Source organism: Lepisosteus platostomus, chromosome 5, assembly GCF_059453375.1.
Source record: "Lepisosteus platostomus isolate fLepPlt1 chromosome 5, fLepPlt1.hap1, whole genome shotgun sequence".
Lineage (NCBI taxonomy): Eukaryota > Metazoa > Chordata > Actinopteri > Semionotiformes > Lepisosteidae > Lepisosteus > Lepisosteus platostomus.
In genome coordinates, this window is record NC_142615.1 from 67,390,309 (window position 1) to 67,444,392 (window position 54,084).

A 54,084-nucleotide genomic window follows, 5' to 3' on the forward strand; every position below is an offset into this window, starting at 1 on the left:
GATCAATATTACCTGCAGTCAGACAGCAGACTCATTGTCTTCCACTGGCTGTGGAAGAAGCCAGGGTGTGAACAGTATCTCAGAGTTTGTGTGTATAAGGCAGATCAGGAACTGTGAACTGTGGTGTCAGTTACTTTGACACCAGTTGAGAAAAAAAATCCTACAGTCAGTCAGCACTGTCTCTTACTGGGAGAGAAGCCAGGTTGTCAACAGAAACACAGAGTTTATGATGCTTTTCTTCACTTACTTTGACAGCAGTTGAGAAAGAAAACTCTAAAGATTTAAAACCAGTATGGTGAGATTTTCTACAAGTGTTAAGTCCTCAGATCTTCCTCAGAAGATGGAGACTAATCACTCCTGAAGACTCTCTCCACTCACCTCTCCTGGGGGCGCTGTAGGTTCCCTCTCTGGCCAGTTTGTACTCTATTTCCTCGTAAACGGCATCATGATAGGGGGCGAGTGCTCCCTTAGATAGGGCTGTGTGAGAAAACACACTCAGGGTTAACATGCAGGGAGAGGAGTACAAGATCAAACATTGACTACTAAACCTTCTTTGGACATTACAGCACATAAATGTTATGCTTCTGGATTTGCAAATTTCCTGATATCCCCATCTGTAATTGTTGATAATCTTTTTTATACTTTAAATGGTTTTCTCTACCAGGTTTATTTCTCAAGGTAATTATGTAAATATAAGTTCCATGTGAGTGACAGAACTGACCACTAGAGGTCACTATGTGGATGGAGACTTCCCTCCCTACCTTTCCTCAGATTCCTGTTCTGGATCAGCTGCCCCACTAACAGGGCCAGCACCACGAAGAGCAGAGCCCCCAGCAGCAGGAGGACCAGGGGCGAGGCAGACAGGCCTCCCAGTGGCTGTGTCTGGGGTGTTGTCCTGGTTCTGCCTGAGAGAGGGGGAGACAATGGATGAACAGGGATCGGGAGAGGTGCTCTTGGGCTCATATACATGTCGACACATGTCCTGTTCTCCTCCTGTTCCGATATGTGGCTATCATGGCTTCAGGGTGAACCCAAGATCAATGAAGAATAGTTAAGGATTCCCAATCTAACCCATCAGGACTGTCATTAAATCAGTGAGGAAAGAGAGGACACTAGCACAAGATCTACACTGGAAATCTGAAAACACTGATCTTCACTCTGAGAGAGGAGAGGAGACACTACAACAACACTGGGAATCTGAAGAGACACTGATCTTCACACTTAAGGAAGAGAGGAGACACTACAGCTACACTGGGAATCTGAAGAGACAGAAAGACAGGAGTTATCAATGACAAGGAAGATTTCTGTTCACCTGTAGCTGTTGCTGGACTGGCTGTTGTCTCTGACAAACCTGTAAAAGAGATAGGAGAACTGTCATTATTTTGCCTTTGGTTTTACAGCAGGTTGAATCCACAGTGGTCTTAAAAATAAAATCTTTACATTTGTTCCTTGAGGTCAAATCTAGGATTGCTGGATGAATGGTATCTTGTTCGGAATTAAAGCCTAGTGTTGTTCATACACAGGGCTACAAAACATCCCAATCTTGTGACTGATGATCTTAGTTGGTTCAGTTAGATATTAAGCAGTGATAGAGTATGGGTAACATCAGTCTAACTTCTCCATTGATCTGCTACCTTGTTCATCTACAGTTCTAAGACTCTCCTCACCTGTACAGGTAACCCCTGCATCCTCCTTGTGTCGACAGTCGCTCTGATTCAGTCCAGAGTGACAGCAGTCCCACAGGTGAAGTTCACTGCCTGTGCAGTTCACCTCGTCCAGCCAGATGGCGCCGTTTCCTGGTCCGAATGAGGCCTCTACTGGTGCGCTCACTGCGTCCCCACAGCCCAGCTGTCTGCAGACCACCTGGGCATCCTGCAGGTCCCAGGAGTCGTCACAGACTGTCCCCCAGGAGCCCTCATACCGCAACTCCACCCGGCCAGAGCAGTTAGTGCCTCCAACCAGGCGCAGAGCCAATGGGACTGAAAGACAACAGTGAGGTTACTGAGTGTCATTAGATCTGTGACTGTAGACGAGAGCAGAGAGGTTACTGAGTGTCTTCAGCTCAGTGACTGTAGTAGAGATCAGTGAGGTACTGAGTCGCTCTAGAAGAGAGCTGTATGGTTACTGTTCCTCAGCTCAGGGCTGCAGTGTCTCTGACTGTTTTACACACTGAACTCACCTGGGCAGTACAGCTGAGGCTGCTCTTCCTGAGGGGCTGGAGTGCTTCTGTCAGCTTCTTTTCTAGGACCTTCAAAGATTAATAATACTTATTTAATTTTATACATGTTTGGATATAAATTACTAAGAATTCAGTTTAAAGCTTTTGTCTGTTCTGAATATGGCAAAACACTAATTTACAGAGCATTACTCTTCCCTCTGTACCTGAGCAGGTGATGTTAGCCACTTCTCGGTCTGTGCAGTCATTCTGACCCCAGGGGGAGGAGGGACACTGCCACAGGGTGGAGTCGTGTTTGCGACAGGAGACAAAGTCCAGCCATTTGGGATCTGGGCTCAGCCTGGAGTTTGTCTCTCTGATGGTGCCCTTGTCTCCACAGCCCAGCTGTTTACAGATCACTGCAGCTGTGGAGTCAGTCATGCCGTTCTGACACACACTGCCCCAGGTGCCATTGTAGTAAACCTCTGCCTGTCCTGAACAGCCTGCAGACAGCCTCAAGAGAGTGTGATCTGTCAAGACAGCAGGGAAAGTCAAAGGCAACAAACCCTGACAAGACAGCCCAACGTTCCATTCTGAACTGGAAAGAAACAACTAGCAATGAAATGAAATGAACATGTAATGAAACAATGACAGCTGTACAATAACACAGTTGACATAAAGGTGACAGGCAGGACTGTGTGGTTCTGTTCATTCAGAATCTGGACAGTGCATCACACAGAACTTTAAAATCCCATTACATGATCAGGTTCTGACCCAAAACATCATTCTGATCAACTTGGCTATTCAGCAGCAGCACAACTAAGAGACTGAGGCATGAAAGTAGAACTCTTGGCTCAGGATGAGCGGTGCAGCGTTATGAATGGAGAAAACGTGGCTCAGGGTGACATTTAACACTGTGTGGGTCATCAGGATCTGACCAGAAGCCATTCTTGGAACAAATCAAAATGAAACATTTGAGGCAGAAAATCATGAAAGATAATGGCCAAGACAAATACACCCAAACAGACAACAGGTGTTATTGATGTGAGAAGTTTAAAGTTTGGACCCTAGATTTTACTGGAGGACTGAGATGAATATATCCCCATTCACTAGTGGAGGGGAATTTCTCTTGAGTTTCTTTCTCTCTTTATTTATTTTTGCTGGGATGTGAATATGTGCATTCACAACTGTATCATAAATATAAATATTTATTTTAAAATTAATTCTGCATCCAGCTCAGTCTTTTCCTCAACAAGATGCATTTAAGCACTCCAGATGCAAACCATATCCACAATGTGGAATTCCCGTATGTGGATTATTTTATTTAGTTAACTTACTGAACACAAGATTCTCACATTCTCACAAGTCAAACATATTTAGGCACTCTAGATGCAAGCCATATCCACAATGTGGGATTAAAGAATCTGAATCATTGTAATTTTAATTATCTCCCCTACCTGAACACAGGATTCTCACATCCTCCTTGTGTCCACAGTCATGCCGTCCCCACCCTGCTGAGGGACACTCCCACAGAGACGACTCGTTCCCCAGACAGCCCACCTCGTCCAGCCAGATGGGTCCAGTTCCCTGGCTGAAGGAGGCCGGCACTGGGGCACTGAGGGCCATCCCACACTGGTGCTGTCTGCATACCACCTGAGAGTCTGCCAGGTCCCAGGAGTCATCGCAGACTGTCCCCCAGGAACCATTGTGATATAACTCCAGCCTCCCAGCACAGTCACCTCCTGCACCAACCAGCCTGAGGGACAGCTGATCTAGGAGCAGAGAATTAGAGGTTAGGGGTCAGAGGTCAGTGCAGTACTAAGAGATCACCATGACCTGCTGTTACAAGTTGAAGATTATCTCGGCCCACTAGGCACAGCAGATACAGTTCAAGTACAATGTTTCTTGACTTTTGATTAATTTAATATATACTTATTGTAACAGATTGTTCATAAGCAGTATACCAGATAAGTTACTTTTCTGACCCACTGCTGGGCACAGAGACAATAGCTCCACCAGTGACAAATTGCAGTATTCAGATAGATGCGTTTGGTGTAGATCCCAAAGACCCTAGTGTGTTTGTGACACACAGAAAAACTGCACACACACAGCTGTTGCCTCACTGACTGATCTGGGATTCCACTGAGCAACAGAGACATCAACACACACTGAGAGCCCTGGAGATACAGAACAGGGGCTAATTCATACCTGGTGTTTTGGAAAAGGGAACAGCTGAAGAAGGGAAACCTGTGAAACAAACAGAGAGAGAGAAAACAGACTGTGAACCGTGTGTGAGAGGTGCAGTTTAGCACCAGAAATGAAACTAGAATTAAAACAGCACTGATGTGATTAAGACAGTCTTCAATCTCTCTTTACCTGCTCCAGGTGAATCTCTGGTCATATTTGAGTCTGTAAAACAGAAGAAAGGAGCTCATTTCTGTCCACAGGAGTGATGTTTCACCAGTGCAGGGTCAGCTGTGTGTGGGGCTCAACTGTACATAACATCTGTAATTATTGACTTTCTGAGACTCACTTTCTTTTCAGCCTCCTGTTAAATAGGGCTCCATTAATTAAACTAATTAAACAGTTCAGGTGTTAATTACGGGATACTGAGATCCAGTACTTTCTTTCATTTTTAGGACAGTGATCTCAATATAAATGTAAAACAGATTTTTGTCCACAGTGAATTGTTGTACCTAATCATCTGAAAAAAAATGACAATGAAAATGATTACCCCTTTAGTTAATATTTGAGTTATATATGATATGATTCAAATACGCTCACATGCTTTAAGGAATATATTTTTACTGGCAGCGTGTAACAGAGCAGGTATTCAGTAAATCATGAAGACAGTGTGCTGCTGTGTGTAAGCACATGATTTTTAAACATAATTCTCACCAGAGCAGATGACTCCTGCGTCCTGTCCATGAGAGCACACTGCTCTCCCCCATGTAGAGACAGCACAGTGTGAGAGACGGCTCTCATTGCCCCGGCACTCAAACACATCAGCCCTTACTGGTCCACTGCCCTGTCCAAACCAGGCCTGTCCTGGAGCTGCTACAGCCTCCCCACAGCCCAGCTGCTGGCAGAGAACAGTGGCGTCTCTCAGGTCCCAGTACAGGTCACACACTGTCCCCCAGTCCTTGAAGAGCCACTGTAACTCCACTCGGCCAGAGCAGGAGTCAGAGCCATTCACCAGCCTGAACCCTGTGTATCCTGCAGATAGGACAGGGGAGAGAGCAGAGGCCCAGCTTCACAACATAACAACCCGCAATTACCCTCAATGGCATCTTCAAGTATACTTACAATACTAAGCTTTAAATTACTGTCATATAAGTATCTCACTAATGTGTTACTGTTCAATCCAATTCAATCTGAAATACGTTATTCATCAGCAAGGCTGGTAATATATGGTTTAATTAAGTTACTGTTGATCAGAAGATCATCGTATTGAGTTTTCATGGTTAAACACCAACCCCCAGTATTGAATCAGAGTTATAACAACACTTATCTGTTTCTCTTCTAAGCTTCAGTTTTGAGCTCCATTAAAAACAAAATGAAATGAATTATCCCCCTCTTACCAAAACACTCCAGTCCCACATCGTTCTCATGGGTGCAGCTCTGTGTCTTTGTGGAGGACTTTGGACAGAAGGACAGGTGAGATTCACTTCCCTGGCACTGGAGCTCCTCTGTCCAGACCTGTCCCTCCCCCTTCCCGAAATGAGCCCCCTTCAGCACCTGTGAGGGAACCCCACAGTCCAGCTCTCGACAGACAACTTCTGCGTCCTGCCAGTCAAAGTCAGAGTCACACACTGAGCCCCAGGTCTCTCCGTGCTGCACTTCCAGTCTCCCAGAGCAGAGATCACTGCCTCCAACCACTCTGACCCCTCGATGAGCTGGAATTTCAGAACAATAACAGAGATCACTGCCCCTGACCTTTCTGACCCCTCAATGAGCTGGAATATCAGAACAATAACAGAGATCACTGTCCCTGACCACTCGATATGCTTGAATATAAGAAAAGATAGGAAGAGAGAGCAGGAATAGAGAGTGAGTATTCATTATTTGAACAAAATTGTGAGGAATTCTAAAGAATACTAAAACTATACACTGTTTTGGAATTTTGGGAAATTGCTCAGCTAAAAATTAATCTGTAATTTATCAAGCACACATTCACTGCAGATCAAGTCACTTCCACAGAAACACTGAGAGATCAATGAAAAATAAGTAAAATGACCAGACCCTCTGGACACCCCACTGTGTCATAGGAGCTGACATCCTAGAACTCTGGGCTTCAAAGTGGGAATTTGGTTGTGAAACACAAGTAATTGACCTGCAGATATCTGAGACCCTGAACCAAGATGAAGAACACATTCTACCCCAAAGCTTCCTGATAAACTTGAAGAAAACCTGGGAACTAAACAATGTCCTTCAATATAAAGCAGAAATGAACACTTACATATAAAAAATAAAGTTGTTTTAGATGTCACGTCCAAAGTGGTGCAGAGGTTATAGAAAACCAAGCCTATCACACCCAGTCCAGCTACTGTTGCAGCTGGACTGCCTGACCTGCCCCCTGACAAAAACTGTGAACAGGACTGTCACAACCTGGCATTACTGGGGCAGGACTGTCTGACCTGGGCACTGACAGACACTCTGGACAAGACCAGGACTGTCACAACCTGGAACTGGTGGAGCAGGACTGTCTGACCTGGGCACTGACAGACACTCTGGGCAAGACCAGGACTGTCACAGCCTGGCACTGCTGGAGCAGGACTGTCTGACCTGGGCACTGACACACACTCAGGACAAGACCAGGACTGTCACAGCCTGGCACTGCTGGAGCAGGACTGTCTGACCTGGGCACTGACAGACGCTCTGGACACATCCAGGGTTGTGCTTCTCCACATGAAAGCAGATCTCAGAGAATGACGTTGGAGTTCAGCTTTACGTACACACAGCTGGGTCTAGCAGTCAGCTCCTGGCTATGTTAGGGATTCGGTAAGAGAAACCGAAACCAGTGAATGAACCCACTTGCAGGAGCTGATAAAGCCTAGCCGTGATCCGAAGAAAGCCGTAGTCGAAGAAACGAGCTGAGAGTCCAGGGGAAGCCAGAGATTCAAAACAGAGAGTGAGTACCGAAGCCAAGCCGTGATCCGAAAAAACGTCGTCAAAGGGGGAAAAATCGTAATCCGCAAACCAAGAAAGACACAAAGCAGAAGAAGGAGTAGCGCAACTAGGAAACTCGAAAGGAAAACCAATACTGAGCCAGGAGGTAAGAAAAGACAGGGGTTTAAGTACAGGATGAGACGGGGGTGTGGTGGTGAATAAGTAAACTGATAGGCAGACTGATGAAGTAAGGCTACGCCTTCTTCTGCCTCCTCCGTTGCCGGGAGGCAGGGATCGTAACAGGCTACAGTGCATCACAAGAAAATACATGACCACCAGTGCCTTAAAGAAGTCAAAATATGCCAGAGCAGTTTAGATGTTAGGGGTCTAGTCTGAAATATCAAACCTGAAATCATTAATTTACATAAATGAGCCAACAGAACTGTTTCTTCTCTATTTATATCCAAAGCTGCATTGGTTTCTTGAATTCTTAAATTCTGGGCTCATCAGAATCAGACCGACAGTCACTCCACCACCAAGGATCAGCCTTTTGGACAGCTGGTAGTGCAGCTGAACTCCACTACAGCACTGAGCCCCACAAGACCATTAAAAGACACCTGAGACTGTCCAGATCCACTGACACTGACACCAACATACCATTAAAACACACCTGAGACTGACCAGATCCACTGACACTGACACCAACATACCATTAAAACACACCTGAGACTGACCAGATCCACTGACACTGACACCAACATACCATTAAAACACACCTGAGACTGACCAGATCCACTGACACTGACACCAACACACCATTTAAATACACCTGAAACTGACCAGATCCACTGACACTGACACCAACATACCATTAAAACACACCTGAGACTGACCAGATCCACTGACACTGACACCAACATACCATTAAAACACACCTGAGACTGACCATATCCACTGACACTGACACCAATGTACCATTAAAACACACCTGAGACTGACCAGATCCACTGACACCGACACCAACACACCATTTAAACACACCTGAAACTGACCAGATCCACTGACACTGACACCAACATACCATTTAAACACACCTGAAACTGACCAGATCCACTGACACTGACACCAACATACCATTAAAACACACCTGAAACTGACCAGATCCACTGACACTGACACCAACATACCATTTAAACACACCTGAGACTGACCAGATCCACTGACACTGACACCGACATACCATTAAAACACACCTGAAACTGACCAGATCCACTGACACTGACACCGACATACCATTTAAAGACACCTGAAACTGACCAGATCCACTGACACTGACACCAACATACCATTTAAACACACCTGAAACTGACCAGATCCACTGACACTGACACCAACCTACCATTTAAACACACCTGAAACTGACCAGATCCACTGACACTGACACCAACATACCATTTAAACACACCTGAAACTGACCAGATCCACTGACACTGACACCAACATACCATTAAAACACACCTGAGACTGACCAGATCCACTGACACTGACACCAACATACCATTAAAACACCTGAAAATGAAAAGGCATTTCACCCAACAGCACAGTGGAACCACAGTAGATTGTCACTTCACCAGTGCTAAAACAGTAAAGACAAAGTGAAGTAGATACAGACTCACTGAGCACAGCCTGCCTGTTTAAACTGAACAACACTGAACAACACTGAAGTGCCTGGAGAGAGAGGATGAGCTACAGGAAGACACTCCCTGTTGTCCTGCTACATAAACACAGAGGAAACACAGAAACAAGACACACTTAAATTAATATATAAATTTAATATAATATGTTTATAACATATATTGCTTTTAATTATTATTATCATCATATTATCAATACTAGATTTTAATTAATTTAATTTTAATTTAATTGATCATGATGATGGACTCTAGATCAGTGGAGGAGTTTTCATTGTCCTCAAGCTGGAGACTGGAGAGAGTCTCTGTTTCTTACCTGAACACCTCACTCCAGCATCATAGGCATGAGAGTAGCCATTCTGTTTCACTCCACGTTTTCGACAGTCCCTCAGTGCAGACTCTGAGCTGCTGCAGGAAACTTCATCTAGCAGGACTGATCCAGACCCTGGTCCGAAGTAAGCATAACCTGGTGCTGAAACAGCAGATCCACAGCCCAGCTGTCTGCACACCACTGCAGCATCATCCAGATCCCAACCATAGTGAATTACTGTCCCCCACTCTCCACCATGATACACCTCCACTGTGCCCTCACAGGGACTGGCACCATTCACCAGCCTCACATCAGCACTGCCTGCAGAGAGAGAGAGAAACAATCCCTATCACCATGTCTACAGGATATTTTTATATTAAGAAGTTTTAGAAATACACCTGGAATTTTTATTTTGTTTTACCTGTTTGATTGGATTGCTAGTCTCTCCCATGGGGAACAAGAGACAGTGGAGTGACAGGAAGTCCACCAGCAGCCATCTTACCTCTCCCTCCACACACCTGTGTCCAGATCCTGTTATATATCTCTCTGTCCATATCACTGTGTGACTGCAGAGGGCTGTTCTGCTATGGTTACTACAGTGGACAGTGGCTGTAAAGACTGTGCTCATGTGTTTCTAAAAGCTGTGGTCAGTATAGTGGACAGTGGCTGTAATGACGGTGTTCCTGTGTTTCTAGAAAATGTGGTCTGTATAGTGGTCAGTGGCTGTAATGATGGTCTTCCTGTGTTTCTAGAAGCTGTGGTCAGTAAAGTGGACAGTGGTTGTAATGACTGTGTTCCTGTGTTTCTAGAAAATGTGGTCTGTATAGTGGTCAGTGGCTGTAATGATGGTCTTCCTGTGTTTCTGGAAGCTGTGGTCAGTACAGTGGACAGTGGATGTAATGACAGTGTTCCTTGGTTTCTGGGAGCTGTGGTCAGTACAGTGGTCAGTGGCTGTAATGATGGTGTTCCTGTCACGGACGTCCAAAGGGACTAACCGTGGGGAGCAGGGGAGCGGAAAAAGACCCATATGCGTAGCAGCGAGATGGGAAAAAGGCCTGGGCTCATTAGTGCAAAGAGTTCAGGAATGCCGTATAGAAACCTATGCCCTCAGGGAGCGGACGTGGGGCGCCCTGGTGCTAGGCCGGTCTCAGGACATCCGAATGTCAATGCTGAGCGAGGACAGAGTGCAAGACCCGTGCAATATATAGCCCAAGGGAAAGAGAGGGACAGGAAGGACAGCAGACCGGAAACTAGGGACAGGACAGAGAAGGAGCGCCCTCTGGCTGTAAAGGGCGTGACAGTTCCTGTGTTTCTGGAAGCTGTGGTCAGTATAGTGGTCAGTAGCTGTAATTACGGTGTTTCTGTGTTTCTGGAAAATGTGGTCAGGACAGTGGACAGTGGCTGTAATGAGTGTGTTCCTGTGTTTCTGGGAGTTGTGGTCAGTAGAGTGGACTGTGGCTGTAATGACTGAATTCCTGTGTTTCTGGAAGCTGTGGTCAGTACAGTGGCTGAAATGATTGTGCTCCTGTGTTTCTGGAAGTGGTCAGTTGGCTGTAATGATGGTCTTCCTGTGTTTGAGGAAGCTGTGGTCAGTATAGTGGACAGTGGCTGTAAAGACTATGTTCTTCAGTTTCTAGAAGCTGTGGTCAGTATATTGGTCAGTTGCTGTAATGACTGTGTTCCTGTGTTTCTAGAAGCTGTGGTCAGAGTGGACAGTGGTTGTAATGACGATGTTCCTGTGTTTCTGGGAGCTGTGGTCAGTACAGTGGTCAGTGGCTGTAATAACGGTCTTCCTGAATTTCTAGAAGCTGTGGTCAGTAAAGTGGTCAGTGGTTGCAATGACTGTGTTGCTGTGTTTCTAGAAGCTGTGGTCAGTACAGTGGACAGTGGGTGTAATGAGTGTGTTCCTGTGTTTCTGGAAGCTGTGGTCAGTATAGTGGTCAGTAGCTGTAATGACTGTGCTCCTGTGTTTCTAGAAGCTGTGTTTAGTACAGTGAACAGTGACTGTAATGACGATGTTCCTGTGTTTCTGGGAGCTGTGGTCAGTATAGTGGACATTGACTGTACTGACGGTGTTCTGGGTTTCTGGAAGCTATGGTCAGTACAGTGGACAGTGGCTGTGGTGTCAGAAGGCTGAATGACTGAAATCAGGTTTGGTGTATCTGGTGTATCTGGGTCTCAGGCCCCACATGTACTTAGCAGTGCACACTGACCACACGTCTGTATCAGACACTGATTTAAACACTGATAAGTCTTTTTAATGGTCTACTTTGAAAATAAGTTATAAAATCCAAAACAGAATCAATAAAAATATTTTCTTAATAGATGGATGCTTCACAACTTGTGCTGAAATATGTGAAGTGTAATGCTGCAGAAAGATGGAAAATCTGCAGCAGGAGATATAATTGAAACCCAGGCGCGGGACTTTGAGCTCTTTCAGAGTTTGAATGATCAGGGAGTAACAGATCGAATGCAGGCTGCTGGGCTGAATGAAAAAGGTGAGCAGAAAGAAACAATAAAGAGGGACACCCGTCTCCCAGCTGAAATAAACAAAAGAAAGGCTGGAGAGTCAGCGAGGAAAAGGAAAGAATTAAAACAGAGAAAATATTTCAGGATTGAAGAGCAGGAGTAGTGAGAAATTAAAATAACCGAGTGATAAACTTGACTATGAGAGGAATGCGATCGCTAGGTTCACAAGGTTTGGCTCTAATGATGGAGATTCGGTGTTCTGAACAGTTTCAAATAAAGAGGTGATTAGTGTGACTGGGAGCCTGAATGAAAGACTGAAGGTTTAATTGAAAGACGTCCTGACCCAGTCTGAATGACAGGGTAAGCGCTCGAGGGAATGTTGCTGCTGACGCAAGTCAGTCCCAGCCCAGACTGTACGTGAAGTGTGTATACTTATTTTTCCAGGGCACATTTACATAAACTAGATTTGTTCTTTTTGATTAAATATTCAATCACCTTCAGTTTGGAGTGTGAAATATTTTTTTTCTATCATATACTACAATTCATTGTAATACTACTTTTTATTCATATATGATTTTTACTATGATAACATGATATATATGTGAACAATGTGTTTTAGCTTTTACCTCTCAAGATCTTAATCCATAATTCACAGATTGAATTATAGTTGCATTTAATAATATATTCTAAAAGCACAGTGCACAGGTTATTTTTATTAATCATTCTTTTTTAAAATTCCATGATGTAAGAAAAATGATCCCTATCATTAGTTATCTAAGACTTACAAACAACAATTCATTTAGCTGTGAAGTATCAGACAAATGCAGAATAAACATGGAACAAGAATTAAACCTTTATCTTTTCAAAATGAAGGACTTCCGGGTCAAATACGCATTTCTTCCAACATAATAGACTCCAGTCTGAACAGATCCCAAACTTTTGTTTAAAGTTGAATAAACTACAAGATTTGCCTCAGGACTCCTGTGTTGTTACTGAAACTGGACACTGTTGTCTAAAAGCACCCAGTATGGATTCAGGTCAGAAAACTACAACACACTGCAATACAAATACCTACCACCTGAATGTGACTGTTATAACAAATAAACACAACTATATGTCTTGTCCTCAATCATGTTACAATGTTAGATCCTTCTGTAATATAATTACCATAGTATCTAAAACTACTGTAATCATTCTCAAAAATAACCATGGATCCAAAATATTCTAATACATTTACCTTCAGTACTCCTATTTGTATTAGCACATTCACCTGCAATAGTTACTAATATTATTTGTTAATCGGAAACGTGCCTTAAATATCCTTTTATCTCTGATCACCTGTCTGTAATAGTTCTTTGCACTAAAATTGTCACCTTCTCTCAAAATACTCTATTTTTAATAACATTTCCATAATGTTATAATGTTATTATTATTAATGTTACTTGAATAATACAGTAAATATAAAATGTATCAATAGTAATAATACTGGAGTCTCAATAATACTCTAGTATTTAATAACACACTTATCTCAGTTAAAATATTAGTCTAAAATACTGTGTTTAATAACACATCAGTTAATTACTTTAATAAAACATATTAATTCATCAGTGTGTAAAATAAAATATCAGTCCGATCAATACAACAGTGTTTAAAAACACACTGATCTCTGTTAATACACTAGTCTGTTATTATACCTGTTAGAGAGGGCAGAATTGAGCACCATGAAATAAACAACCCCTGGTAAATATTTTGAAGACGTTGTATTATTGTTAAAACATTTGTATTCCTTTTTGTTTGCAAATGGGAAAATTCCTAGTCCTAGCACATGACCCAAATTACAACCAAAATTTTGTATTTTATTATTATGGTAATAGATAAGGGATTGTCAAGTTGTACAACATTTGTGATAAGGTTGCTAAATATCTACAATATTAATAGTAATAATAATTATTTGTTAGTACTTAAAAAACATTATCCTTAGACTGTGTTGTGTGTAATAGTGTATAACTGAATATAAAACTATGAATACAGCATTAATAGAAAATAGTTAAAAAAACATATAAACTGAATTAATATTATGATTAATTGTAGAGGTGAAATTCTTGTTAATACTGCAAATTGTTTATTATTTTTCCTTATTTATAGCACCAGAATAAAATCAATTATAATTTTAAGGAATATCCATAAAGCTGAGTTTTAAATTAAACAGAAAAGCGCTTCTGCATGCTGTGGTCACTACGGCGGGCAGTGGCTGTAATGACTGTAGAACCTCAGATGGCTGGTCCTGGGTTCCAGGAGACTGTGGTCACTATACTGGACATTGGCTGTACTAACTCTGTGGCTTCCAAGTCCTGGGACCAGTGTTTCTGTGTTAGTGGGACCAGTGGTCACAACAGTGGTCAGAGGCTGACAGGTACTTCACATGTTGTACTGAAATGTGTGTGAGGTGTATATTCCCATTGTCTGTATGTGAATTGTTGACAATGATTTTCTAGCCTTTACCTGCCAACATCTAAACTTAACACATGATCATCAGATTAAATTATATTAAAGAACAACATTTTTCAAAAATACCAGACAGGTTTAACATATAGGCACAGATACATTTATTATGATGTTGTCCTGAGCAACTGCTCAAAAATCTAAACTTGAGTCCTGTGATTACGAATTATTTTTTAAATATTGCATTTGTATGATAACATGTAATTAAATATTTAATTTGTATTACTCATACTTATATAATTGCATTTGATAATAATTTCAGATTTTGAATGTAGTCAAAAACAATAAAGCATTCTTATTAAAACTTCACAATTCACAAAAAAACCTGTCATTAGATAACTAACCTAAAATCACAAATTAAATTATTTAGCTGTTAAATAATAGACAAATCCTGTATAAACACAAAGCACAACTACCATTTTTTAATTCTTCCTGTAATGCCACAATGTCTTGTAGTTGTTAAATTATTAATGTTACACCTCAGTTTCTGATGAGACCCCAGTTAATAATAATACACCTACAATAGTAAGAATTTCCACAATTTTGTTAATATTTTTCATTTTATAGCTTATAAACCAATAATGAATGTAACTTTTATCAGCCTGTGCTTTTCAATGTGAAAACAAGCAAACCTGGTCTTTATGAACCAGGTTATACATACAGTATACAAATTTTATTTTCACACTATAAAAATACAAGAGCTAATTGCCCTATGACTGAAAATGTTTTACATTTTCAAAATGTAATTGTATGTCTTTAAAATGAAGAATTCACATTCATAACTTTCTATCATATTGGAACACATATTCTCATAACACCTAGAGGAACTACTTGTTTTCACAGCAACTGAACATCACACAGCTTAACGATAGAAACCTGGACTTTCTGAATACACCAAAGATATAATGGCAGCATTAAAACTCCAGTCTTAATTCTCTAGCATAAACACTTTAGGTGGTAATAACACATTTACTGTATATCTTTTAATACATCAGTCTGTAATAATTTAATATCAGTCTCAATAATAATTCACTATTTAAAAACACGTGTATCTCTATTAATGCACCAGTCTGTAATAAGAAAATACAGAGGAGTCAGAATTGAACACAATAAAACAATAAACAACCCAGGGTATTTCTGAATCATCCTGTATAATATGATATTATTCTAGAAACATGTTTTATTGCTCACACTTTTTTTGTTTTCGAGTAAATGAAGACTTTTTCACGTCACAGCATATCACTCAAATTATCACTTATATATAAAGTTTATTATTACAGTAACGAGTAAGTTAAATAATTTTTTAAAGATTTTATACCCTCCATGTTTTCACAAATTATCAATAGAGGGTGATAATGGCCAGCTTCTGCTCTATCCATCTATAACATTATTATTATATAATGTTTAGAAATCTTAAGAATATTTTAATAAAATCCAATAAAAATTAAAAGCAACTAATTATATTTAGACACAACTAATTATATTTCCTTACTTACAGAACAAGATAAAATACGGTTATAATATTTTTGATGAATACCCACAAAGCTGAATGTTAAATAAAAATTCAAAAATTGTTCAACCCACTTATTGCTCCATTTACATGAATTAGATTTACAATTTAATTAATTTAATTCCAGTTGTTGTCTGTCTGGACAGGAGAAGACTGGACACTTACTGGCTGAGCTGTGCAGCACCAGGACAGCGAGAGAGAAGATGGACAGGCAGCTCTCCATTGTCATCAGGACAGAGTGCAACTGAGACCCCTGTCTTCACCCCTGAGCCCACAGGGCAACTGAGCTGCTGCTCCACACCCCAGACCCCCAGTAACAGCACAGCCCCCCGCCCCGCCAATCACACACAGCACTGCCTTTTCAGACTGACAGCAGGAACCTCTCACACAGGCGGGACGGCCAATCACACAGGGCCCTTTCAGTCTTCTCCATATATATCAGAGACACATCACTGTTTCCTCTCCCTGAAGACACTCCCAGCAGCGCGGAGGAGAGGAGAGACAGGAGCAGCTCTGTGTCTCACTGGAGGAACCACAGATACAGATACAGACAGCAGGGCCGCAGGTGCTACAGGGGCAGGAAGAGATCAGATATTAAACAAAAAAAAATCTTTGCAGTTCTAGACAAGTATTATAATTGAAAATCAGTATCAAGATAATCAATTATGTATATATGGTCCTGTAATTCTTGCTGTCTGTATCAGGAAGTGTCTAGAACGTGGTCCTGTCTTTCTGTCTGTGTAAGGCAGTGTCCAGTGACTGGTGTCCTGAATATGGTCCTGTCTTGCTGTTTGTGTCAGGCATTGTCCAGTGACTGGTGTCCTGAATATGGTCCTGTCTTGCTGTTTGTGTAAGGCAGTGTCCAGTGACTGGTGTCCTGAATATGGTCCTGTCTTGCTGTCTGTGTCAGGCAGTCTCCAGTGACTGGTGTCCTGAATATGGTCCTGTCTTGCTGTCTGTGTCAGGCAGTGTCCAATGACTGGTGTCCTGCAGTGACTCACAGAGTTGTTGTGTCTCCAGACACTAATGTCTTCTGGTCATGGTCAAGGGCAGTGTGAGGAGAGCCTGTGCTCAAGGTGGCAGTGAGGTCACTCAGGTCAGCACAGGAATACGGAGACAAGGTGGACTGAATAAGAACTGGCTGTCCTGTGACTGTGATCAATAATTTAAATGAAAAAGAAAGAAAAGCTCAGCAATGATTGTCCCCTCTGTACTGAGCCTGGTGGACAGCAGCTCTTCCAGTTGAGTCCCTTAGACCCTGAGTCTGTCTCTGCGCAGCTCCAGTCCACACAGATGTTCCAACCCCTCCAGCTGTGGCCCCAGTGTCTCTCTGTGTGGAGCCAACTGCATGACTGAGACTCTCTAACAGCACAGTGGAGCTGAACTGATACTGATACACTGATACACCACCAGTCTGAACAGTGTGAGGGCACAGCTCACATCCTCTTCTTTATTATTATAGGTAGTAGGAGCAGCAGTAGGAGCAGCAGTAAAATATTAGTAGTAGCAGTAGTATCAGTGGCAGCAGCAGTTGTGATAGCAGTAGTAGTATTAGCAGTTATGCTGTATTTAAACTCTCCTGTTCAATATAGCAGAGTTCTTGTGTTACAGCTTCACCATAATAGCTGCAGCAGCAGGAGCCACAGAGCAGGAGTCAGTTTCAAATTTGAAAAAGCAACAAAATTATGAAATAAAAAAATTTCATATTTTTTGTTAATTGTTAATACAGCGGTGATTTAAGGCAGAGCTGTACTGGAGCCTCAGGTCAGACCCTGCAGTGAGTCTGTGGTTTGTGCTCCTCCGAGCTCTTCCAGCACAGGAAGCCAGGCTGTACTGTGAGGCTGTGGGTGTCAGTGTGATGAGGCAGCTGAGAGCTGAGCTGTACAGAGAGACACACAGGGAGCCCAGTATCCAGAGCTCTAGTGCTGCACAGGGAGACACAGGAGAGTCCAGTGTTCAGAGCTCCAGTGCTGCACAGGGAGACACAGGAGAGCCCAGTGTTCAGAGCTCTACTGCTGCACAGGGAGACACAGGAGAGTCCAGTGTTCAGAGCTCTACAGGGTGACAGGTCCTCTCCCCACACAGCTCTCTCAGTGTGTCTCTCAGGTCTGAACAGGACGGGCTGTTCCTGTCAGAATGGAGGCTGACTCTCAGAGCCCCAGTGTCAGTATGAGGAGAAGCTCTCAGACCTGACTGCTGCCAGCCTCTGAGCCTGAGTGGCCATGAGCACTGAGCTCCTCAGCAGCTGAGAAAAGCCTCCTGTCTCCTGTGGTCACAGTGTGGTTGAACACCTGCACTGTCTTCCTGCTCCTTCTCCTCTCTCTCCCCCTTTCTGTCTCTAACACATCAGTTAATTACTTTAATAAAACATATTAATTCATCAGTGTGTAAAATAAAATATCAGTCCGATCAATACAACAGTGTTTAAAAACACACTGATCTCTGTTAATACACTAGTCTGTTATTATACCTGTTAGAGAGGGCAGAATTGAGCACCATGAAATAAACAACCCCTGGTAAATATTTTGAAGACGTTGTATTATTGTTAAAACATTTGTATTCCTTTTTGTTTGCAAATGGGAAAATTCCTAGTCCTAGCACATGACCCAAATTACAACCAAAATTTTGTATTTTATTATTATGGTAATAGATAAGGGATTGTCAAGTTGTACAACATTTGTGATAAGGTTGCTAAATATCTACAATATTAATAGTAATAATAATTATTTGTTAGTACTTAAAAAACATTATCCTTAGACTGTGTTGTGTGTAATAGTGTATAACTGAATATAAAACTATGAATACAGCATTAATAGAAAATAGTTAAAAAAACATATAAACTGAATTAATATTATGATTAATTGTAGAGGTGAAATTCTTGTTAATACTGCAAATTGTTTATTATTTTTCCTTATTTATAGCACCAGAATAAAATCAATTATAATTTTAAGGAATATCCATAAAGCTGAGTTTTAAATTAAACAGAAAAGCGCTTCTGCATGCTGTGGTCACTACGGCGGGCAGTGGCTGTAATGACTGTAGAACCTCAGATGGCTGGTCCTGGGTTCCAGGAGACTGTGGTCACTATACTGGACATTGGCTGTACTAACTCTGTGGCTTCCAAGTCCTGGGACCAGTGTTTCTGTGTTAGTGGGACCAGTGGTCACAACAGTGGTCAGAGGCTGACAGGTACTTCACATGTTGTACTGAAATGTGTGTGAGGTGTATATTCCCATTGTCTGTATGTGAATTGTTGACAATGATTTTCTAGCCTTTACCTGCCAACATCTAAACTTAACACATGATCATCAGATTAAATTATATTAAAGAACAACATTTTTCAAAAATACCAGACAGGTTTAACATATAGGCACAGATACATTTATTATGATGTTGTCCTGAGCAACTGCTCAAAAATCTAAACTTGAGTCCTGTGATTACGAATTATTTTTTAAATATTGCATTTGTATGATAACATGTAATTAAATATTTAATTTGTATTACTCATACTTATATAATTGCATTTGATAATAATTTCAGATTTTGAATGTAGTCAAAAACAATAAAGCATTCTTATTAAAACTTCACAATTCACAAAAAAACCTGTCATTAGATAACTAACCTAAAATCACAAATTAAATTATTTAGCTGTTAAATAATAGACAAATCCTGTATAAACACAAAGCACAACTACCATTTTTTAATTCTTCCTGTAATGCCACAATGTCTTGTAGTTGTTAAATTATTAATGTTACACCTCAGTTTCTGATGAGACCCCAGTTAATAATAATACACCTACAATAGTAAGAATTTCCACAATTTTGTTAATATTTTTCATTTTATAGCTTATAAACCAATAATGAATGTAACTTTTATCAGCCTGTGCTTTTCAATGTGAAAACAAGCAAACCTGGTCTTTATGAACCAGGTTATACATACAGTATACAAATTTTATTTTCACACTATAAAAATACAAGAGCTAATTGCCCTATGACTGAAAATGTTTTACATTTTCAAAATGTAATTGTATGTCTTTAAAATGAAGAATTCACATTCATAACTTTCTATCATATTGGAACACATATTCTCATAACACCTAGAGGAACTACTTGTTTTCACAGCAACTGAACATCACACAGCTTAACGATAGAAACCTGGACTTTCTGAATACACCAAAGATATAATGGCAGCATTAAAACTCCAGTCTTAATTCTCTAGCATAAACACTTTAGGTGGTAATAACACATTTACTGTATATCTTTTAATACATCAGTCTGTAATAATTTAATATCAGTCTCAATAATAATTCACTATTTAAAAACACGTGTATCTCTATTAATGCACCAGTCTGTAATAAGAAAATACAGAGGAGTCAGAATTGAACACAATAAAACAATAAACAACCCAGGGTATTTCTGAATCATCCTGTATAATATGATATTATTCTAGAAACATGTTTTATTGCTCACACTTTTTTTGTTTTCGAGTAAATGAAGACTTTTTCACGTCACAGCATATCACTCAAATTATCACTTATATATAAAGTTTATTATTACAGTAACGAGTAAGTTAAATAATTTTTTAAAGATTTTATACCCTCCATGTTTTCACAAATTATCAATAGAGGGTGATAATGGCCAGCTTCTGCTCTATCCATCTATAACATTATTATTATATAATGTTTAGAAATCTTAAGAATATTTTAATAAAATCCAATAAAAATTAAAAGCAACTAATTATATTTAGACACAACTAATTATATTTCCTTACTTACAGAACAAGATAAAATACGGTTATAATATTTTTGATGAATACCCACAAAGCTGAATGTTAAATAAAAATTCAAAAATTGTTCAACCCACTTATTGCTCCATTTACATGAATTAGATTTACAATTTAATTAATTTAATTCCAGTTGTTGTCTGTCTGGACAGGAGAAGACTGGACACTTACTGGCTGAGCTGTGCAGCACCAGGACAGCGAGAGAGAAGATGGACAGGCAGCTCTCCATTGTCATCAGGACAGAGTGCAACTGAGACCCCTGTCTTCACCCCTGAGCCCACAGGGCAACTGAGCTGCTGCTCCACACCCCAGACCCCCAGTAACAGCACAGCCCCCCGCCCCGCCAATCACACACAGCACTGCCTTTTCAGACTGACAGCAGGAACCTCTCACACAGGCGGGACGGCCAATCACACAGGGCCCTTTCAGTCTTCTCCATATATATCAGAGACACATCACTGTTTCCTCTCCCTGAAGACACTCCCAGCAGCGCGGAGGAGAGGAGAGACAGGAGCAGCTCTGTGTCTCACTGGAGGAACCACAGATACAGATACAGACAGCAGGGCCGCAGGTGCTACAGGGGCAGGAAGAGATCAGATATTAAACAAAAAAAAATCTTTGCAGTTCTAGACAAGTATTATAATTGAAAATCAGTATCAAGATAATCAATTATGTATATATGGTCCTGTAATTCTTGCTGTCTGTATCAGGAAGTGTCTAGAACGTGGTCCTGTCTTTCTGTCTGTGTAAGGCAGTGTCCAGTGACTGGTGTCCTGAATATGGTCCTGTCTTGCTGTTTGTGTCAGGCATTGTCCAGTGACTGGTGTCCTGAATATGGTCCTGTCTTGCTGTTTGTGTAAGGCAGTGTCCAGTGACTGGTGTCCTGAATATGGTCCTGTCTTGCTGTCTGTGTCAGGCAGTCTCCAGTGACTGGTGTCCTGAATATGGTCCTGTCTTGCTGTCTGTGTCAGGCAGTGTCCAATGACTGGTGTCCTGCAGTGACTCACAGAGTTGTTGTGTCTCCAGACACTAATGTCTTCTGGTCATGGTCAAGGGCAGTGTGAGGAGAGCCTGTGCTCAAGGTGGCAGTGAGGTCACTCAGGTCAGCACAGGAATACGGAGACAAGGTGGACTGAATAAGAACTGGCTGTCCTGTGACTGTGATCAATAATTTAAATGAAAAAGAAAGAAAAGCTCAGCAATGATTGTCCCCTCTGTACTGAGCCTGGTGGACAGCAGCTCTTCCAGTTGAGTCCCTTAGACCCTGAGTCTGTCTCTGCGCAGCTCCAGTCCACACAGATGTTCCAACCCCTCCAGCTGTGGCCCCAGTGTCTCTCTGTGTGGAGCCAACTGCATGACTGAGACTCTCTAACAGCACAGTGGAGCTGAACTGATACTGATACACTGATACACCACCAGTCTGAACAGTGTGAGGGCACAGCTCACATCCTCTTCTTTATTATTATAGGTAGTAGGAGCAGCAGTAGGAGCAGCAGTAAAATATTAGTAGTAGCAGTAGTATCAGTGGCAGCAGCAGTTGTGATAGCAGTAGTAGTATTAGCAGTTATGCTGTATTTAAACTCTCCTGTTCAATATAGCAGAGTTCTTGTGTTACAGCTTCACCATAATAGCTGCAGCAGCAGGAGCCACAGAGCAGGAGTCAGTTTCAAATTTGAAAAAGCAACAAAATTATGAAATAAAAAAATTTCATATTTTTTGTTAATTGTTAATACAGCGGTGATTTAAGGCAGAGCTGTACTGGAGCCTCAGGTCAGACCCTGCAGTGAGTCTGTGGTTTGTGCTCCTCCGAGCTCTTCCAGCACAGGAAGCCAGGCTGTACTGTGAGGCTGTGGGTGTCAGTGTGATGAGGCAGCTGAGAGCTGAGCTGTACAGAGAGACACACAGGGAGCCCAGTATCCAGAGCTCTAGTGCTGCACAGGGAGACACAGGAGAGTCCAGTGTTCAGAGCTCCAGTGCTGCACAGGGAGACACAGGAGAGCCCAGTGTTCAGAGCTCTACTGCTGCACAGGGAGACACAGGAGAGTCCAGTGTTCAGAGCTCTACAGGGTGACAGGTCCTCTCCCCACACAGCTCTCTCAGTGTGTCTCTCAGGTCTGAACAGGACGGGCTGTTCCTGTCAGAATGGAGGCTGACTCTCAGAGCCCCAGTGTCAGTATGAGGAGAAGCTCTCAGACCTGACTGCTGCCAGCCTCTGAGCCTGAGTGGCCATGAGCACTGAGCTCCTCAGCAGCTGAGAAAAGCCTCCTGTCTCCTGTGGTCACAGTGTGGTTGAACACCTGCACTGTCTTCCTGCTCCTTCTCCTCTCTCTCCCCCTTTCTGTCTCTCTCGCAGTGTGTGCTCTTATCTGTCCATCTCTCTCTCTCCTCTCCTATCACTCTGACAGTCTGTGCAGAGTATCTGAAGGGGATGGAACATTGCTTGGCAAAGGAAAAGACTTCTCAGAGGCAGAATAAAAAAAGTATCTCCTCTCAGTCAGATTCACAGCTCAGACTCACACACAGAGCTCTGAGTCCCTCAGTACTTGACCAAAACTCCTCCCTCCTGAACAGACAGAAGCTCATCTCCATCCTTCTCTTTATCCCGACAATTCAGAACCAGAGGACATTCAGACAATCAGTGCTGCTACATGAATAATATCACACAGAACAGCCTGGACTCAGGTCACATCTCCCCCTTTTCTCCTTCCTCACAGCCTCTTAGTGTCAGAAGTGTTTGACTGACAATTGAGCAATATGTGTTTATCTATTATTATTATTTTTACTGATTTAATGAACAGCAGTATTGCTACTCTTATAAGTGTAATATGATTATCAGCAGCAGCAGACTGATGGTCTTGTCTACAATAGTGACCAGTTGACCAGTCTGTACCTCTGAGCAGTGGGACTCAGATCACACAGAAGACCTTTCTGTGTGTGATTCCACACCAGCCCTGGGATACAGCGTCTCCCACAGGTCTCTCACGGAGAGTCCTATAAATATACAGTTAAACAGAGTCTGATAACAGTTATACAGTTAATTAAATCATCAAACTGGCTGAGGAACTGAGCTCGAGTGGAAATAAAACCAGGAGATGCTCTTCAACCTCCAGGATCAGGAGTCTGATCCTCCTGGCTTCTGTTCTGTGGAGATTCGTGTAAAACGCTTAAAAGCGCTCATTACAGGGACTTGTGCCCTTTCTCTTCTGCTCTACGGGAGTATGCTATACAACGCATTAGTCTGTGAAGTAAACTATTTTTTTTGTTTCATAAATTGTATTCCTCGGTTTTGTCGCTCTCCATTTCCAGGTGTTATGAATCGCCTTTATTTTTGGAGATGTTATATCTGTAAGAAAAGCCCCCCGGTCTCCGGACAGGAGTCTCCTCCAGCGGAGACGCGCTCTGCTCTGTCAGAAAGAGCGCTGTGACGTCACACCAACCAGAGCGCCGGGATCAGAGAGCGAGACCGCGGGAGGCGCGCGGAGAGCACGGAGGAGACTTATTGATCACTTATCTATCGACAACCAATTAATTCAACTGAAGAACCGTAGAATAATCGATTAACTTAACTGATTGGTGAGTACTAATTCTTTGCCCGTTTTGACCCTGTTTTAAATATCTAGAAAACAGTCAATACAGCCTGTATCGATCAATTTCAATAGCGCCTTAGTGTTAATAATGTTCAATCCAAAATTAAAGAATTATTATTCAAATGATTGTTTAGGAATTGTATGCTAGAGCTTATAAATTATATTCCAAGTTGATAAATTCTTAAAAACTATATTCCAAGTTGATAAATTTGTGTAAGTAAAAGCTTAAATGCATTTTTCCACTGTTTACAAATCATATGTATGGTAACCACGGCGACAGGCGAAACGTCACTGTGCACTGCTAGGTGTCTCGCCTTCGTCACAAAGAGCGGTGTGACGTCACGGATAGCAACTAATACTAATATTGTCTTCATGTTAATATTAGTGTGAGTACAATCGGTAGTTTTAACATTAATGCTAGTGTTCATGTGAGTATTAATGATGATAGTGCTACTGATTGTTTTAATGCTAGTATTCCTGTTAATATTAGTGATAATTATAGAGATAAGGTTAGATTATTTACACTAGTAGTCATGTTAGTTTTATTGATAGCATTACTGTTATTATTAGTATTATAAGTGTAGTAGTATTTTGTGTCAGTGTTAGTGATGATGATAGTGTAAGTCTTAGTGATAGTGTTACTGTTGCGATATAATTGTTATTTGTATTAGTGTTATTTATAGTGTATTTGTAGTTATGAGCGTATGTGTTTGTGAGTGTGTGGTGTTTGTGAGGAGTGTGTGGTGTCTGTCAGTGTTTGTGAGTGTGTGGATGTGTGTCTATAAGTATTCGTAGTGTCTATGTGTGTGTCTGTGAGTCTGTGTAGTGTCTGTGTGTGAGTGTTTGGATGTGTGTCTGTCAGTGTGTGATAATGTGTGTAAATGTGTGGGTGTATATCTGTCGGTGTGTGTGAGTGTGTGTTTAGGTGGGCTTGGGCTCCACTGGTGTGTCTGACAGAAGTGACCCATCAACAGGTGTTGAGGTCCAGAGCTGTTTGCGAATGGAACCACTTTCTAGAGTCCAGACCCACATCCACAGATCTGTGAGTGCCCTGTTATTATCACTATTACTAGTAATGACAGCAGTAGTAGTAGCAGGAGTATTAGTATCAGGATTAGTGTTAGAATCTGAAGTCATGGTGGTGTCACGACCACCAGGCAGTCAAGATCAAATCGTAAGCGAGCTAATCAGCCCCAGCAGCGGGTGATTATTAACAAACGCCGCCGCACGAGTTAAACCACCTGCGCACACTCACGGTGCGGTGCGCACTGCTATTTACAGATGCAGCCATTCAAAATGCGCGGTAAAAACCCGCGGTACGGTAACCTACCCACAAGCCACCGCGGGGCACCGGAGGGTACCGCAGGGCAAGTGATTGGCTGGCCAAAATGACCGACAGGGGCACTCGTGGTGCATTGGTTGGTAGTGCAAAGATTTAATCATTTAATGTCTTTACTGTGCACATTTTAATCCGCTTAGTTTTGAATATTTATATGGATTTTACCACTAAAGGGAAATTTTAGTAGCTGAGCATAAAAAGAAGAGGAGCATAACGCATCTGAAGGTCATAAACGATATTAATTTAGGAACATAAACATTACTGTATGTATGTAAACTGTACTGTGTATGGCTGGTCTTGGTATGTATGTAAACTGTACTGTATACAGTATGTATATGTATATTTAATGTCTTAACTGTGCCCGTTTAAGTATTGAATATTCATATCTAATTTTACCACTGAAGGGAAATCTTAGTAGCTGAGCATAAAAAGAATAGGAGCATACTGCAACGCGTGTGAAGGCCATAAACGATATTAATTTTGGAACATAAACATACAGTATATAGCTGGTCTTGGTACTTTAAAGAAAAAATACACACCAGTCTTCCATTTCTCCCTAAACATTTTAAGCATGAAAGTTTTATGAAACGGTACCCAAATATGCGATTGCTGTATAGAATGAATTTTAATTTAAAAAAAATTATTTAACACGAACATTAAGCTGTTTACATCTTCCGCCTGAGAACAGTCACCCGTTGCTACCCAACGCAGAATGGTGATTGGCTGACACCATCTGACACCCCTCTGATTGGAGAAAAAAGACGTGCTGGTTTGCTATACATACTGTACCAGGAAGAGGATTTCTTTCTATTCAAAACGTGTATTTTAAAAGTTTAAGAAGTAAAAACCTTACAGCGTACACAGATTTCTAAACTGATCAGGATCGTTATCTTTGTCTTATGCATAATAATGTTCACCGCTCTGTCCAGCAAATTAATAATAAACTTTATTTTATATAGCTTTTTAAACGAATAAGTAATTAGATTGCTCATAAACCTAATCACTAGCTTTTTCTTTTTATTTAGGCTCAGATTTCAACTATAGATCGTATTATTAATAACCATAATAACAACCAACCAACAAAAACAACCATATAAACATAATACCAACCAAAAACATAGATAACAACCACAATACAAAATCAAATAATCAAACCATTTTACTCTCGCAAAGTCCTCCAATTATCATAATCCCGCCCCTTATGCAAAACCAAACCTTCCTCCCATCCCAGTTTATCCTGTTTATCATAAACAAAATCCACCTCAATTTTCAACATAAAGCATTACACAAAATCAATACCTCAACACTCCATACTCAACAACGATAATTCACAAACAGCCAGAACATGTAACTACACATTCCCAAACAGACCTAATTTCCATAGCCCCGCCCCTTATGCAAAACATCCCTCCCCTGTTCTCTCTCTCCCCTGGCGGTTGTAATTGTTTTTATTTTCAAATAAATTTTAGCAAAGTCATGTATTTTAAAAATCTTAAGATTTTTATATTTATGTCTTTATTTAGTGGTTTCATTAGTGACAAAGGCTAAACTTTCTTGGAAAAATGTCTTTTATGTAAACCATGTTCGCTATTAATTCATTCAGGGCTAAAATATGTTCATTGTCTTCTAATGAAAGAAGGGTTCCTTTCGCCGTAGTCGGGAGCCTAGCCTTTAACTAGTAAGTACTGTATTTACTGGGTTTTTGAGGGGGGGGGGGTGTCTTTCGCTGGAAATCTCACCTCCTACTTTGAAAATACCCGTGAAACCGGTTCAATTCGTCACAGCCAGCACTCCTGCAGAGAGTTGGGTTGTACTTGCAGTGTATACAGTACACGCGTTATGCTCTTCGTTAATGTCTGTGAAGTTTTATTTAATCTCTGAGCCATACTGATTCTTCTGGAAGCCAGTTTCCGCCAGGGAGTAAAAAAAAAACACACTATGGTATTCTCTCCAATGCAGTGCAGTTAAAAACATACCTCTGATGCTGCTCCTAAATGAATATCGTTTATGACCATCAGAAGCTTTATGCTCCTTTTTTTTTTTCCAGTGAATTGAACAGGGAGAGGCATTTCATGATGTACTTTTCACTGATGAAACAACAGTGGCTCTGGAACAGTTTTCAACCAAGTCGTTTTATAAAAAGGGGAGATATGTACACGTTACTGAAGCTAAAAGTTTAGCCTTTGTCACTAATGTAAACACTAAATAAAGACATATAGAAATCCCTACGTTACAGACTGTTTATGGCTGGTATTGGTAGTTTAAAGAAAAAATACACACCAGTATTCCACTTTCTCCCTAAACATTTTAAGCATCAGAGTCTTACATGTGGTTATTTCGAAAACGTTTGTACGTGCTCCTTCTTACCATGTTACTGTTTACTGTTACTGACCATATTAAGTTTAAGTGCCTGTGGGCACTTTTCCTGTCCGTAGGGGGTGGACCGTCTTTCATTAGAAGGTTAGTCTGTTCTACTCTGAGAATGTAGAGGGGGTGGAAAGTGCCCGGGGTCATTTAATTAGTATTAAAATCTTAGTTATCTTTCTAGTTCACAGGTTTGCATGCATAATTTAATTTTGAAAGCCACTGAGACATCAGGTACTACTGTTGTATTTATGAAAAAGAAACAAAACAAAAAACATACTAACAACTGTGCCATCCTACTCCTTAGTTAATACATTTTATTATTCATAAACAGTTAACATTGTTAGCAAAATATTTTGAATTATATTTAACCCTATTTTTTCTTTAGTTTTGTATTTAACTTATTATATGATAGTCAGACTTAATGTATATTAATGTATATTTGAACAATGAAAATATATTTTTACAAGATTTTACATTAAGCACTTAAAATTAATATGGTTAATAATAGTAAACTGTAACATGCTGTAACAAGATCGGTTAAACTGCGAAGAAAATCCTTTCAGAGAAAATGTTTCAGGTGTGAAGAACATAGATCTCCAATGCAATTTCAACCAAACCTGTTCCCACACACCCTGCCCCCACTACCATTAGAATATACACAAACATTTTAGCGTTTCATTCTGAGCAGAAGACCCTCACACCTGAAGAGTGCTGGCTGTGACGAATTAAACCGGTTTTACAGGTTTCAATCACAGACCATGTGACATGGGACTCAGTAAAGTAACACACAGCGCCACTGGATTTGATAATACTGTACCTAACCAAAATCCGCAATATGGAAACAGAACCTGTGTAATTGTTGATAGATGATGTACTCGTAACATTTTTTCAAGACGAACTACAACATTTAAAAAATGACTTGTATGTACTTGATATCTCTAATCAATCCACGGGTTCCAGCACAAAACGAAACTAAAACGCATACCGTTTCGCGCTTCTTATTAGTTGCTCAAAAGTAATTTGACCGTATGAAATGCATAATATAAACCTAGAAACATATACGTGAGCAGTACTTAAGCACTGTAGTATCGGTGTTAAGACATACCTCTCAAATACTGTAAATCAAGTTAAAAATATTTCAAGACCGATTCTGGTCGTAATGAAACCATGTTTCGTGTATGTTTTCTTTTTCATCTTGAAATAACTCATTTCTAAATACCTTTTTCACTGTTAACATCTTGTAGCAACTTTGCGACAAAATATACACTCTGACAGTTCATCCTGCTACCAACATTAAATAAAACAAATCTTAAGATTTCTATATTTATGTCTTTATTTAGTGGTTTCATTCGAAGCTTACAATGTTTAGGGAGAAATGGAATACTGGTGTGTATTTTTTTCTTTAAAGTACCGAGACCAGCCATATACTGTATGTTTATGTTAAGATTTCCCTTCAGTGGTAAAATTAGATATGAATATTCAATACTTAAACGGGCACAGTTAAGACATTAAATATACATATACATATTGTATACAGTACAGTTTGCATACGGTAATATGTTTATGTTACGCGATTAAAAAATAAATAAATAAAACTGAGAGGTCCAGCACCAGCTGGATTCGAACACACAACCTGTCAGTTGGCAGTCACGCACCTAGACCAGTAGGCTACAAGACAGCTCACGTAAGCAGGCAGGCGAAACAGCCCTACACAGCCCTGCCGCAGTACACGGATATAATCATACCGTTATTAAATTCTTGAGATACGCGATTCCATATTATATTCCCTTTTAATCAAATTCTAAAAGTATGCTTGTTGACTCCGGTATCACGTTAGTTAAAGACTTCGAAGCTTACAATGTTTAGGGAGAAATGGAATACTGGTGTGTATTTTTTTCTTTTCATGATAGGTGTCGCATTTTAAATCATTTTCGTAGTTAGAAATTATGAAACGCCCTGTTAAAAGTAAGGAAGTTTTTATGCCCGTTGAAGTAAAACAAAATGCCTGACAAAGTATGGCTTGGACAGATTCCAAGTGCTTGTACAAATGTGCTAAAGAAATTATACTTTGAGTATACAGCTTGTCCAAAGTCATCCATTATTAATACTATTAGTAATATCTTCAGTAAAGGCTTTGATGCATAAATATTTCTGATAAAGGTAGGTTGTGTACTTTTGTCCAACTGAGCAATCTTGCTTTCATAAAATATACCAACATTTGAATGACTGATGATTAACATGCTGTAATACACAGTTCAAAATTAAAGGCTCGAATGCTGTACATGAGAGGTTAAGCTCCCCCTGGCGGTTTTACAAGGCGACGCCGGATAGTTAGTCACGTGACACACGTGATACCGCGTGATACCCCGGTGGGCGTGTCGCGGTATGCCGCGAAATACCTCACCCATTTTGAATGGCTGCATCCGTATACCCTCTTCACCTGTTTCCCACTGCTCGGTATTGAGTCTACTCCTTGAGAGCTCTACCTGGCGTTTTTCCCCGTACCACGTTTATTCTGGATTTTGGATTCCCCTTCTGCCTTTTCGACTTTGCACCTCGCCTCTCGCCTCTCGCCTCGGACTGTCTGCTACCAGAGAACTTCCTGGATTACGACTTGCCTTTCGTCTTTTGACTACGACCTTGCCTCTCGTTTTGGTTTGTTCGCCTGCCTCATCTATCACCCATGCCTGCGTCTGCACAGGATCCGTGTATCTTCCTACCAGGGATTCCTAACAGGTGGTAGTAGTAGTAACAGTAGTAGTATTAGCAGCAGAAGCAGTAACAACAGTGGCGGTTGGATTATCCAAGCAGTTACTTCAGAAACTACGGTTTTACACATTTATACTCTACTTTTCTATGCATGTTTTGTAAAGTGCCTTGATGCTCTGGATTAATTAAATTAAATTAAATTTATTTTTATATAGCGCCTTTCACAATAACTAGGTTGCCCCATGGTGCTTAACAAAGGACGTGACTGTACAGTGGATATAAAAAGTCTACACACCCTTATTGAAATTGCAGGTTTTTGTGATGTTAACCCAGAAATCAAGATAAATCATGTCAGATGTCTTTCCATCCTTAATGTGACCTTGCAACCAACAAAATTCAAGGGAAAAATTTTGGAAAAATAATTGAAACTAATAAACCTACAACACCCTGGTGAACCCCCCCAACCAATACTTTGTGGAAGATCCTTTTGCATTTATTACAGCAGTAAGTGTTTGTGAATAAGTCTCCATGAGCTTTGCACACCTGGACTTTGCAATTTACTCTGTAGACAAGCAAATCTGTTCAAGGAAGAAACTCAGTTTAGTGAACTACTGGTGAATTCAGCACAGCTTTTGTCATTGCTTGTCAGGATGGCTGAGTGGTCTAAGGTGTCAGACTTGAGAACTGATGTCTTTCATCTTGGTTGGGTGTTCTGGTCTCCGAATGGAAACATAGGATTAAATCCCACTTCTGACAGCTACTTTTTTATTTTTTTGTGCATTGTTCCTGTCTTATTGTGCTGACAATGACAATAGGAGGAAAACAGAGAAACCACTTTTCAAGAACATGATGGGCAGGAAAATGTGATTTCCTTGTGATAAATGTGATTAGCAGAAAGGAACTTTTAGATGGGCTACGATTTCTGCCTTAAGAACTTTTTGAGCTGTCTGTAAGTGAAGAAAGATTTCCGGTTAGGTATGCATTCAAAAGTCAAAGACCGAAATATAAAAGCAGCAACACTGCTATTTGTGAGTGTTCTGTACTGTTAAAATCCACGGGTTTCCATGCTTCTTGGATTTCTTAGCCCAAGAAATGATTCCTGTTTCATTTTCTATTCACCAGCTCGATTTGCATTACGCTCCTCAAACCTCAAAACCGAATAACAAACGCTAGTCAAAGTTGCAGAAGGGCTACACTACTTTGCCCCATCTAAATACCATTATGTGAAATTAAGAAACCGCAGTATTTTTGACAAAGTGCGGTCTTCAAACAGTAAACGCTCAAGTGTTTATATTTACTTGTGAGCAGACCAACCTTGATTTAGGAAAGCCTTTGCTCGCCCCTTGCTTTAACAACGATATCTGAATCGAGCCCCAAAGTGGTAAGAAAGCCGAATTACACAAAGCACATAAGACATTGGGTTGTCACTGTACGCTATCACGTCCTGCTTGCACTGTCCTACTAAAAGATTAGAGGGATCAGAAAGGACACAAATGACCCTTGAATCCACAATTCTGAACTTAAGGGTAACCAGCTCTACCGACTGCACCTCTCTTGCTCCTACATTACAACAGTGATATTACTAGCGTTGGTTGAACATGGTATAGTAGGCTGACAGCTGAAACACATGGCTCACAAGCAGTGACAGAACCATTATCATATATCACTGCAGCATATTGGTTTGGGAGCAGGAGTAACTATCCCATGTATGCCTCCATTAACATCGTATAGTAGGTGAACATCTGGGCTATGAGGGTTCAAACCCTGTCCGTGCTTCTTCATTCTGCACCACGTTTCTTTATCTAGGTCTTCAAATTACTTGGCAAAACATTGGTTTAAACGGAAGATTGGTAGTTCAAGCCCACCTAGAGGAGCACGTCTTGTGATTCCCATGTAAGCATAATATCTGCTCAAACTCGATTATTGTTCTCAGTAACACCTAAAACATCTTGATATTTGCAAGAAATGCAAATATTGTGCACGTTTCAAGCTACAAGAAGTAATCAATTTAGTACTTAAGTGAATATGATCTGGAATGCTCAATAACGACCAACATCAGCAGCTTCCAAGAAATTAATTTGAATTTCATACTCACCTTGCATTCTCAGCTATCATACTTCAAAATTACAGTGCAGATTTGGTGGAGAACTTCACAAGCATTATTAGGTTTGGACTGTACAATTGTATTTTAATATCTCGGTATATGTACCTTCATTTTAATATACATGTAACCATAAATGCTGTTTAGTATATTGTACTTTTGTTGTACTTTTTAAAACATTTTACCTGAGGACGCAAGGGGACTGTTATATCTTGTGATACATGCAAGACATCTGTAAAAGAAGGTGAAATTTTAATAAAATTGGTGATTAAAAGAAAACCACAACTTGTATGATATTATCCCTCGATATCGAAGATCAATTGAAGGATTTGAAGAAACTATCAAAGAAACAACAGCAATAGCAGATGATTTGGGTTTTGAACCAATGATTACACCTCAATAATCAATTCGTCCTCAAAAAAAGAAGAGACAGGCATGTTTTGAGCCTCATAATGATCCTCTTCTGGATCCACAAGAAACGTGTTTTGGATGTACTTATAACTTCCATCGAAGAGAGATCTCATCAGTTGCATGCAATTGAAACTTTCGACTTTTTGGATGGTATTGAAAATATTTTTAAAAAATAAAATAAACAATTTTCCAAAGAAGATACTCATGAAGTATTGCCAGGATCTATTCTTAGCGTTTGGTAGTGATAACACTGCTGATATTGATGGAGTAGAAACGTACGATGCGTTGACAGGATTTCTGAAGCGAGAAGTCCTAGAATGCCGCCTATAAATGAGCTAGGATTCATACCAAGAAATACTTTTTGTTTTTCACCCAGAAGGCTGCTATTGCATTACACATCTTGTGAACATTATCAGTTTTGGTAGCTTCTGGGCGCGATTTTCCAAAACCGAAACTAATAACAAAATTATTTAAGATGCACAATGTCCAAAAATTGTAAATCGAGACTAGTATTACTACAGAAGAAAATATTTAACTGAAATATTAATAAGACTATGTAAGTATAAAAAGTAGAACAATTCAATTTATATAACTTTAATATATTTTATATAATTTTTTATTCTTATTAGAAATGGGCTCACACACCGGAAGACACTAACGTTTATCTTCGTTAGAGTGTGTGAATAACAGTTTAACCCAAAATGTTTGTAATTGTGATCTTGTTAAAATGCAAAAAATCGTCTATCAGCAGTAAGAAATTATTAAGAAAGTAAGAATTTTTTTTATTTCACAAACGGTAAGACGTGAAGAGAGTTTACAGTTCGTATCCTTCGCTTTGTCTTAACTTAAGCGTTCAGGATCCAAGCCCGTGTGTGGATGGTTGTGTTTCTTGAATCTTTTGTAATCATCAAAAGTCGTTGTTTAGTCCTTCAGTACTTTCTCGAGTTGTACCATGGATATTTTAAACGATTAATACTATTCATGCTCTTTTGCCTTTTCCTTCACATACGGAAAAAGTTCAAAGTGTCCTTATGGCTGTGCTCCACACCTACACGAGAGCACCTGTAACAGTACAGGCACGCAGTGAGGAGTTTGTGCAGCTTTCAGCTCAGTGGGGAGTCCAGAGGGAGGACTCGCTCGCTGAATGATTTCTCAGGAAATCCCGGGTGAGATTCAACAGGTGTTTTCTGCAACAGCCACGACAAGTGTGGAGACGTTCTCTGGATTTCCTGAATATGACGTTAAATTTGTTCAAATCATTTGTTGTAGTTAACAGAACTAAATGCTTTGGAGGTACATCTAAAACAGCAGAGCAACACTGTAGCACTTTGTGTGTGACTGAACTTAATTGTGTAAACCTGGCTCTCTATGAACACCGACAAAGAGTTCTCATTCAACAGAAGATTGCGATGTGAGCACAATAATATAAAGCACGTGGAGATGCCAGGGATTGAACCCGGGACCTCATACATGCGAAGCATGCACTCTACCACTGAGCTACATCCCCAGTCGTGTGTGCTTACGGACAATGCCTGTAAATTCATGGGAATGAAGAAATAAGGAAGGAAAAATAATCGCATTGAAGCTTCCAGAGACTGGGCAAAAACAAATCAGTTATTTTTATATCCAGTCACACGGGCGACGGTGGTTAATTCCTCGATGGGGGAGTACTTTTTTACCTCCTTACTCTACTGTCTTTCAATTCTGTTTTCTTTGAAAGCTTTTTGCATCTTTTAAGTGCTCTCGGTTAAACTACGCATAGAACAACAGCAGTACTGATGATTTTCATGGACCGATGCACACTTCTTCTGTACAACTCCAGTGATAAAGCCCTGTCTGTAAGTATTGTAGAAGAACGAAAAAGGGTGAAACAACGCTCCAACCACAGGAATGGTAACCAGAAGGATCGTGTTCTTATTTAATATGTCATTTTGAGATGCCTTGTCAACGCAGACAGGTGTTAGAGCTGAACAAATAATTTATAGTGGTGGTTGTAAACATGGAACATGTTATTTCTATACCAGGAAGAAAGGAGTAGACTCTTAAACTCTTTAACTCTTAAGTTAAAAGAGACAAAAACGACACCTAATCACAGCTAACATTAATTAAAATGACATCACAACAAAAGAGCAGAGCCTTGAGTGAATCAAATTCGTTTTCATTAAATGTCTGTGTCTTCATCACTTTGACCGGGGTAAAGTAAGCTTGAAGTTCGAAAACGATTTTGATTTATGAAACAATGGCTTTGTATATACAATTGCTCTGTGTATAAAGTACATTGTGAATGTTCTCACAGCCTTCAGTTTGTCTTTTTATCCCACGCACGAATATTCTTGTGCCATATCACATATCATATAACACAGAATGCCTTCAAACCAAATGCATTTTAAAGACCACGACTTTGAAAATTTTCACAACCCCTCCATAAACATATCAGTGAGCTAATTATCCTTTTCTGACAGTCGGGGTTTTGATTGATGCGCAATTACAGTACGCACCATCTGGAACACTGGGGGACCGCTGTATACATACATACGTTCACAACGCAGAAATACTGCTCAATAGAGTTTCATGCGAAAAACCCATATATGACCATAGGAAGCAGAACAGCAGTTTCCAATTACCCAGCACGGGAATAAAGCTTTGTTTTATTTCTGAAACCCTTTCTTTATTTCCTGTTTTCATTCTGCAGGAAAATTCCTATTCTTTACTCAACAGCTTTTTAAAAACAGCACCCATGATGTTCAAATCATGATGTCCATGATTGTTTACACAGAAGACTGGCAGAGCTTTGGGTTGTGAATCTCTTTTTCTCATGGTTTTATTGAATGTGGCACTGTGCACTAGGATAGGGGGATGCTGTTCACAAGCCAATAGCATTTAAACCACAGCACCCACAATGCTGCAAGTAAGTGTTTTACACACTAAGCAGGTCCTCTGACCTTTCCCAGCCTTGCTTTGGGTTGTGAAACCTCTTTCAGTTTTTGTTATGATTTTTTCAATACGGCACCTATTAGACACGCAATACACTGGGATAGGGAGGTCCTCTTCATGACTCAATAGCATTTGAAGCACAACATTCACAATGCTACAACCAAGTGTTTTACACAGCAGACAGCCCCCCTCACCTCATACAACTTTGCTTTGGGTTGTGAAAGTTTTCTTTATTTTTTAATGATTTTTTTAATATAACACTACAGGTAATATACTGGAATAGGGGGGTCTTCTTAATACATGGGGTACATGGGGATAGCGCCTTAAAAGGTGGCTTCTCAAAGCTCTTTACAGAATGACAACAACAATAAATAAAAATACACAAGATAAAACACAATTACAATATATAGAGGAGACCGTGGATGGTGGTACTAAGAAAAGCAGAGGGGTGAAGAATGGAACCAGTTCAGTAAACGTTAGAGGAGACAGTAGATGGTGGTACTAAGTACAGTAGGAGCAGAGGGGTAAAGAACAGTTAAATAAAGGCTCTTCTGAAGAAAAAGGTTTTGAGTCTGGATTTGAAGTAGTTTAGAGAAGGTGACTCTGTGATATCCTTGGGGAGAGAGTTCCAGGGCTTGGGGGCATAACAGGAGAAGGCCCTGTCACCCACAGACTGTAGATGGGCTTGGGGAACAGTTAGGAGAGCAGAATTAGAAGAGAGAAGGTTGCGAGGTGGGGAGTAGGGCGATAATAGTTCAGACAGGTACTGAGGTGCCAAGCCATGCAGAGCCTTATAGGTGAGCATGAGAAATTTCATGTGCATTTTTTCCCCTCTGTAACAAGAAACATGTGCACTCTGAATTGAGTGGGTGTCAAATTTGGAAACCTGAAATTATTTTTTGTTCATATAGTCATTAAGATCCAAAAGACTTGGACAGAGATTCAACGAGCCCAGGTATAGAGACTGAGTGTCGAGCGAGCAGGAGCGGTGAGGAAGGAGACTGCGAGAGCATAGATATAGATACTTTACACAAAGTACAGACAGTGCATCAAGACAATATACTGTACAAACAGTAGACAACGTACAAGTAAACAATGCAGACATGTAAACAGTGACTGCAGATGTGCGGAATAAAAAATAAATTAAGGTAGATGTTTCTATTAAATTAACGGTATTCGAAATGTTGTAAAAAGAAAAGCAATTTGTTTTGTAAAAAAAATGAGAGATGATTTTTATTTTATACAGGAAAGGTGTGCGTGTCAAGTTGATCTTTTATATTTGAAAATATAAATTGGAAGTTAGTTTGGATAACTCCTGATGGATATTGTATTACAAATAAAGCTAAAAAGATAAAATTTAAAATTGTTCATAGGTTTTATCCAGTTAAATAAGTACTGTCTAAATTTAAGCATGAGCAGGATGATTTGTGCGTTTTTTGTCGGGTTGAAAGGGAATCTTTGGTACATTTACTTGTAAGGTGTGTGTTTGTGAAGTTGTTTTGGACGGACTTGCAGTTTTGTTTGTAGGCATTTAAAGGTGTTTTTTTTAGGTTTAAGGACTTTGATATTGTTCTGTGTAAGATAACTTTTTTTAAAAAAAATTATTTATAGCAAATTTATTAGTCATTCTGAGTAAATTTCACATTCATAAATCAAAATGGTCCAATAATACTCCCCTTTTTAGTACTTTTCAGATGGAGTTAAAATATTATTTAAATTCTATAAAAATGAAAAAAATGCTTAAGCAAGGAAAACATTTGATACATGTAAAAAATATAATTTACTTCGTTACCTCTGCCAGTTAATTTTTTTTTCTGTTCGTGTTTTTTTTTCTCTTGTATCTGTTTCTGCTCCTCTAGTTGTATTTGTAAATTATTTACACATTTAATAAAAATAAAAAAATGTCGACCGTATACGTTACACTATAATATAACGCAAACATCTATTCTGGACTATTTTTTTTTCAGATTTTTATTATTATTTTATTATTATTTATTTTTGTGGTTTATAGCAACGGTCACTAAGGAAGTTCATCTGATAACCCGGAAGTCCTCTGTTTGACCACGTTTCGCTTTCTGTGTTCAAACCTACGTGTTTACAGCCACTGCAGCTGCAGGAATTGTTTGTGTTTTTCAGATCGACTCTGAAAAAAATGGAGAATCTGTTGCTTAATATGGAAACTGAGGCGCACTCTTTCGTGGAGACTGTGCTTAGATCGATCGTGCATGAAGTTTCGGAAGTTTTCCGAAACCGGACAGATGATTCCGAGAAGGCGATTGAAGAAAAACTCCGCCGGATCTCCCAGGTTCTGGCGAGACGAGTCTTGATTAAAATCATGTCTGTCGACAATGTTTTCGGTGCCGAAATCGCGCAAATGAAACAGGAAAACGAGCTTCACTGTTTCGTGGAGGTTTTGCTCAAATCGTTCGTGTATGAAGTTTCAGAAGTTTTCCGAAACAGGATGTCTGACTCTGAGAACGAGTTTCAAGACAAACTCCGCAGCGTCTCCCAGATCCTGGTGAGTCGGGCCGTGATTAATATCACACAGTGTGTGGAGGACAGTTTCGGGACAGAAATAACGCGAATGAAGGAAAACGAGACCTTTAAAGTGCGACTGCAGCTGTGGGAGAAGGAGTCGGGAGCAGGAGGAGATCAGGGAGGGACAGATCATGTTGGACTCATGCCTCCCTGTGAAATCACTGCAGAAACAAATGAAGAAACGGAGCCGTCGGGTAAGTGCGATGACTTATGTAGTAATGTCTGTGTTTAAAAACGGTGTTTTTAACTTCCTCACTGTTGAATCTGTAGTGGAGAGATGCAGAGCAAAGCAGGAAATGTTTGTGATGTTGCCGAGGGATTCTTTTCTGCGAACTAAACTAGTTGTGGTCTGGTTATATTCTCATTAAGGTTATTGCTGTTCTTTAAATGTGGACAGAAATATGTCGTCAATTGATACACTTTCTCCATGTGAAAGCCAATTTAGGAGACTTTGGAGTCTTGGAAATATGTTTGTGGGCAGATTATTTATCGACGTGGCGGTAACTATCTCTTCTGTGCAGTGTTAATGTACTGCATTGTACAGCAGTGTCCAGTCAGCCAGTGTGTCTGTATGAACCCCTCTCTCTCAGTGCAGTGTTCATGTACTGAAGTGTCCAGTCAGTGTGTCTGTATGAACCCCTCTCTCTCTCAGTGCAGTGTTCATGTACTGGAGTGTCCAGTCAGTGTGTCTGTATGAACCCCTCTCTCTCTCAGTGCAGTGTTCATGTACTGGAGTGTCCAGTCAGTGTGTCTGTATGAACCCCTCTCTCTCAGTGCAGTGTTCATGTCCTGGAGTGTCCAGTCAGTGTGTCTGTATTAACCCCTCTCTCTCAGTGCAGTGTTCATGTACAGTAGTGTCCAGTCAGTGTGTGTGTATGAACCCCTCTCTCTCAGTGCAGTGTTCATGTACAGTAGTGTCCAGTCAGTGTGTGTGTATGAACCCCTCTCTCTCTCAGTGCAGTGTTAATGTACTGAAGTGTCCAGTCAGTGTGTCTGTATTAACCCCTCTCTCTCAGTGCAGTGTTCATGTCCTGGAGTGTCCAGTCAGTGTGTCTGTATTAACCCCTCTCTCTCAGTGCAGTGTTCATGTACAGTAGTGTCCAGTCAGTGTGTCTGTATGAACCCCTCTCTCTCTCAGTGCAGTGTTCATGTACTGGAGTGTCCAGTCAGTGTGTCTGTATGAACCCCTCTCTCTCTCAGTGCATTGTTAATGTACTATAGTGTCCAGTCAGTCAGTGTGTCTGTATTAACCCCTCTCTCTCAGTGCAGTGTTCATGTACTGGAGTGTCCAGTCAGTGTATCTGTATGAACCCCTCTCTCTCTCAGTGCAGTGTTCATGTACTGGAGTGTCCAGTCAGTGTGTCTGTATGAACCCCTCTCTCTCTCAGTGCAGTGTTCATGTACTGGAGTGTCCAGTCAGTGTGTGTGTGTGAACCCCTCTCTCTCTCAGTCCAGTGTTCATGTACTGGAGTGTCCAGTCAGGGTGTCTGTATAAACCCCCCTCCAGTGCAGTGTTAAATACTGGCAATTTAGACAGAACAAAAGTTTTCGCGAAATTACATCCCCGACTGTCCTCCGCTGCCCTTTTCAATCTTCTGGAGAGCACAAAAGAGTCTTACGAAAATTATTACAACTTTGTTCGATCAGCTTCTCCTGCTAGACCCTGTTAATTGCTACGATGAGTTGCTTTGTGCTCTGTTTTGCCGTCTTCTGAATATAGTCTGAGGAATACCCAACGAAGAAGTGATGTAGCTAGTGTAGTAAAGCAGGCTTAATTATTATAGAACCACTAGTAAAAGTAAAATATTATTTTTTACGGTTTTAAAACTGGCATATTTTATGTAAAACAAAATTACATAAATTCGACTACCTTCGGTTCGGGAACAAGTAAAGGTTTATTCCCTGCCGGAAATCGAAGATACAACATTTCAGCTGTGGAAGAAGGTTTTGACGCCCGAAGAAGGCTCCACAGCCGAAATGTTGTTTCTTTTCTTCTCTTTTCAGCACAGGAATATACCTCTACTTGTTCCTTTGCAGCCTACGCATACTGATGCAGCTCCCTACGTGAACTACTTTAGGTATTCATGCTGTATGTATTATTTACATCTGTAGATTATGTATTACTTTCAGATTAATCCTGTTTGTGTTCTAGGTACAATGTTTTGACGTACAGATTTGATTTCGCCACCCCATTTTGGTGAATATAATATTGGTTAACCTGCAGTATATTTTGTAGATGGAATATTTAATAGCAGACATATTCAATAGTACAAAGCTTTGAGGTTCAGCCTAGTTTGCATTGAAAGAAAGCGAATGAATGATTTTCCTCCTACTGTCATTTGTGTACTGGGATAGTCAAGTTGAAATGTCTTTAGTAACACAAAGCCGCGGTTAAACAGGGCGGTATCACCAAGTTTTCCCTTCTTTACTTTGCCTGTTTGGAGTCGAGTCTGCTCAACACGAATGAACACAACGCGTCACTCCCTTTTGGTTCAGGGATAGACGTGGTGAGATTCAAGTTCATCAGCCTGCGAATGGAGAAAGGATAAAAAACATATTTAAGAAATTCTGTCCACATGCACTCAATCACTGCAAAAGCAGCAGCAACCACAGGAAGCGTTTTGACCCACGTAACAAACCGGTGACGTCACTTGGGGGGGTGTCCCATGCCCCCCTTTTTGTAACGGTGCCTCTCAAATCCTCATGTACTTGAAGTCCACACTTCTTATGCTGTGTTATGGAGGTGTGGACCTGGAGGAAGGGCTTAGGGTACAGTTTGAAAACTGGGACATGGTCTTATAATGTTAGTGAATAGGGAGGACAAGTTATGCCATGGATCAATAAAAAAATGTGTGTTGAATGTCTTTTAAACCCTCTAACATTGACACAAGAGCAGGATTTGTGGCTTCTGCGGTTCGGAGCCTTGCATTGTCAAATGTGCTCATCTGTGTGACAGTGAACCCTTTCTCAGTCTGTCTGGGGGGTGGGGCTCAAGCTACTGTTCTTCAATTTAACATCTGAATCATCCTCACTACCAGATAGGGCTTAAGAGCTCATGAATTTAAAGTGAATATTTAACAGGTTGTGATATGTACAGTGGTGTGAAAAAGTGTTTGCCCCCTTCCTGATTTCTTATTTTTTTGCATGTTTGTCACACTGAAATGTTTCAGATCATCAAACAAATTGAAATATTAGACAAAGATAGCACAAGTAAACACAAAATGCAGTTTTTAAATGAAGGTTTTTATTATTAAGGGAAAACAAATCCAAACCTACATGGCCCTGTGTGAAAAAGTGATTGCATTATACATTTGTATAAACAAATTCAGATTCAAACAAAGATTTTGCATATTCTTTGTTGTATGTATATATAGTTCAGCCACAGAACCAGGAGAATATGTCTCCTTCTTATAATAATTATTGTGGTTTTGTTTTTGTTACTTGGAGATCTTGCTACATAGTGTATATATATAAAACCATTTTCTGTTGCAATTCAAGGTTCTGGATCGTACAAAAATACTTTTCCTTGCTGAAAGTCTAACACACAAGAGAGAATGGTGATATACATAGAAAAATAGGTACCAGATGATAATTTGTAGCGGCTTCTTGAATATTTATCTCGCAAGAGACCCTTTTTTTTGTGGAAACTATCAGGTTTTGATTTACTATCATGTGAACTCTTGCTCTTAAGATGGTAAGAGATTGCATCTGGTATTGCATGTTATTAAATGGTAATTATTTTATTTGCTCTGTTTCCTTTATTGGGAAAATAAAGTATATGCTCAGTAGAGGGGCAAAGTTTTGAGTAGTGTCGTGGGAATTTTCTCTAAACACTTAAACAAACAAGCAGATGGAGATTCTTCATTCGAATAGTAAGCTCAGTGAATTTGCCCCCCCTACAGACAGCACAAACAGTGAAACTCACCTCATTTGTTAGTGCTGGGATTGTGCTGGTTTGTGCCGTTGAAAGTAGCGTTTTTGCTGCTTTCGTTCCCGAGATATAGCGCCTTGTTTTTCCGTTGATCACGTGACCATGCATGGTGACTTTGACCTCCAGTAACCCCGTCTGCCGAGTTCAAGCGCTCTGTTACCGGCGCAAGAGTAACAATTCTGCAACTCTGTTCCTCTGTTTGCCCAGGTAGGGGGCGGCGGTGGATTTTGCATTTAATATCATTATCTTCTATGTGTTTGTGTGAATAGGAAAATTACATTTGTCTCCAATATCATACCCGTATCAGAAGAGTTTCAAGTGTAGCCTTAAAAAGCGAACATTAGCAAACAATTGTATGTTCTTACAGAGAGGCTTTAATGAACAAGTCTTAATACCTCATAGCATTGTCATTTTTAAAAATCTGAAGCAGTAATCAGTTTCGTATTGTCTCCTTCTTAAGTAAACATAGGCATCAAGGGATATGTGAAGATTTTTATCTGTGTTTCTGGTCAGACCTTGGTATAGAATACAGCGTGAGGGCACACCTTGACCACTGAAGACACAGATTTGATTGTCTTTGTTAGATCATCAAATTTATCCCAGGTGAAGTCATGTCTTTTGCAATATGCAATGTAACGACCCAGGACAGGTGGGCAGACCGCAGTGACACCTCTTAATTTGAAGGTCTTCCAGTTTAATTCCAGGTTATGTGGAAAATCTGAAAGTTGGTTCTCAAAGATATTTTGAGACTGCACAGTGTTTTCTTCATGACTCAGCCAATCTCCCATGTCACCAATTTGAGAGAGACATTTGGATTGGCTTAATTTAATTTGTTTCTGTACAGCCTCCTATAGCCCTGTTACTCCTCTTGCTCTCAGCGTATTCAAATCTACAGAAACAAATGGGATATTGCGTGACTCCACAATGGGGGGGGACAACTTGGCGCCGACTCAGTGCTACCACACTAGGCACTGTTAAGAACACTTTTGCTATGATTTCTGAAATGTTACATTCAGCCCTCACTTTTTGTAGCCCTGACTATTTTCGTTGCACCAAAAATGTCCCTCGAAATGTTAGCTCTTAGAACATAAACATCTTTGTGCACACCTTTCTGTGCCAAATGTTTCACCAGTTGTAGATGCTATCTACAGCCTGATTAACATAGCTGCTAGAAGTCCTGCTACCACAATAGGCACTGCATAGGCACTGACATCAAAGGCACAAGTGTTCAGTACACTCACAGTGTCTCCACTCACCTTTACTGGGGGCAGGTCTCTGCTGCTTCAGTTCCTCATCAGAGCCACTACAGCCTTTTTCACAGGAACCGAACAATCTATGTTGTAACCACTCAGAATGAGGCACAAGATAAAAAGATGGTTTCCGTTTTTTAGGTGGTGCAGCAAGCCCTCTCCAATTTTCCAGGCAACTCAGATTTGATGGATACACCAGTTCTTTGTCCTTTTTGAGCTCTGTCTGTTTTTCAGAACTCATAACAAGTGTTCCGCTCTGCTATTCTAGAGAGCTGGATGTGGTAGCACTGATAATGGACCTCTCACACTGCTGGGAAACACCATGAACACCCATTGATATTCTCATACCTTCTATGGGTGCTAGGTGCTTCATAAGGAACCTGTCAACTCATGCTTCAGCACTGATCGTTTTAGGATTTTGAAATCCACCTCCACACTGGCTGAGCTTGCAGTGATGTTCACACTTTTGAAAAGTGGAACCATTAAGCCAGTCCAGAGTGGGAGATATCAAGCAAGCCTGGTGAGATGAGGAACAATCTCCGGTAGGAAATGCAGGTTATCTCTATCACCACTGTCCACAGCAAGCAACCTGCATTCTTCACAGATTTCTGTTACCCAGTCTTTCAATGCTGTCGGGCATGCATCAAGGGTACAGCTTGGCTCTTGGTCCCCTGCTTCACCTATTTCTTCTAGAACTTCATCAGAAGGAAAAGCATCGTATCCTTCTGCTATTTTTTTGTTCTAAGTGTGAGGTTTTAAGTGTGATTTTATAGTTTGCAGTTACTCTGTTATGCATGTATACATTGATTCTTTGTTACCTTTGCAGCCCTGCAGCACTTGGGTATATTCTTTTGTCAGGTTATGTCTGGCAGCACAGCCTGAATGTTAGTACTGTTAAGTTCCTACCCTCCTAACAGTGCCTGTAGGTGATGAATCCTGGAATGAAGGGCAAATATGTAGAATGAGTACTATGGTGCAACAACATACATTGTTTAAAATACAAAAAAACAAATCCTGTCCTCACATCGACTTTTGTAACCAAACAATGTGTAAAATGTTTAACAATGTCAGAATAACAATGAACAATGCAGAGCTTTAATCCAGTATATTTCCTTGGTCTCTTAAGTGTGGTAACAGTGTAACACACCAAATGATGCAATTTTATACCAACTCTGTACTTCCTTAATATACTCTGTTGTGTGAGGGTATAACTTAATAAAGCTCACACAAAACTCATTTTATCCTGTTCTATGCTCTGTGAAGGCAGACCTTAATATATTGTCAAATGGTTAACTCTACTACATTTACTACAATAGTGGAATCACCAGTTTTGTGCCTGCTGCTTCTGGGACATGATACAAACAACGTAAACCGTGCAAACATTCCCAAAGATGCTCAGAACTTCACAGAGGCAGGTACTTCAACGTGCATTATAAACCCCTCTCCTCCTCTACAGGTAATGGAACAATAGAAAGGCAACAGGTCCTTAATAAGCTATTGCATGCAGTAGGTCTGATATCTACTTTTCATACACAATTAAGAATTAACAATCAAAAATCACAAATATGTAGTGCAGTACGTGGAATCTGACCGCTCAAGGTTTAAAAAAAATCAAGCAATTGATGAGTAGTTTAAATCCCCAGAAAGAAATAAGGATGAATGCAAAACACTGTATATTGCTTAGAACTGAAGTCTCAAACAACAAATCGTGGTGAGCTTTACACTTCTCTTTTGTTAGCTCCATGATGTCACCCTTTAATCTTAGTGTTCATGTGATGGCCGAATCCCTAGCTAGACCCATGGCCCGGGTATTATGGGAAATGTTTAATGCAAAGTATAGAGAAGTCCGATTAACACTCAAAAATGTAACAAAAAATGAATTTCACCAAACCTGGCTTAAACTGTGCTTCTTCCCAATTTTTACGTGATTTATAATAATATCCTTTCAGTTACATAGTGCTTCTCTGGAAACCCCAGTGAAGGCGCTCTACAGGTAATGGGGACTTCCCTCCACCGCGTAAATGAAAATAACTACGTTTTTTACATTGTTATGGATTACAGTTTAAGTGCACATCAAAAAGTCTCTGTATATGTAGATAGAAATTGATAAATTAATATTTTTTAGAGCTGCCTACTCACGTTAACTGCAATACCAAGGCCCATCACCACTTCTTTCGTTTATGATATGTTTTTAAAGCATTGCATTCACCACTTAATCATTTCTGCTTTCACATCAGCAATTTCTAACATGTCAGAGATTTTTTGGGGTTCAGTTCTCCTTGTAACACTTACAGAAACAAAACATTACAATTTAAATTCAGAAGTGTGACAAATCCTTTCAAGTTTCACTTGCATGTGTAGAAATATCATGATAACGGCAAATGCAGCTTACTAATTTTTGTAGTATTCCCCGCGATATAAAACAAGTTTCTCAAATATCTTTACTTTAAAATAAATTCATGGGAACGTCAACGTAGCATCATAATTACAGTATAGCATTTCTAGTTTGTAAAGTAACTTACGATTTGGATGAAGAGGTCTTCGCCAGAGATGCAGATAATAAATCAAAATAAATTTTGTATGGTGCCGACGGCACAGAGTGACGTCAAGGCCAGAAAAAGAAGGCACTATATTAAAATGTAAAACATCCACCCCCACCCGACCAGACAGTCGGAAAACAAATTGCATCTATTGTTTTCATCACATCCAGTAATTTAAGTACTGAGTGTGTTGGTACCTGTAAACATCCTTGTAGTCATATCTGTGTATTCAGAGGTCAAGGTGTGCCCTCATGCTGTATTGTACACCAAGGACTGACCAGAAACACAGATAAAAGAACTGTGAGCTAATCGTTTCATGTTTGCGCATAAGACCCCTGTAAATACAAACACGTGGATAATGCCAATTTTTCAGAGAACCTAGATATATGTTCAATTCTGTTCTGTGAAAATAAAAATATTTTCCAATATTGCCGCGGTGTTCATGTGTGAGAGAGTAAGACTCTTGTTTCTCGGATGTGTTATTAACTTGTGTATACTTTGTACATAGTGCCCCTTAAAAAAAAAAAGTCCTGAAGTCCTGGTTCTTTTTCACTTTGGCTTTGCATAAAAAAGAGCATCAATGGTTCAGAATGGTACGTGGCTCGACAGACAGGTTGAATCTTCACACGTCCCTTGATGCCTGTTTATTTAAGAAGGAGACAATGCGAAACTGATTACTTCTTATGATTTTTAAAAAAGGTCACCGCTACGAGGTTTTAAGACTTGTTTGTTAAAGCCTCTTTGTAAGAAAATACAATTTCGCTAATGTCGCTTTTTAAGGCTACACTTGAAACTCTTCTAATTCGGGTATGATATTGGAGACAAATTTAATTTTCTTGTTCACACAAAAGCATAGAAGATAATGATATTAAATGCAAAATCCACCACGGCCCCCCCGTACCTGGGCAAACAGAGGAACAAAATTGCAGAATTGTTACTCTCGCGCTGGTAACAGAGCGCTTGAACTCGGTTGACGGATTTACTCGAGGTCAAAGTCACCATGCATGGTCACGTGATCAATGGAAAAACAAGGCGCTTGGGAATGAAAGCAGCACAAACGCTATTTTTAACAGCACAAACCGACGCAAACATAGCACTAACGAATGAGGTAAGTTTCATCGTTTGTGCTGTCTGTAGGGGGGCAGCTTTACGGAGCTAATTAACCCCCCTCTCAGTGCAGTGTTAATGTACTGGAGTGTCCAGTCAGTGTGTCTGTATGAACCCCTCTCTCTCTCAGTGGTGTTCATGTACTGGAGTGTCCAGTCAGTGTGTCTGTATTAACCCCTCTCTTTCTCAGTGCAGTGTTAATGTAAATGTCATGTATTACTATTATTTCTGTAGTCTTACTTTTTACACGGTAATTAGGTTTCTGACAAAGCTTGTATATCTAAAATCACGTATTATCAGAAACCCACTTAAACCCTCTTATTCCTCTGTGCTTAAACAACCCTAATTGATTGCGAGTATTCTGGACGTGTGTTTGTGTAGCTTAAAGCTTACAGCTTTAGCTTGAAGCTTTTAAGATCACATGGCCTCAGCTATCATTACTATGCTAATGATACTCATATATACATACCAAACCTTATGCTGATGTGGCTGTCTCTATTCTAATTGCATCTCTGACATAAGAACTTGGATGACTCAAAATGTCCTTCTTGTTAACTGTGACAAGACTGAAACCATGCTTATTGGCACCACCCATCAACTTTATAAAACCAGTGTGAAACCCTATCTGTAGATGGTCTTGTATTTGAGCTTCAGTCTAAACTGAAAACCTTGAGGATGATATTTGACGTTCGACCCACATGCGCAGAATGTTGTCAAAACATCTTTCATTCACTTTAGAAATATTCCTCGACCGCCCTATGTTATCACTAACTGTGGCTGAAAAGTGTTGTCTAATCTTGAATCGACTACTGTAACACTCTACTCTCTGGGGTTTCTAAATCCCCATTGAACAAACTCCAGTATGTCCACAATTCGGCAGCCGGAATCCTGACCAGGTCTAGTGCAAGTGTTCACATTACTCCTGTCCTGGAGTCCTTGCACTGGCTTCCTGTCAAGTTTCCTGTCGACTTAAAAATCCTCGTGCTCACCTATAAGGCTCTCCATGGCTCGGTACCTGTCTGAGTTATCACCCTACTCCCCACCTTACAACCTTCGCTCTTCTAATTCTGCTCTCCTTACTGTCCCTCAAGCCCGTCTACATTGTATAGGTGACATGGCCTTCACCTGTTATCCCCCCAAGCTCTGGAACTCTGTCCCTAAGGATATCGGAGAGTCACCTTCTCTAAACTCCTTCAAATCCAGACTCAAAACCTTCTTCTTCAGAAGAGCCTTTATTTAACTGTTCTTTACCCCTCTGCTCCTACTATACTTAGTACCACCATCTACTGTCTCCTCTAACTGTGTATTCTCATCGTGCTTATATTGTGTATTTTTTGTTGTTGTCATTCTATAAAACGCTTTGAGAAGCCACCTTTAAAGGTGCTATATAAAATAGTTTTTTTTATTATTATTATTATAAAGGTCTTGTTTTCTTGTCCTGTGTTTACAGGCTCAGAGGCCAGTACTCTCTCTGAAGCTGGGGAAAGGGCTCCTCTTGAACAGCAGCACAGTGAGGAGGAGGAGTGGGGCTCCAGTCTGATGCAGGAGACAGAGCTCACTGCCGCACAAGAAAAAGAGAAACTCAGTGAGCAGCACACAGAGAGCAGACAGAGTGTCAAGGATCTGGACTCTGTGCCCACGATGAAGACAGACCCTGAGAGTGAGACTCCTGGGCTCTTAGTATGTGATGATTTTACAGAGAAGATGAATAATTTGGACACAATCAATATTAAACAAGGTTGTAATGAACTGGGCTGCATCTCTATACAAGAGCACAGTGAAGAACTGGATGTCTTTAATCTTACAGAGCAGGACATGGAGCCCCAGTTGATTGACTGTGCAGAGCAGCAGACTGATGTACCTGGTGAAGAGAACAGTGTTGAGATACAGCACCGAGAGGAGAGTCAGTACAGGGAGGAGCAACAGCAGCTCCTGCAGGGCTTGATAATTAGGCCTTGTTCTGTTCAAGTGGAGAGACTGTCATTGCACAGTCTCAAACAATCATGTAATCCCTTAGCATCTGATGATTTAACACACAGGTTTAATAATCTGGTTACAGAGAAAATTGTTGAAAGTTTTAATGAACTGGAGAGTATGTCTGTTCTTGGGCAAAGAGAGGAACAACTGAATGAACTGGACGGTTTAAGTCTCAGAGAGCTGGAGAAGGAGCCCCAGATGATTCACACTGCTGAGCAGCACACTGAGGGACATAATGAAGCAAACAAATCTCACTTTCAGCATACAGAGCAAGACCATTCCATGGAGCATTTGCAGAATAAGAGACCCCAGCACGATCAGGGGATGAGGAAGAATCACTCAAGGCCTTGCTCAGATGGAGTGGACAAACTGATATTATGGCACAGGGAGGAGCAGCGTTTCTGTCAGTCTAGCATTTCACAACCCTACCAGCACCTTCACACAGGAGAGAGACCATTCAGCTGCAGTCAGTGTGGGAAGAGTTTTAGTAAGTCAAGAATCTTAATTATCCACCAGCGCATTCACACAGGAGAGAGACCGTTCAGCTGTAGTCAGTGTGGGAAGAGTTTTAGTCAGTCAAGTAGCTTAATTATCCACCAGCGCATTCACACAGGAGAGAGACCGTTCAGCTGTAGTCAGTGTGGGAAGAGTTTTAGTCAGAAAAGCCACTTACAATCACACCAGCGCATTCACACAGGAGAGAGACCTTTCAGCTGCAGTCAGTGCAGGAAGAGTTTTAGTCAGTCAAATAGCTTAATTATCCACCAGCGCATTCACACAGGAGAGAGACCGTTCATCTGCGGTCAGTGTGGGGAGAGTTTTAGTCGGTCAAGTGACTTAAAAACCCACCAGCGCATTCACACAGGAGAGAGACCTTTCAGCTGCAGTCAGTGTGGGAAGAGTTTTAGTAAGTCAAGTAACTTAATTATCCACCAGCGCATTCACACAGGAGAGAGACCGTTCAGCTGTAGTCAGTGTGGGAAGAGTTTTAGTGTGAAAAGCCACTTACAATCACACCAGCGCATTCACACAGGAGAGAGACCTTTCAGCTGCAGTCAGTGTAGGAAGAGTTTTAGTCAGTCAAGTAGCTTAATAGCCCACCAGCACATTCACACAGGAGAGAGACCGTTCAGCTGCAGTCAGTGTGGGAAAAGTTTTAGTCTGTCAGGTGACTTAAAAACCCACCAGCGCATTCACACAGGAGAGAGACCTTTCAGCTGCAGTCAGTGTGGGAAGAGTTTTAGTCAGTCAAGTCAATTAAAAAGGCACCAGCGCATTCACACAGGAGAGAGACCATTCAGCTGCAGTCAGTGTCGGAAGAGTTTTAGTCAGTCAAGTAGCTTAATAGCCCACCAGCACATTCACACAGGAGAGAGACCGTTGAGCTGCAGTCAGTGTGGGAAGAGTTTTAGTCAGTCAGGTGACTTAAAAACCCACCAGCGCATTCACACAGGAGAGAGACCATTGTAGCGGCAAGGTTTATTAAAATACAGGAAGTTTGCTGCTCCCTTGCCAGTCTCTCTCCCCCTCATCTCAAGTGGTGCTTGATACAGAGAGGCCATTCCATTTGGTTCACATTTAAGGTGTTTTTCTAGCTGATAGTGTTCTGATAAGGAACAGCTCCCAAAGCTGAGACACATGAATGGTCATCTCTGGTGCCTCACTGTCTGGGAGATTCCAAGGGAGAGTCTCATCCCAAGTGGTTTACAACCCCAAGGTCAGAGTTCATGGTTACTCATCCTCACACGGGGCACCAGTAAATGTAGCCATCCTCTCACGAGGCACCAATAACTGTAGGGGTTTGTGCATTTACTGGGACAATTGTTAATTGTAGCAGTAAGTCACAAAATGATTCTCGAATGCCCATGGAACTTTCAACCAATGAGCGACCGTAGTTCCTCCTGGTAAAACTCCAGCTCCTCCTGGACATCCTCAGACTCAGCTCAGACAGTCACGTAACGGCCAGTGTGTCCCAGTGCCAGGACTTTTTCTTGTTCTAAGAGTCAAGAACGGAGGTTGCCAGTACGTAACCAAGGGATCCACCCGAGGTTAGCCCAGCAGCAAGCCTTGTGAACCCACCGTGAACGCTCACCTGATCAACGAGTGAACTACGGTCGGAACTGTGGACAGCTGAATGTCAGTATTCAGGACTCGCGCCACATCGGGAACGAACCGGTCTTCTTCCTGTCTAAAGATTGTGCAAACTCTGCTAGTTTCAGCCAACACTAACTAGCAGGTCTTCAGAGAGCATCAGCAGCGCACCGCAGCAGAAATCTCTCCCTCCTTCTCCTTCTCTCACGTCGAAACAGCACTGCCTTGCACCGGGCCAGAGAGCGCCGATTGGACACAGCAACAGCCTGCCACTGCTTCTTTGCGTCCGCGGGAGATCTGAATCCCCACAGAGCGGATGAGTATTCAACATTCTGCATTACAGCTCGAGAATTCGATTGTTACCTCAACCTGAGTTGATAGCAATTTAATTCCTATGAGTCATGTACTTGCTTTTGAGTATCTAATGTACAAGTTGTAACAAAGTTCATTTACAAACCAGTCTAAATGAATGATATTACAGAATGTATGTCCCTCTTGGTTTGTAACTCTTCGTGATTGAATATATACCTTTTGTATACTGCTAACCCTCACTATAAGATCTGTTATGTTTTCGCACATTTTTTGTATTAATAAATGTATTGTCGTGTATTAGTATCCGCGTGTGTGCGTTGTTTGAGTTATCCTGCAAGGTTTTTTCTAATAGCCATCAGAAGAATAATTTTTGTGACTTGCTGCTACAATTAATAATTGTCCCAGTTAAGCGCAAAACCCCTACATTTACTGGTGCCTCGTGAGAGGATGCCTATAGAGTGAAGAACAGGAACATGTAAGATGATTAATATACATTTATATACCCATCCACTCGATTCAGGGTTGTGGTGGAACTGGAACAATCCTGGCAAGCAGTGGGTGCAAAGCACTATCGCAGATAATGTGACACCAGTCCATCACAGGACTCACTCACACCATGGCCAATTTTCATAGAAGCCCATTAAAATCCATGTCAATACAGAACAACAGACCTCCACCTCCATAGCTTCCATGTTGTACAGTATTTTGAGAAAATCTGGAATGTACCTTTCTTGCATTTTATTTGTGTTTTATCAGATGTTTAATCTTAAACTAAGCTGTAATGCCCAGGTCAGCAGCTGTGAAGGGAGACGGAGAAGTTTTTCATTTTATCTGTAGGAAAGCCAATTCACAGTCCTTCCAAAGACTTGAGAAGACTGCATGAGAAGTAAGCAGAATAAGATATTACTTTAATTTCTGTGGTGTCATGCCCCACACTCTACCTCGGAAACGCTGTTCTATCCCTGTCACACCCCACACTCTCCCTCGCAAATGCCATTGCATTCCCAGAACCACTGTTTCATAATCTCATCCCTGATTGAACCCATCAGATTCCTCAAATTCTCACTCCCTAACCAATTATCCAATCACATTACTTTTCTTTCAGTATTTAAACTCCCCTCACACACACATCCCCATGCTCACTATTGAGAAGCCTCTTGTAGTATCCTCCAGTGCGTGTTTCCAAGTCTTTTGACTGATCTCCTGTTACGAATCTTCTGCCTCCGCCTTTTGACCTCGCCTTCTGGATTTTGACTTTTGGATTGTTTTTTGATATCTCTCGTTACCGGACCCTTTGCCTCCCTTATCGACCCAGCCTTTGGATTTCGTCTTTGGATCGTCTCTTTGCTACTCTGCGTTCTGTGGGATTCCGGTCACGCATAAGGATCCTCCAATTCTACCTATAGGTTCCCTGACACAGCCGAGGGGAGTCCTGGTGTCCGTGTGGCGGCGCAGCTGGTGAAAACGCTCCCTGTGCTGTGTGTGTTGTGGGCTGCCGGTGTTTCCGAGAGAAACGGGGCTGTTTGTGTGGGAAGATGCTCTTTCCTCAGGAGGGGAAAAGTCCGCCTGGGGCTCAGCTGGAAGAACCGAGCGGGAAGGAAAGTTCTGGAAGTGCGTCTCCTCTCCGTCTGCTTCAGTCCCAGTTACTGCGACACCAGGACAGAACAGGAGTGACGAGTGAGTCCTCTTTCCCATACGGGGTATTAGTGGGCGTTTTTAGGAAACAGGACAGAGAGATAGAAAAGGACACCAGTGAGAGAGAGCCCTGAGACTGACTGATGAATCTCTCAGTTCTTGTCTTGATCCAAGTTGTACCCCGTCCCAGTTTAAACTGGTTTACAATGTGGGATTTCTGCACTGACACGACCCTACATGTGTCTCCACAGGAGGCGGGAGTCCTGTAACGTGTTTTTAGACAGAAACCCGCCAGAACAGACACATGAGAAGCGACCTGGAGGAGAGGTCAGAGCGGGGACAGTTTCTGGACAAGTATAAAAACTGGGAACTTCGCTTTTTACAGCAACACTTTCTGATTAAAATGTCCCGTTACTTCACTCTCAAGAAAACTATTTAAAAATTCCAGAAATGGATTAGTCGGGTGATGTCCCATTTTATTAGAAAGAGATTTGATCTCCTGACTGTTACTCTCACTAATATAATAGTCTGTTGTTATCAGTACAGTTACTCCGACACCGGGACTCATTACAGCTCATGACATTAATTACAATTAATTAACTCTTTATACTGAGTGCCTTTAGTCATGAACAGAGGTCCAGGAACAGTGACCCAGTGGGCAAAAGACGTATAATATACGTCTATTAAATGCATACCTTAGATGTATAAATGTGGTCTGCAATTTGTC

At 40.9% G+C, this 54,084-nt stretch overlaps 2 protein-coding genes and 1 non-coding gene across 3 annotated transcripts in view; 1 reads left to right on the forward strand and 2 right to left on the reverse strand.

Annotated features, from left to right (window-relative positions):
- Positions 1-6,770, reverse strand: part of LOC148671837 (antigen WC1.1-like) — a 10,068-nt gene extending 3,298 nt beyond the window's left edge. The window contains exons 1-10 of the mRNA XM_088631056.1: positions 6,764-6,770; positions 5,737-6,051; positions 5,054-5,371; positions 4,532-4,564; positions 4,364-4,402; positions 3,613-3,927; positions 2,383-2,658; positions 1,668-1,796; positions 762-905; positions 379-477 (exon numbers count right to left, since the gene is read on the reverse strand). Of these exons, the coding sequence (XP_088487182.1) occupies positions 379-477; positions 762-905; positions 1,668-1,796; positions 2,383-2,658; positions 3,613-3,927; positions 4,364-4,402; positions 4,532-4,564; positions 5,054-5,371; positions 5,737-6,051; positions 6,764-6,770 (1,675 nt within the window). The remainder of the gene's footprint in view (positions 1-378; positions 478-761; positions 906-1,667; positions 1,797-2,382; positions 2,659-3,612; positions 3,928-4,363; positions 4,403-4,531; positions 4,565-5,053; positions 5,372-5,736; positions 6,052-6,763) is intronic.
- Positions 6,771-34,477: 27,707 nt separating this feature from the next.
- trnaa-cgc (transfer RNA alanine (anticodon CGC)) lies at positions 34,478-34,549 on the reverse strand. The gene has a single exon. It is a non-coding gene; the product is annotated as a tRNA-Ala (tRNA).
- A 3,468-nt stretch (positions 34,550-38,017) lies between these two features.
- Positions 38,018-52,019, forward strand: LOC148671839 (uncharacterized). The gene is made up of 2 exons (XM_088632753.1): positions 38,018-38,708; positions 48,793-52,019. Exons 1-2 carry the CDS (start codon positions 38,129-38,131, stop codon positions 50,787-50,789), a joined length of 2,577 nt encoding a protein of 858 aa, XP_088488879.1. The 5' UTR covers positions 38,018-38,128; the 3' UTR covers positions 50,790-52,019.
- Positions 52,020-54,084: the final 2,065 nt, after the last annotated feature.

Excerpts from the sequence above, each read along its gene's own strand:
- LOC148671839 (XM_088632753.1), top strand. The coding sequence starts at position 38,129 with ATGGAGAATCTGTTGCTTAATATGGAAACTGAGGCGCACTCTTTCGTG. Across the intron at positions 38,709-48,792 it reads TGAAGAAACGGAGCCGTCGG|GCTCAGAGGCCAGTACTCTC; the intron begins GTAAGTGCGATG and ends CTGTGTTTACAG.